At 43.5% G+C, this 72,089-nt stretch overlaps 2 protein-coding genes and 1 long non-coding RNA gene across 3 annotated transcripts; 2 read left to right on the forward strand and 1 right to left on the reverse strand.

Moving 5' to 3' along the window:
• Positions 1-1,886: 1,886 nt before the first annotated feature.
• On the reverse strand, positions 1,887-4,794 carry LOC134934792 (uncharacterized). Its single transcript, XR_010179806.1, has 2 exons — positions 4,701-4,794; positions 1,887-2,215 (listed from the first exon to the last, which is right to left on the reverse strand). It is a non-coding gene; the product is annotated as an uncharacterized LOC134934792 (long non-coding RNA).
• Positions 4,795-5,521: 727 nt separating this feature from the next.
• Positions 5,522-32,684, forward strand: LOC134934195 (uncharacterized; the record flags this gene model as incomplete). Its single annotated transcript, XM_063929685.1, has 7 exons — positions 5,522-5,872; positions 18,564-19,394; positions 20,890-21,150; positions 24,851-25,078; positions 26,092-26,215; positions 26,305-27,191; positions 32,670-32,684. Coding segments are annotated over exons 1-7 (2,697 nt in total), but the record flags the coding sequence as incomplete, so codon positions are not given.
• A 1,199-nt stretch (positions 32,685-33,883) lies between these two features.
• LOC134934196 (extracellular calcium-sensing receptor-like) lies at positions 33,884-52,736 on the forward strand. Its single transcript, XM_063929686.1, has 6 exons — positions 33,884-34,065; positions 43,642-43,933; positions 46,280-47,110; positions 48,683-48,910; positions 51,437-51,566; positions 51,783-52,736. The coding sequence occupies exons 1-6, from the start codon at positions 33,884-33,886 to the stop codon at positions 52,709-52,711; spliced, it is 2,592 nt and encodes an 863-aa protein (XP_063785756.1). The 3' UTR covers positions 52,712-52,736.
• The last annotated feature ends 19,353 nt before the right edge of the window (positions 52,737-72,089 follow it).

A 72,089-nucleotide genomic window follows, 5' to 3' on the forward strand; every position in this document is an offset into this window, starting at 1 on the left:
TTATGTTCATGACCCCACACTTATGTGATGATTCATCCTTTGTTGGGCTGACAGCGCTCTAACCTCTCTCTTTTCACCCCCTCCTTTTCTTCATCCTATTCCCCCCCCCCACGCATTTGACTGTATTTTTTCTCGTTGCACATTGGCGTTTGACTTATGTATACCAACTCTAATTCATTTTAAGGTGCGATCCCTATGTTCTGATGGTCGCAATCTCTCAATACTGGTGTCATGTTGTCAAACGTATATTTCTTCTGTTATGAAAAACCTCAATAAAAACCAGTTCTTTAAAAAAAAAAAAAAAAAAAAAGATAATTTACAAATAATTATTATTTTATTTCCTATTCTGGCAGAAAAAATGTAAAACCAAAATACAGTAGGTCTGACCAGTCCAAACACTCTTGAAAATCCTTTTCTCTGGAATTCACTACCTTCTCCCCCTCAGACTCTCCACCTCTCTACAGAACGTCAGATGGGCTCTCAAGACCCACTTCTTCATCAAACCCAACCTAACTCTCTGTTCCACGCTCACTGTCTATCCCATCTGTGTCACCCCCTGTCTATCTGCCCCACCAGGGGCTGGCTGGCAACTTTCAGCATGGGAGGCAGACACCAGCAAGTGGCCCAGCTTTTCACAGGGAATGCAGTGAGAAAATGGCCCTGGAACACTTAAATTGCACTGGCCTAGGGGGCAGATGGCACCCTGCCCCCTTGCCCAGTCAGCCCCTGTGCCCTACCCAGTGGTGCAAGTGTGCAGGTACACTCGGGTATGGAGTACCCTTAAGAAATTGGCAACGGGTATGCAATACCACCCGACACACACTTTGCACCCGTGACTGCCATTACTGCAATTATAATGCGGCAACAAGCAACAAGACCATGGTGCTTGGCAGCATGACGGAGCCTCCCACTTTGTCAGGGTTACTGGGAGCGCGACGGTGACGTCATGACGTCACATCACACTTCTTCCTCTGGCGGCCGTGGCTGGGGCAAAGAGAGGAGATTGGGTGCACATTCCCCGGATAATCTCTTGTGGTTCCAGTATGAATGGTCGACCATGATATGGTGGACAGTCATTAGGTCGACCACTATTGGTAGACATTGGCATGGTCAACATGGACAAATGGTTGACACATGAAAATTGTCAACACATGAAAGGTCGACACATGAAAAGGTCGACATGAGTTTTTTTAAATAGTTTTTTTGGTGTCATTTTCTGCGTAAAGTGACGGGGAACCCCAATTAGTGCACCGCGTCCCCTCACATGGCTCGCTTCGCTCACCATGCGGGCAAGGTGGCTCGCTCCGCTACCGCTGCGCTTGCCACAGATTACCATTCCCAATCGTAGTCCACGTGGATCGTAAAGTATGGAAAAGTTCCCCAAAATATTTTTTTCAAAAACTCATGTCGACCTTTTCATATGGCGACCTTTCATGCGTCGACCATTTTCATATGTCGACCATGTGTCCATGTCGACCAATAGTGGTTGACCTAATGACTGTCGACCATAACATGGTCGACCATCCAAACGGAAACCATCTGTTGCTGGGTCCAACAGTGCATCTGTTTCCCTTCACTCGTCTTCAGTGACGCATCGGCACTGAGCGGCTTTTGTTCTTCACAGGCTGGGATGCTGGGACTTCTCTGGCTTCACTGTGTGGGGTCATTAATTTCTAATATAATGTGGACACTACTATATATTTCTATTATTATGAGGGTATTACTGTATGTTTCAATTATTATGGGGGTATTACTATATATTTCTATTATTATGGGGGTATTATTTGTTTATCTCTGTAATTGGGTGCTGCGGATCCCTTGTGGCGCTATATAAAGGATAACAATAATAATAATAATAATAATAATAATAATAATAATAAATACTGTACAGAGGCTAACATGTTTAAATTTGTACTTTCACCATTAGGCAAATTAACTCAAAATAAGAAGAAAAGACTTTAACAATAAATTAAGCTCCTGCAACTTTTCTGTGTGGTTCCAGGTTGGAGATGTTTTCCTACAGGACACTGTGGCTCCTTATTCAGTATTATCTTGCGCCAGCATCACATTCCATGGGACTAAGCTGCACTTTACATTCCCCGGAACTGGTGGACATGTTTTGGAATGGAGATGTCATAGTCGGAGCAGTATTAGCCCTTCATGTGGAAACAGTATACAGGAAAATATTGTACAACGAGAGGCCAACACAAGTCATCTGTAGGAAGTAAGACATCATTATAACATCTACAAAATCTAAACATCAATGGGTTAAGATAGTACAGTAATTTTAGATAATAGTAGATATTACACTCTTACAAATGTTAAGTTTTTTTTTATTTTTAAGAATTTGCTTATTTTTCTATACTATCGTGTTTAGTACCGTCTCCTATTTACCAATGTCATAGCCGTGCCTGTAGTTTTAAAGCATTCCTGAAAAAAAGGAACTTGTACTTCAGGTATAATTTGAGGAAATGGATATTTTGCAGAACTATAGTAGTAATATATACAGTGCATCCAGAAAGTATTCACAGCGCTTCACTTTTTTCACATTTTGTTATGTTACAGCCTTATTCCAAAATTGAATAAAATAATTTTTTCCCTCAAAATTCTACACACAATACCCCATAATGACAATGTGTAAAAAGTTTTTTTGAGAATTTTGCTAATTTATTAAAAATGAACAACTAAGAAATCACATGTACATAAGTATTCACAGCCTCTGCCATGGAGCTTAAAATTGAGCTCAGGTGTATCCTGTTTTCACTGAAAATCCTTGAGATGTTCCTACAGCTTAATTGGAGTACTCCAGTGGTAAATTCAGTTGATTGGACATGATTTGGAAAGGCACACACTTGTCTATATAAAAGGGTACCACACTTGACAGTGCATGTCTGAGCACAAACCAAGAATGAAGTCAAAGGAATTGTCTGTAGACCTCTGAGACAGGATTGTCTTGAGGCAAAAATCTTGGGAAGGGAACAGAAAAATATCTGCTGCTTTGATGGTCCCAATGAGCACAGTGACCCCATCATCCATAACTGGAAGATGTTCAGAACCACCAGGACTCTTCCTGGAGCTGTCCAGCTGTCTAAACTGAGCAATCGGGGGAGAAGGGCCCTAGTCAGGGAGTCAACCAAAAACCTGATGGTCATTCTGTCAGAGCTACAGCATTCCTCTGTGGAGAGAGGAGAACCTTCCAGAAGGACAACAATCTCTGCAGCAATCCACCAATCAGGCCTGTATGGTAGAGTGTCCCGATGGAAGCCTCTCCTTAGTAAAAAGCACATGGCAGCCCACCTGGAATTTGCCAATATGCACCTGAAGGACTCTCAGATCATGAGAAACAAAATTCTCTGGTCTGATGAGACAAAGATTGAACTCTTCGGCGTGAATGCCAGGCATTATGTTTAGAGGAAACCAGGCACCGCTCATCACCAGGCCAATAACATCCCTACAGTGAAGCATGGTGTGGGGATGTTTTTCAGCGGCAGGAACTGGAAGACTAGTCAGGATAGAGGGAAAGATTATTGCAGCACTGTACAAAGACATCCTGGATGAAAACATGCTCCCGAGTGCTCTTGACCTCAGACTGGGGCGACAGTTCATCCTTCAGCAGGACAATGACCCTAAGCACACAGCCAATATATGAAAGGAGTGGCTTCAGGAAAACTCTGTGAATGTCCTTGAGTGGCCCAGCCAGAGCCCAGACTTTAATCTGATTGAACATCTCTGGAGAGATCTGAAAATGGCTGCGCACCAACGCTTCCCATCCAACGTGATGGAGCTTGAGAGGTGCTGCAAAGAGGAATCCGCGAAACTGCCCAAAGATAGGTGTGCCAAGCTTGTGGCATCATATTCAAAAATACTTGAGTCTGTAATTGCTGCCAAAGGTGCATCAACAAAGTATTGAGCAATGGCTATGAATACTTATATACATGTGATTTCTTAGTTTTTTACTTTTAATAAATTAGCAAAAGTCATTATGGGGTATTGTGTGTAGAATTTTGAGGGAAAAAATGTATTCCGTTTTGGAATAAGGCTGTAACATAACAAAATGTGGAAAAGGAGAAGCGTTGCGAATATTTCCCATATGCACTGTATGTATGTATATATATATATATATATATATATATATACAGTATGTATATATATATATATATATACATACTGTATATATATATATATATATATATATATATAGACACTGTGGTTCCTAGGGAGGATATAGCACACTCCCAAATGCTGAAAGAAACAGGCGGCACTCTGGGGACTGGTGCAACAAAAAATTAAATTTTAGTGAAAAATCACATAAATGAATTGGCATAGCGTTGCCAACGTTTCAGCGCCGCGCAGGGCGCTTTTTTCAAGGCTGTATGCTGTGGAAAGAACATAGTATATATATATATATATATATAAAAAGGAAATTAAGACCCCTTAATTGCGCTATTGTCTGATAGCTCAAACCACTGAGAAATACCCCCGGTCAGAAGGAGTACTGCACATAGAATGGACAAAAACAAAGGTTCTCTTGGGAGCTTGACCACCACAGATATCTTATATTATAAAATCATTTATTAAAAAGCATGTTACATATATACTTCCATAACATGAATCACAGGATCACACATGTCACTTGAGTAATACATTCATTTCTGATCATCTATTGTAAGGTGTTTTCAATCATTAGGTGACATACTTACTCCTCATCATGAGACAGCATGTATGATCTGTTCACCAATTTAAGGAAACGCACAATCGTTGAATTCCAACGCATTTCGTCCCTTAGGACTTCATCAGGGGTGCAAATCTGGGTGGTTTAAAAAAACATATATATCAAATAACATCCCTTATAATAACATCAAACACATACATTTACTTGTCCCTAATTCACATATATTTCATTTTCATGAAACCACTTTACTATTTAATATTGAAAAACGGATATATCACATAAAAATGCAAAAGGAGGGATACAAAGAAAGAAAACGAGGAGAACATCGGAGGAGGAGATGACATAAGAAGATATATATGTATATATATAAAATTATAGTAAAGTTGACCTCTAATAAAAATGATGTCATCCCATTAGAATGTAATATCAGTCTGACCCATCCCACCTGTGTCAGTCAGTGCCACACAAGAGAGAGTGGGGGGAGGGGGGATGAGTCACAGTAGGAGAGGAAGAAGAAGAGGTGAGGAGAAAGTGTTGGGGGAAAGAGAAACATGAAGAGAAAGATATGGTAGTCATGGTGACACAGAGAAAAAATAATAGTAAATAAAAGTCGATTAACATTGGGTATTACAGCTAGTATAATTATAAAATTACTTGTAGCGTATACTGTATGTATTTTTTTTACAATATTTTTATTCCCATACTCTGTAGCTACCAGGTATGGGAATAAATAGTCGGTGTTTATGGAAACTTGCTACTAACTAGACTTCATTCCATTATAAATTGTAGTAACTTTGTAGCACCTTGGCTAACTCAACATTACCTTTATTATAAACACCTTTAGATATCATGCGACTGATTTTAGATAATGTAAATGTTCTCCATTTCCATTTCCATTCCTCTACCAGATTTCCATTGGAAAAATATCTTCAGTTACAGACTATAAGGTATGCAATGAATAAGATCAACAGTAATCCCAATCTTCTCCCCAACATCAGTTTGGGCTTTCAGATTTATGATTCCTGCCGAGTGCTCCAGAAGGAACTTGAATGTACGCTGTGGATGATAACTGGGCAGAACAAAGCTATACCCAATTTCCAGTGCCAAAAGGGAAAGCAATTGGCAGCTGTAATTGGCTATACAACATCTACATTCTCAATACTCATGGCTCATATTTTAAGGGTGATCAAGTACCCACAAGTATGTTCAGGTTTAGCGTTCTAGAATAATTATTTGTGTTCTTGTATGTCATTTAATGTGATATCTGTTTTTTATACATATGAAAGGAATGCTAGATCGATCAACAGTGATATCCAGTTATTACAAATGTGGTCCCTGTGGTTGCAGGACTGTTTTTCAGCCTGCACCTACTCTGTGGAATGCCCTCCCACACACAACAAGACTTTCCTCTAGTCTAAACCTTCAAACATTCCCTGAAAACTCACCTCTTCAGACAAGCTAATCAAATTCCAGAACCACCTACGTACAGAAACCTCCATAAGCTACTCTACCCAATTGTTTCCCTTGTGGACGGTCGACACAAAACCTACATACCATACTGTATATTTTCACACATACTCATCCCACTGACCCCAGACCAACATAGCTGTGTAACTGGATGATACTGGCCATTGAGCATCTCTTCAATCTGGTTGAACAAATTTACAATATACTGTATAGCACTTACTGTATTCTCAAAGCCCTCTTACCTCTCTGTCATCATGTCTATTACCCAGTCTCATTTTAGGAATATTTTATTCCCATTTGTAAAGTGCATGAGAATATGCTGGAGCTAGAAGTGTTAACAAACAAACAAACAAACAAACAAATACATATTAATAAACAAAAAATTAAATAAATCAATAAATAAAATACATCATAACCAAAAACTTAAACTGGAGAAGAATAAATATAAGGCTGAATTCAATTAGCTGCAATAATGCAATCCGTGATCGCAGCTAAAGTTATCGCACCTATATCCTGCAGAAACATCTTATTGCAGCCTGCACGCTCCCGTTTATCACACCTATCCTATTCCAAAATGGCGATTACGGGATACGTGTGATATTTCTAGCTGGCAAAACCAGAGATAAGTATATGAGAAAATGGGGAAATCTGCCTGTACCCCCCAAAAGCTAAACTAATATAGGAAAACATTATAGAAGTCTATAAATGGTAACACTATTTGGTGTAATTAAATTGGGTCAAATGGCGTTATATGCATTTTTTTACAAATGTGAAAAAAATATAGAAATCTATTTTTACAGCAGAAAAAAACTGCTCTCATTAAATTCAGGGTACATAAAATGGGTATAAGTATATATTTGGGTAATTTTAGGGGACTTTTTCTTAAAAAGTGGAAACTAACCAATTTCTCCCACCTGCAACTCTAAAAACACTTGTCCACTCATAAAGCACATACAGTGTCTGTCCCATACCTTGAACCCCAATTTCCACCACTTTGCATTTTTTGACTCTAAAAATGACATGTCATTATTGGCCAATTAAAAATAATGAAAAATATCTCTAGTGCCTATTTAAGTCATTTGGGGGGTGTCCCAGAGGTTCTGAAACAACTCCCTCTAGAAAAGGGATTTTGATCTACTTATCCCCTGCACAGAGATGGTGAAGAGAAATTTCCGATAAAACCTATGGATACTTTTCGTCGATAACTTTTCACAGATAATTGAATACCAAGTTATGGCAAATGAGTGCCCTCTCTATATCTGTGCTCTCTTGCTTGTTCCTGTCATGATGGTTATGGTTTGGGTCTCATGTGGAATTATGGGGTCTGTGTATTAAGCCTTGGAGAAAGATAAAGTGGATGGAGATAAATTTCTTGCCAATTAGCTCCTAACTGCCATGTTACAGTCTATGGGGCAAATGTATTAACCTGGAGAAGGCATAAGGAAGTGATAAACCAGTGACAAGTGCAAGGTGATAAACACACCAGCCAATCAGCTCCGAACTGTTAATTTACATATTGGAGCTAATTGTCTGGTGCATTTATCACTGATTTATGACTTCCTTATGCCTTCTCCAGGTTAATACATCTGACCCAATGTCAGTTAGGAGCTGGTTGGCTGGTCTTTCCACTTTATCTCTCTTCAAGACCTAGGGGTCTTAAGCAGTGAAAAGTGTGGAGAAGTGAGCCAGTGGAGAAGTTGTCCATGACAACCAATCAGCATTGACGTAACATTTAGAATTTGTATACGATACAATTGTACGGCGCAGCTGATTGGTTGCCATGGGCAACTTCTCTACAGGTTTACTTTTCCACTCTTTTCACTGCTTCATGAATAGACACCTATATAGCCTTGGATGGAGGTAAAGTGGATAGAGATAAAGTACCAGCCAATCAGCTCCTAACTGTCATTTGTCACACCTAGCTCCTAACATGGCAGTTAGGAGCTTATTGGCTGGTACTTATTTATTTATTTATTTATTAACAGTTTCTTATATAGCGCAGCATATTCCGTTGTGCTTTTCAATTAGAACAGCAGTAATAGAACAAAACTGGGCAAAAACAGACAGGAAGGAAGGAAGGTAGGAAGGACCTGCTCGCAAGTTTACAATCTATAGGGACTTAATCTCTGTCCACTTAATCTCCATTAAAGGCTAAGTAAATAGACCCCTTAGTACATAGACCAGTATGTGTGTTTTGAATATTCTCTGTAATACTACCTTACTCCTCTTCTCTCAATTACAGTTGCAATATCAACTTCCCTCTAGAAAACTGTTCACATACTATCATATTTGATATTGGGTGGCTAGTTTGGCTATGGTGAGTGACCTGATAAGATGACCAGGGACAACTCTAGGGGGAACATTCATTTCGGGTTTCACCCATTGCATAAGCAATGGCTCTGAGAATAAAACATAAGTTCCAGTACCAACTCCCGGCAATGGGAATCTACCTATTTAAATGCACTAATTTTATAACCACCTAGAACTGCAGTATAAATTACTTCACTGGTTATACTTTACCATGCAAAAGTATATGGTATACAGTCAGTGGCGTATCTCTAATGGGTGCAGTGTGTGTGGTGCACACGGGCCCCTGAATCCAGGGGGGGGGGGGCACACCGCACACACTGCACCCATTTCTCCTATATTTACCTTTCTGGAGTCCATCGCTGACTGTGTGTGGGCCCCCTCCTCTCCCGTAGCCGGCGCACCGCTGCTAGCGCACTGACCATTAGACACCTTTTTCTTAGTCCTGCGCATGTGCTGTAGACTCTGGAACTGTGCCTGAGTCTACAGCGCTCAGAGTGCTAGCAGTGGCGTAACGGCTACGGGAGTCAGCCAACACAGAGTCTGCACACGGGTCCCCTCCTCTCTAGAGATACCCCTATATACAGTGTTCAATTTGGCCTATTAAGTTTTAAGGGCCCTACACACTTAGCGTGGATGATATGAATGATATAGTTCACAAATGACCGATAAATCGTTCATATCATTCAGTGTGCATGCATCAACGATGAACAATGCGCGTCCGCAAAATCGTTCATCGTTGGTCTATCATCGTTTATACATGCAAGCCAATTTTGACAATATAAATGCAATGTAATGTCATATCGTCCAAATCAGCCATAGATATCGTCCAGTGTGTATGCAAAAATCGTTAAGAAAATCGACCAACGATAAAATTGTTGGTTGTTAAAATAGCTGAGATCGCCCCGGGTGTTGGGCCCTTTAGATCTTAGATTTCCCACTCTCCTGCACTTTCCCTTCACCATGTTTATCCATCTGATTTGTCGAAACACCACTATTAAGTTTTTGTGTCATATTTTGAGCGCAAACAAAAACTGTTGGAGCTCAGTTCTAGAGGAATCCTCTCCTGTGTTGCATTTCTAAGATTGGGGCAGATGTATTAACCTGGAGAAGGCATAAGGAAGTGATAAACCAGTGATGAGTGCAAGGTGATAAACACACCAACCAATCAGCTCCTTACTGTTAATTTACATGTTGGAGCTGATTGGCTGGTGCGTGTATCACCTTGCACTTATCACTGGTTTTTCACTTCCTTATGCTTTCTCCAGGTTAATACATCAGCCCCAAAGTTTCTAAAATATACTGTAGTGTACTTTTCTGATGGCGACATTCATGGGTAGATGTACTAAGCCTGGAGAAGTGATAAAGCGGTGATAAAAAAAAGTGATAAGTGGAAGGTGATAACGCACCAGCCAATCAGCTCTTAGTTGTAATTTTTCAAACACCGTAATGATTGGTTGGTGCGTTATCACCTTCCACTTATCACTTATTTATCACTTCTCCAGGCTCAATACATCTGCCCCTCAGTCTCCCATATTCCACTGCTTCCTCCTCACCATTGTTGAAATTGTTTAGGTGGCACTAATTTGTTTCTGGTGGTGAGGGAGCGGATCTGTTATAGCGAGGTCTCTCCTTATCTTCTTCAGCTTTAGTTCTTATGCATCTTGTGACCCAGTTTCAGGTCATTTGTATTCCTCGTTCTGCCACCTTATACTATACATTGTTCATTGTTCATCGTCAGTATTGTCTTCTGTACAGTATAAGTGAATATGTGGATTGTGAAACCCTTCCCAACTTTCCCCTTTTCTTTTCTGTATTTTCTTTTACACCCTTTCCCCCTTTTTTCATTTTCTGACTTCATCTGTTTTTGAAAAATTCAATAAAAAATTGTAGAATAAAAATAAAGAACTTGTCTTCTTTTGTGAGATGACTAATTAACATATTTCACTATGTAGCACACAACTGTTAGTAAAGGTAAAACACCTTTCAAAATGTATTTGCATGTTCTGTCCTTTTCATCATCTACATAGCCAGCAACACATTCTGCAAGTAGCTCTATATATCTATAGAGATTGTGTTATGCACCCCAGTGCCTGCAGGAAAGTACTGGTGTCAGAACTGTTATGCACTCCAGTGTCTGCAGGAATGTACTGGTGTTTGAACTGTTATGCAAAACAAATGGACTCACAGACAAACTGGGGAATATGACATAACGTACACAGAAGGTGATAGGGTAACAAAATACACACAAAGTGAACAGAGAAGCCCAGAGGCTAAGGAACTGGGTATCTCCCTTGTATTAGAACTGCTCAGATGTAAAAAGCAAGATGTTGTGTTTTAATACGTAGAGAACCTGAAATGCTGTTGCTAAGGGCAACAGCAAAACCCTAAAGGGTTACCAACGGGTGTGGCAGTAAACTCCTTGGTCAGAGATGGAATGATAGACACAAGGAGAGTCTCCACAATCCTATTTCTCACTTGCAGTGCACAGGTTTTAGCTTACTGCCACTAAACTGACCCCTGACACCTAGCACAGTGAGACAGGATTAGACAGGCAAGTCTTAGAATACAGCCGCAAACTTGCTAGGTTCACAGAGTAGTAACAGAACCCCAGCAAGCTAAACGACTGACTCCAGTCTTACTGCTAGGTCTGGATTGGCAGAGTGTAATACCAAATCCCCAGGCCTATTTGCAGTAAGCAACAAACAAATACAAAGCTACACAGTACTGGCTAACTTTCATGAACTGACTAACCAACAAAGATTCAGCAGCATCTGCTTACCCTGAAAAGAGGCCTTATAAAGCAGGTACTGTCCACGCCCCACTCAGACCTCACAGACTGTGAGCACAAAAACCAGCACCGGATCCCCTGCCGTGCACAGAGCCTATAACCACTGCACAGCAAAAGACCCGAACCGGAGTATCAGCTGCGCTCAGGTTACTCCACTAGCACTTGTCTCCTGGTTGCCATGACGACGTGGCAGCACAGGGCAGGAGACCCTAACAGTACCCCCCCTCTGACGAGGGGTCAAAGAACCCCTACCACCGGGTTTATCGGGGAACTGCGAGAAGAAAGAGCGTATCAGTCTGGGGGCATGAAGATCACAACTGCGCACCCACGACCGCTCCTCCGGGCCATACCCCTTCCAGTGCACCAAAAATGACAGCCGACCCCGAACCACCTTGGAGTCAAGAATCCTTTCAACAACAAACTCCCTCTGGCCACGTATCAGAAGAGGGGAAGGTCTTCCACTGGAAGAAGGATTACTAATCGCCCGTTTTAAAAGGGAACAATGAAATGTTTTATTGATACCCAAAGAACGGGGCAGATCTAACTGAAATGCCACCGGATTGATAACCCTGGTGATCTTATAAGGGCCGATGAACCGGGGCCCTAACTTATGAGATGGCTGTCTCAACTTCAAATTCTTGGTAGACAACCAGACGAAGTCTCCTAATTTGAAGCTGCAGGGTCTTTTCCGCTTATCAAAAACCCTTTTGGTCACTAATGACACAGACACAAGGGCTTTCTTCACTTTCCGCCAAATACCTCTAAGGACCGAAACCACAGAGGAACCACCAGGCGTGGAGTCCAGGGGGTCAAAAGAATTGGCCTTAGGATGATGCCCATACACACAAAGGAAGGGAGAGATCCCTGTAGCAGAGTGAGCCGCGTTGTTATAGGCAAACTCCGCCATGGACAGATGAGCAACCCAGTCAGTCTGACACTTGGAGACATAACACCTGAGGAACTGCTCCAAGGACTGGTTCACCCTTTCAGTCTGCCCATTAGACTGCGGATGGTAGCCTGACGACAAGCTGACAGAAATCTGGAGATCGGAACAAAATGCCCTCCAGAATTTGGCCACAAACTGGGATCCGCGGTCAGAGACCACATCAAGTGGCAACCCGTGGAGACGCACAACATGCAGCATAAATAATTCAGACAGGCGTCTGGCTGATGGCTGCCCAACCAGTGGAACGAAGTGCGCCATCTTCGAAAACCTGTCAACGACAACCCAGATGGCTGTCATCCCCGAGGATTTGGGCAAGTCCACCACAAAATCCATTGAAATGTGGGTCCATGGCTTAGATGGGATAGAGAGTGGATGTAATGGGCCAACAGGAACCCCTCTAGGAGTCTTATTTCGGGCACAGATGTCACATGCCCGAACCCACTGATCCACATCCTTAGCCACCGAGGGCCACCACACCGCCCTAGATAGCAACTCCCGAGTTCTGGCAATACCCGGGTGACCTGCCGACTTCTTGGCATGGAATTCCAGGAACACTCGCTGTCTTAACCTAGGAGGCACAAACAAAAGACCTACCGGAAGGTCTGGAGGAGCCTGCTCCTGTGCTCTGAGGACTAATGATAAGAGGTCCTGGGTAATGCCCACTTTAATACATGATGGGGAAACAATGGGCAACGGCTCCTCGGTGGTCTCCTGGATTGGAGCAAAACTCTGCGAGAGCGCATCAGCCTTGATGTTTTTTGACCCAGGGCGATATGTTATCAAAAAATTAAAGCGAGCAAAAAACAAAGCCCATCGTGCCTGCCTGGCATTGAGACGCTTCGCTGACTCTAAATATGCCAGATTCTTATGGTCAGTGAGAATTGAGACCACAAACTTAGCCCCCTCAAGCCAGTGTCTCCACTCCTCCAGTGCATCCTTAATAGCCAACAATTCCCGGTTACCCACGTCATAATTCATCTCGGCAGGTGAAAATTTACGGGAAAAGTAAGCACAGGGATGAAGGCGATTATCAGACACTCCCATCTGAGAAAGCACTGCCCCAATACCCATCTCAGAGGCATCCACCTCCACCACAAAAGGACGCTCTGGATCTGGGTGTCGCAGCACCTTGGCCGAAACAAATGCCCTTTTGAGACGGGCAAAAGCCGCTTTAGCCTCACAAGACCAGTGAGCAACATCCGCCCCTTTCTTAGTGAGTGCCACCAAGGGCGCCACTATAGACGAAAATCCAGCGATAAATCGTCTATAAAAATTCGCAAAGCCCAGGAAACGCTGAAGGTGCTTCAAACTAGTGGGCTGCACCCAATCCAGGACTGCCTGTACCTTGGAACCCTCCATTTGGAAACCTTCTGGGGAGATAATATATCCTAGAAATGCGATTTGCTGAACTTCAAATTCGCACTTCTCCAGCTTCGCCCCAAGCCGGTGGTCTCTGAGTTTCTGGAGGACTAAGCGTACATGCTTCCGATGTTCCTCCAGGGAATGGGAGAAGATTAGGATGTCATCTAAGTATACAACTAAGAATCTATCCAAATATTCCCTGAGCACATCATTCATGAAATCCTGGAAGACTGCCGGGGCATTACAGAGCCCAAAAGGCATCACCAAATATTCATAATGCCCTGAGTGGGTATTAAAGGCAGTCTTCCATTCATCCCCCTCTCTTATTCGGATTAGATTGTACGCACCGCGTAGGTCAATCTTAGAAAAAATGGTGGCAGTACGAAGCTGGTCAAACAAGACCGAAATGAGAGGCAGTGGGTATGAGTTTTTAATCGTGATACGGTTCAATTCCCTGAAGTCGATGCAGGGTCGCAACGAACCGTCCTTTTTACCCACGAAGAAGAACCCTGACCCAACTGGAGACTGTGAAGGTCTGATAAATCCCTTAGCCAAGTTCTCCTGAATGTACTCTGCCATAGCCTGAGTCTCAGGACGTGACAGGGAGTACAACCTGCTCTTGGGAAGCTTAGCATTTGGCAACAAATCAATGGCACAGTCATAGGGGCGATGGGGAGGTAGTACCTCTGCAACTTTTTTGGAGAACACGTCCGCAAAATCTGCATAACACCCTGGCAATCCTGGCAAACTTAGCTGCGAGAGCCTGACTGGAAGGCTCAAGCAACTCCTGAAACAATCAGTACCCCAACTAAGAATCTCCCCAGAGACCCAGTCAAATTGAGGATTGTGGGCCCTTAACCAGGGTAACCCCAACACCAATGGGGCAAAAGTACAGACAGTCACATAAAAGGACAATTTTTCAGAGTGTGTGGCTCCAATAAACAAAGAAATCTGGCTAGTGCAAGAGGTAATTTTACCTTGGGATAATGGTTCCCCGTTTAACCCACAAATCTCAATTTCCGATGCCAAGGGTACTAAGGGAACAGAGTGTTTCAGGGCGAATTGGCGGTCCATAAAAACCCCGTCGGCCCCACTGTCCACAAAGGCCTCAGTCTTGACAGTTTGACCGAGGATCTTCAAGGTCACCGGAATGATAAAAGTCTTCTTGGGAAATTCTGACTTCTGGCCTGACAGGATATTTCCCATCACCCTCAGGCCCTGAAGTTTTCCGGCTTTTCTGGGCATGATACTACCACATGACCTTTATTTCCACAGTACAAACACAACCCCTGCTGTCTCCTCCGCGTCTTCTCACGCGAGGAGAGGCGGGTAGCCCCAATCTGCATAGGCTCCTCAGAAAATTCCTCAGAGTCTGAGGTTCCCTTGGGAAGGAAGGAAATCTCAGTCTCCCTTTCAAGCCTATGCTCTCTCAGCCGTCTATCCACCCGGATGGATAACTGCATGAGCTGATCCAAGCTATCAGGCAAGGGATATTGTACCAGTTGGTCCTTTATCTGGTTAGAAAGACCTCTTCGGTACTGGTGTCTCAGGGCTGGGTCATTCCACTGGGTATCATGGGCCAACCTCCGAAACTCCGTACAGTAAACCTCAACTGGCCTTCGCCCTTGCTTAAGGATCGAAATCTGAGCCTCGGCTGAGGCCGTCTTGTCAGGGTCATCATACAACATGCCCAGTGCCGTAAAAAAAGCATCAACACTTTTAAGCGACGGACAGTCAGGCTGCAACCCATATGCCCAGACCTGTGGGTCTCCTTGTAGCAAGGAAATCACTATGCCCACCCGCTGAATCTCCGACCCAGAAGACTGAGGCCTAAGCCGGAAGTATAGCTTGCAGCTCTCCTTGAAACAAAAGAACTGCGAGCGATCTCCAGAAAAACGATCCGCGAGATTTACTTTCGGCTCCTTAACCCCTGCAGGTGCTGCTGCTGCGGGAGATCCGCCAGCAGCCTGGGAGGTGTGCATTTTACTGGACAAATCATTAAATTGTCGAGTCAGGACCTGCACCTGATCGACCACCTGTTGCAACGTATTTTGAGGGGTATGCTCCATATTCCCACAAAATTTCAACAGGAGTTTTAGGCTGCTGAATATGTTATGCACCCCAGTGCCTGCAGGAAAGTACTGGTGTCAGAACTGTTATGCACTCCAGTGTCTGCAGGAATGTACTGGTGTTTGAACTGTTATGCAAAACAAATGGACTCACAGACAAACTGGGGAATATGACATAACGTACACAGAAGGTGATAGGGTAACAAAATACACACAAAGTGAACAGAGAAGCCCAGAGGCTAAGGAACTGGGTATCTCCCTTGTATTAGAACTGCTCAGATGTAAAAAGCAAGATGTTGTGTTTTAATACGTAGAGAACCTGAAATGCTGTTGCTAAGGGCAACAGCAAAACCCTAAAGGGTTACCAACGGGTGTGGCAGTAAACTCCTTGGTCAGAGATGGAATGATAGACACAAGGAGAGTCTCCACAATCCTATTTCTCACTTGCAGTGCACAGGTTTTAGCTTACTGCCACTAAACTGACCCCTGACACCTAGCACAGTGAGACAGGATTAGACAGGCAAGTCTTAGAATACAGCCGCAAACTTGCTAGGTTCACAGAGTAGTAACAGAACCCCAGCAAGCTAAACGACTGACTCCAGTCTTACTGCTAGGTCTGGATTGGCAGAGTGTAATACCAAATCCCCAGGCCTATTTGCAGTAAGCAACAAACAAATACAAAGCTACACAGTACTGGCTAACTTTCATGAACTGACTAACCAACAAAGATTCAGCAGCATCTGCTTACCCTGAAAAGAGGCCTTATAAAGCAGGTACTGTCCACGCCCCACTCAGACCTCACAGACTGTGAGCACAAAAACCAGCACCGGATCCCCTGCCGTGCACAGAGCCTATAACCACTGCACAGCAAAAGACCCGAACCGGAGTATCAGCTGCGCTCAGGTTACTCCACTAGCACTTGTCTCCTGGTTGCCATGACGACGTGGCAGCACAGGGCAGGAGACCCTAACAGTTTGGGTATGTTATCCTGGCTGTCGGGATGCCGGTGGTCCCATGACCGACACCAGCAACCCTAACCCAACAATGACAATGCCGACAGGGGACGGTGTATTTATTTTACACCTTCCCTGTCTCCTACACTAACCTGCCTGGGGTGGCAGTTAGGGCTAAGATTCAGGGGGTGGTGGCTAGGGCTTGGGCTAAGGTTCCAAAAGTGGAGGCTAGGGCTAAGAATCGGGGGGTGCCGGCTAATGCTAACCCCCCTCTAGTACCTAACCCTAACTCCCCCGTGCACTAACTCTAACAGTAACCCTGATACTTACCTTGGGGATGTCAGTGGTCGGTGTTATGGCACCAGTATTCCGAGTGATGTCAGGATTCTGCTATCAGTCACATGACTGCCGGCATCCCCACTGCTGGGATACAAACCACAACACATAATGTTGCCCCAAAAGACATGGCTAGACATTTTATAAAAATTTTTATAGAAAATTATCTAAAAATTGTTAGGATCATAGGGCCTATTCAGACCTGATTGCAGCAGCAAATTTGTTAGCTAATGGGCAAAACCATGTGCACTGCTGGTGTGGCAGATATAACATGTGCAGAGAGCATTAGATTTGGGTGGGTTATATTGTTTCTGTGCAGGGTAAGTACTGGCTGCTTTATTTTTACACTGCAATTTAGATTTCACTTTGAACACACCCCACCCAAATCTAACTCTCTCTGTACATGTTATATCTGCCCCCCCTGCAGTGCACATGGTTTTTCCCATTAGAGAACAAATTTGCTGCTCCGATCAGGTCTGAAATAGGCCCATTATTAGGTGTGCTGGAAAGTGTATTCCGAAGATGTACTGTATAATTAGTTTCCAACTTCACCAATAGCCAACAATGGGTGTCAATCCGAGTTGATCGCTCGCTGCTGATTTTTGCAGCGCAGCGATCAGGTAAAAAAATGGCAAAACTGCGCATGCGTATGCACCGAAATGTGCAGGCGCTTCGTACGGGGACAAAGCACATCATTGCTGAGCAATGGATCTAGTGAAGAATCCATCCATTCCGATCGCAAGGTGATTGACAGAAAGAGGGCGTTTATGGGTGTCAACTGACCGTTTTCTGGGAGTGTTTGGGAAAACGCAGGCATGTCCAGGCGTTTGCAGGGCGGGTGTCTGACGTCAATTCCGGGACCTTAAATGCTGGGTTCATCGCGCAGGATAAGTAACTGCAAGGCTAGTCTAGTTTTACACAAAACTTTTTTAGCATAGCAGGAATACACAAGCGATCGCAGCCTTGCTATGCCGAAATACACTCCCCCATAGGCGGCGTCTAGTTGATCGCACGAGCAGCAAAAAGTTGCTACGTGCGATCAACTCGGAATGACCCCCAATGAAACCAATGTGACTCAGCTCTTCCACTTCAATGCAAACAGTTGTCCATTTTAGCCACCTACATGTGGCATCATTTTTCAGTTTTCTGTATTTCTGTATTTGATAGATGGAAAAAATATGTAGGTATAAAGAAGGTCGGTGCAGGATCCCTCCTTAATAGACATGAAAATATTCTCAATACTGTAGCAATATTTTTTTTAAATAAAATGATTTTACTTTATTCCCTGTATTGATCCCCCCTCTAAATAAAATAAAATATGTGAAAGCTACAGTACTTCATATTATATTACAATGACATATACAATATTTGGTTGTGCCTTCAAGTCTTCACCCTTTAACCATTCACTGATCAATTTTAGTGGATATCAGAATGTGATTTCCCAGCATTCAAATCAATACATGGTTTGTTGTACCACAACATGGTTTGTGCAGCTTGGTTGGAATCCTACCCATTTGTACCAATTGCCCTCTTAGGTCTTGTAAATTTTATTTCCTACACAGATGACCACGTTGAGTTGTACTTTACTGTAAGTACAGAGCAAAAAGAGATTTGTATCAATTATTATTGAGGAGTTCTGAATTTGGTTTTCATATTGCAGGTCAGCCATGTTTCAACTAGTTCCATTCTAAGCGACAAAACTCAGTTCCCTTTCTTTCTCCGCACTGCTCCGAGTGATGTTTTCCAGTCCAAAGGACTGGCCCAGTTGGTGTCACATTTTAACTGGACTTGGGTGGGTATGGTTGCTGATTCCAATGATTATGGATACCAGGGCATTCAGGGAGTTAAACAGGAAATCCTTAAATCTGGAGCTTGTGTGGAATTCATGGAGTATATCCAGAGTAATCGCCCTGATCGAAACATTCCACGCATCATCCGAGCAATCAAGATGTCTAGAGCCAAAGTTATGATTGTCTTTGCAAGTGATGTTGATCTGTTTGCTCTATTTGGCCAACTTCTAAGTGAAAATATAACTCAGAAGATCTGGGTTGCCAGTGAAGGCTGGGCAACTTCCTCCTTGTTATCTTCTGAAAAATATCTAAAGCTTCTTATTGGAACCGTGGGCTTTGCATATTATAGTGAATATTTTCCAGGGTTCCATGAATTTATTGACAATTTTAAATTTTCGAAGCTCTCAGCGGAGTTGTGGGACTTCATGTTTTGGGAGGACAATCTTGGGTGTGCATTAATGGATTTTCCAAGCATGACCATCGTCCACGAGAGGCCTTCAAGGAATTGTACCAAGGATAATAGTATGGAACACTTTAAGATTTACTTGAACAATGTCACCAGCACACGACTTCTGTATAATCTTTACAGTTCTATATATGTCATTGCCAAAGCCTTGCATGACCTGAGCATGTGCGTAGATGGAAAAGGCCCTTTTACTAATGGAGGCTGCTCAGACATTTGGAATTTGAAGCCATGGCAAGTAAGAAATCTATTCTTGATACATCATTTAATAAGAAGCATACTTATTTGATTTTAACTCAATAAAATAAAAGATGACGTAAATTGAAGATGGAGCGAACTTACCTAAGACAAATAGTGTGAACTGGAGCATTATATGATGGAAACTATAGCCCTCATTCCGAGTTGTTCGCTCGCTAGCTGATTTTAGCAGCCGTGCAAACGATAAGCCGCCGCCCTCTGGGAGTGTATCTTAGTTTAGCAGAAGTGCGAACGAAAGGATCGCACAGCGGCCACAAAATATTTTCGAGCAGTTTCTGAGTAGCTGCAGACCTACTCCTAGCTTTCGATCACTTCAGACTATGTAGTTCCTGTTTTGCCATCACAAACACGCCCTGCATTCGGCCAACCACGCCTGCGTTTCCCCAGGCACGCCTGCATTTGTATCTGACATGCCTGCGTTTTTACACACACACCCTGAAAACGGTCAGTTACCTACCAGAAACACCCACTTCCTGTCAATCACTCTGCGGCCAGCAGTGCGACTGAAAAGCGTTGCTAGACCTTGTGTGAAACTCAATCGGCTGTTGTGAAAGTACATCGCGCATGCTCATTGCACCGCATACGCATGCGCAGAAGTGCCGCTTTTTTGCCTAATCGCTGCGCTGCGAACAACGGCAGCTAGCAATCAACTCGGAATGACCCCCTATGTGTTGCATACTGCACATTGGCCCTCATTCCGAGTTGTTCGCTCAGTAAATTTCATCGCATCGCAGCGATTTTCCGCTTAGTGCGCATGCGCAATGTCCGCACTGCGACTGCGCCAAGTAAATTTGCTATGAAGTTAGTATTTTTACTCACGGCTTTTTCATCGCTCAGGCGATCGTAGTGTGATTGACAGGAAATGGGTGTTTCTGGGCGGAAACAGGCCGTTTTATGGGCGTGTGGGTAAAAACGCTACCGTTTCCGGAAAAAACGCGGGAGTGGCTGGAGAAACGGAGGAGTATCTGGGCGAACGCTGGGTGTGTTTGTGACGTCAAACCAGGAACGACAAGCACTGAACTGATCGCAGATGCCGAGTAAGTCTGGAGCTACTCAGAAACTGCTAAGAGGTGTGTAATCGCAATTTTGAGAATCTTTCGTTCGCAATTTTACTATGCTAAGATTCACTCCCAGTAGGCGGCGGCTTAGCCTGTGCAAAGCTGCTAAAAGCAGCTTGCGAGTGAACAACTCGGAATGAGGGCCATTATTAGTAGGTATACATGTACTGTACGAATTTCATGTATTGCTTTGAACTTATTGTCATGTATGCACATTGGAGAGGAGTTTGGTTTGGACCCATCTACGGTATGCCCACTTTTGCTATCCACAACAGCTTACTCGCTAGTGTGCCACTTAGAAAAACCACATCCAGCGGTTGTGGTAAAAGCAGGAGGTTTTAGTCACTGCAACTCAGCAGCCACTGCACAGCAAATAGCAGGTCTTCCACAACAGCAGGTTGCAAAAATGTTACTTAGAATAAAACAATCACAGCATTGGTGTTTCACCTTTGGCCAACGCTGATGAACACAAGAACAGTGGACCCTCCTGGTCAAGGCACCCTGATGCTAATTACAGCCTATTGCCTGGCCAACTTGTTCAGCATCAAGAGCCCTGAACCTTATTCCCAGGGGTTCTTTAAGCCAAGCTCTAAGGTGCTAACTATTACCTGGCTGTTGATCTTAGCAAGCTACAAAACCTGGACCAGACCTGCCATACACCCTACAGCCTACAACCAGGTAACCATGTGGTGAGTATGCCCCAACTCACTCTGCACCGGAAAACAATTCTGGGCCAACCTACTCAGTTGTGGGCCCCTGACCCTCCTGCTACATACTTTCCCTCGGAGATTCAACTACTTTGGTGAAGTTGAGAGACTTCCAGGAGAACTCAACCATCTGCCTACACTGATGTTACCCCACCTTTGTGATAAACCTCTCCATTCCTTCACCTCCCCCTCTCTTAACTTCATCATGGAATTTTCTGGAGGAACCTGATGTGTATACTTTTGGGACAATGCTTCTGTATTACCCTGAGTTCTTTCTGCCCTACTGTACAGATGTGTCCCTATATATTTTTGCTGCGGGAGTCTGCATATCGTGGTGTTGGTGTGAGGCAGCCTCCCGCAGCCACATCTTTCTTTTCTCCTGCTTGTATTTGGGGGAGCGTGCGTATGCATGCTCCCGCGACCAACGCTAAGTACAACTGCTTTTAATTACAGGTAGCGGGAACATAGCTTCTCATTACCCATGCTCACCACCTGCCAGCTACCTATTCTTTTATAGGGCAGTGGAAGCATCGCTCTCCCGCTGCCTGCGGCCACACACACTATTGCTGCTTACTGTGTAGTGGGAGCGTGTGTACGGTACACTGTGCCAGGAATTACTGCCTGCAAAGATCTAAGACGAGAGTATGTTGTACCATGAAATGAAATGGTCGTAATACCAGGAACCAATGGTTTACTCTGGTTTTGGTATGCATCCATTGAAGAGGTTTGTTACCAGCAGAAATTCTCTTCACAATAAATAATATTGCAAGAATTCTATAGTCCACTTAATGGCCAGACATTCATGCTCCACCGAAGCACACCTCTTCTCACGTGGTAGCTCACTAAGGCTGAGGTACAGGATAGGTCTTTCTTCTCCTTCTAGCTCTTGGGACATCACTGTTCCTAAACCTGCATCAGCCTGAAGATTAAACTTCTGCTTAAAGTCTAGAGCTTGCAACTCCGGAGGGGAAGCCAACACTCATTTTAAATCTTTCCAGGCTGCTTCATCAGCACCAGTGCAGATTATTTTATCTGGATTATTTTTCTTTAAACATTCAGTTAGTGGCGCTGCTTAGCGCAAATTCTTGAATGAACATCTGACAGTAACCTACTAACCAGAGAAAGGTCCTAAAGTAAGTTGTGTTCTTGTTCGTGGTTTGCATAATGAGGATACGGCCTCTGCTTCATTCATTTTGATGGTGACTCTGACAAACTGGTTTTGCCTTGTAAATGATTGCTGCTTTAAAAATAATGGGCAAACTCGCATAGAAGTCCAGCACCTCCGGAACTTGGAGGCTATTATATTTAGCCGCATCTGTATTTTATATGATTTATTACATATCCTACTACTAACTGTCAATGGGATCCAGTCAAGATGATCACTGTTGGTATCCTGGCAGCCGGAATACAGACGCTGGAATCCTGACACCCATCAGAATTCCAACGCCAGAATCCTGAAAGGGTCATGACACTGACGCCAGAATCCCGACAGCCGGCACCTTGTATAGCGGGAGGGTTAGGTTTAGGGCGGGGGGAGATATGTTTAGTCTCCACCCAGGGTGGTTAGGGATAGGCTGTGGGGAGTGGGGATTAGGGTAAGGCACCACCAGGGGGAGGTTAAGTTTAGGCACTAAGGGGGGAGGGTTAGGTTTAGGCTGCAAGAAAGGGGGGATTAGGTTTAGACGACAATGGGGGAGATTAAGGTTAGGCTGCAGGAAAGGAGGGTTAGATAGCTCACCCCTGTGGAGATTTCAATTGTTGGAACACCGGCGTCCCGACCGCCGGTAACTCATACCCAACCCCCATCAACAATAGTAAAGTAATGCATTAAATAGACAGAATTGCAAATAAGAAAAAAATAACATACAAAATAAAAACTAAGTACGGATTAATTTTCAGCCTTATGCCTGAATGAAGTTGCTTTCCATTAAATGTAGGCATTAACATATATGAAACTATATTTTTATATCAGGAACAACCACCAAATATGTTCATGATAAATCAATACATCTATTCACTTCCATTTTAATAGATCAAGGAGGTGCAGTCGATGTAGCTTATCTAGACTTTAGTAAGGCTTTTGACACTGTCCCACATCGCAGACTGCTAAATAAACTCAAAAGCTTGGGATTGGATACTAAGATTGTTGAATGGATAAAATCTTCGTTGCTGGACAGAAAACAGAGAGTTGTAGTAAATGGAGTGCATTCACAGGAGGGAAATGCTACCAATGGAGTACCCCAAGGATCTGTACTTGGACCAGTGCTCTTTAGTATCTTTGTTAGTGACATTGTAAATGGTATTGAAGGGAAAGTATGACTTTTTGCTGATGACACAATGGTATACAACAGGGTAGACACAACAGGAGGGGTAAAACAAATGATTGAGGATCTAGGTACTGTAGACTACAGGAATGGTGAAGAGCGTGTCAACTACAGTTAAATAAAAAAAATGCAATATCATGCACTGGGGCCTCAAAAATCCTAAAGCTAAATATAGTATTAATGGCACTATACTGGAAACTACTGAGGAGGAAAGGGATCTAGGAGTCACTATTTCAGATGACTTAAAGGCAGGTAAGCAATGTAACAAGGCAATGAGGAAGGCTAGTCAGATGCTGGGCTGCATTGGGAGAAGAATCAGCAGCAGAAAGAAAGAAGTAATAATGCCACTGTATAGGTCATTGGTACGGCCTCATCTAGAATCCTGTATTCAGTTCTGGAGGCCATATCTTCCAAAGTATATTAACACATTAGAGACGGTACAAAGAAGGGCAACTAAAATGGTGCATGGCCTACATCACAAAACATACCAAGAAAGACTAAAAAATCTCAATATGTTTAGTTTGGAGCAGAAAAGGGAAAGGGGGGACATGAATGAAACTATCAAATATATTAAGGGTTTTAACAAAGTCCAGGAGGGAAACATTCTCCAAATGAAGAGAAGCAATAGGACACGAGGACATGCACTGAGACTGGAGGGGGGGAGGTTCATGGGAAATTTGCGGAAAAATTATTTCACAGAAAGGGTAGTGGACAAGTGGAATAGCCTCCCATCAGAGCAAAGCTGGACCTACACCTAAAGATTTATTGTACGATCTGGCTGGTTGGACCAAAAAATCTGGTAATGGAATGGAGCAAATGACAATTAACCATTTGCTCTCAAAAACTGAAAAACAGACAAAAATGGTCAATCAGACAAATTGTTTAAATCCATTTGTTTTAACCAGTTTGTCTGAACGACCAATTTTTTTGTCCGGCATTTCAGAGCAATTGGTCAATTGTCATTTGCTCCCATCCATTACCAGATTTTAATTTCAACAAGCCAGATCGGACAATAAATCTTTAGGTGTATGGAATGCTTAAGACAATACAGCAATTTAAACAAGCTTGGGATAGAAATAAAGATAACATTACAAAGAACTAAGATTGAGGTTACCAAAATGTAAAAAGGGGTAGACTAGATGGGCCAAGTGGTTCTTATCTGCCGTCATATGTTTATACAGTTTTTTACATTTTTGAGCGTCCCTTTTCCACAGCCAAAAAGCACATAAAACATCTAGTTTTCAGATACAAAAGAACAAACTAAATGAATAAACTGAATTATGTTATTTTCATGTTGGTGAAGAGTTAGAGGAAGCCTGACACATATTTTCTTCTCTCTTCCTACAGGTTTTGCACTACATGAAGAAAGTCCGAGTGAAACTGAGCAGTGGAAGGGATTTGTTCTTTGATGAACATGGAGATCCTCCACCCATGTATGATGTTGTCAACTGGCATATGGACCTTGGGGGAAACATGAGACAGGTCAAGGTGGGGTACTATAACAGTACAGCCCCTCAGGCGGAAGCCTTAATGCTTAACACAAGTTCTATACAATGGAAATTTGGTGATAAAAAGGTAAGAGAAACTGGTGGACAGTGGGGACGGGGGAGCAATGTATTGTGGAACCTGGGAAAAGCTGTAGACTTGTATGATGTTCTCACACAGTTCTGTTTGCTGGGTTTGACCAGTAATGAAGCAGACAAAGGCAGATATCTGAGGTAGTTGGCTTTCGGTGGTGGCAAAATGTTATAGGGAAACAAAAGAGTATACCTATTGTTACAAAACTCAATGGGATTGTTCTCTATCATGCTCGTAGGTATCATAATAATAATGAGCTATAGATTAAAATAAAATAAATGTTAACTTAGCTGTATGATTGTGTTAAGAAAGCTGATGTCTTCGTTATGGACTCAGACACCATTAGTTAGGACAAAGGGGCTAAATCAGAGTTACATGCAGTGTTTATGTTACTACCACAAAAGTCGATGGTGCCACCACTGTTCCATTGATGATCGAGTGTTTACACCTCCACCACAACTGCACAGGCCACGAAGACTGAATATGGGCATCTCAGGGCTTTTACACTCCATCGCACAGTGCAGAACAAAGGGAAGGCTGAGATCAGCATTTGCATATTTCCACAACCGCTATTGAAAGAGTGGCTACAACTCAGAATCACACCCATAATCCAGTGTGAATGCCATATTGCTAATAATAATAATAATAATAATAATATAAATGTATCGTATATGTGATTTTTGCATATCTAAAGATTAATCACCCAATACATATGTTAACTTAATATATAGGGGTCTATTTACGAAGCCTTGGTTGGAGATAAAGAGGACGGAGATAAAGTACCAGCCAATCAGCTCCTAACTGTCATTTTCAAACCAAGTCGGTCACATGGCAGTTGGAAGCTGATTGGTTGGTACTTTATCTCCTTCCACTTTATCTCCATCCAAGGCTTAGTAAATAGAACCCATAGACCCTGACACTTTGTGTTAGTAATTTGAATATATTATATTCTATTGTGAAATGCAAAAGAAATGAGAACCAAGCAATCCCAACAATCTGTTTTTGTATAGGTTCCGATATCAGTATGCAGCAACAGCTGTCCCGTGGGATTCAGAAAAACATCTATCAGAGAAGAGCCAAGCTGTTGCTATGAGTGTGCTCCCTGCTCACAAGAAGAGATTTCCAATGATACTGGTGAGTTGATTAAAGGGTAAATGGAGTGGACCTTAATGAGTGATAACATCTTACAAAGACCATTTTTCTCCTGTGTTATTTTTTCTCAGATTCTACATATTGCTTTCAGTGCCCATGGAATACATGGCCAAGCGGGGAAAAAGACAGATGTCTACCAAAACCAGTTGAATATCTTTCATTTGAAGAAACATTGGGTATAACTTTGGCATCCACCAGTGTTGCCTCCTCCTTTGTTCCTATTGCTATTTTAGGGCTTCTGATTTGCTACAAGACCACTCCGATAGTCCGCGCCAACAATTACACCATCAGTTGTCTTCTTTTGATCTCCCTCTGTCTTTGTTTTCTCTGCTCCTTGGCATTCATTGGTTACCCTCAACCAGAGAAGTGTCTGCTACGTCAAGTGACTTTTGCCATGGCCTTTGCTCTATGCGTTTCATGCATCTTAGCCAAGACAATCTTGGTGATGGCCGCATTTAGGGCCACTAAACCAAACAGCGACTTAAGGAGATGGGCCAGTCCTCACACGTCATACCTGGTCATTGGTTTGGGCACATTAATTCAGTTCCTGATCTGTGGCATATGGCTAATTATTTCTCCCCCCTTCCCCGACTACAATGTACATGCAAAAGCTGGAATACTCATTCTAGAATGCAACGAGGGCTCACCCACAGCCTTTTGGCTTACATTGGGTTATCTCAGTTTCTTGGCTGTCCTGTGTTGTATTGCTGCTTTCTTAGCAAGGCAACTTCCAGACAGCTTTAATGAGGCCAAATTCATCACATTCAGCATGGTGGCCTTCCTCAGCGTCTGGTTGTGTTTTATCCCAGCCTCACTCAGTACCAGTGGCAAATACACTGTTGTGATGGAGATCTTTGCTGTCCTGTCCTCCAGTTGGTCCATGCTCGGTTGCATGTTTGCCCCTAAATGTTACGTTGTTTTGTTTCACCCTAGCGTTAACTCAAGAAAACATCTCCTTGTAAATAAGACTTAGCGTAACAGCTGCTTAGCAAGCTCTAATTTTTCAACTATTTTTATACGGTGGTAACACAGAATAATGAATTCAAAATAAACCAAAATGCAAAAATAGAAAGAAATGTGGGTGTTCTTTACATCACTGAAATAACACATTATGGGGCTGATTCTGAGTCCCAGGAATTTTCTTTTCACAGATGCAAATGGTGAGTTTTTGCATACAATCCATGAGCAAAAGTATTCAACAGAATGATTTTGGTATGGCGCAGGGGCAGAGATTGGAGTCCAATGCTAAACATAGGGACAGTGAGGGGGCGGGATGTAGGTGCCGGTATTGTGACCGATAACTACATCCCGTTTGGTACAACCTCCCTGCTGAGTTCCTTCAAAAACTAAGTGATAAAATACATATATATATATATATATATATATATATATATATATATATATATATAACCCAGTGCCAGCTGATAATTTAAATACCTGCTAATTAAATACCTGATCATTTAAATAGCAGCCAACACTGGGGAGAGGAGAGTGTTAACCATTCTACGTGCCCGCCGCAGTGTGCTGAGCAGGAGCGGCACGCTAGCGAGAGTCATTGGTGAGTCATTGCAGCTTTGACCCAAGCCTCAGCAAGGCACTTCTTTTTATTGTTCCTCTGGATATGTCCGCATTGAAAGGATTAGCTACCAGCGGCCGGGAGGACCTATAACATCTATAAATTTGTGCACGGGCATTAATGATTTTATTCAGGTGACATTAACCTCTTGCGTTTGGATTTTTTAAGCCTAACAAGTAGCGTTCATATTTTGGATCCATTGTGAACTTTCCAATATGGGGGGTCATTCCGAGTTGTTCGCTCGCAAGCTGCTTTTAGCAGATTTACTCACGCTAAGCCGCCGCCTACTGGGAGTGAATCTTAGCATTTTAAAATTGCGAACGACGTATTCGCAATATTGCGAATACACCTCTCTTAGCAGTTTCTGAGTAGCTCCAGACTTACTCGGCATCTGCGATCAGTTCAGTGCTTGTCGTTCCTGGTTTGACGTCATAAAAACACCCAGCGTTCGCCCAGACACTCCTCCGTTTCTCCAGCCACTCCCGCCTATTTCCCAGAAATGGTAGCGTTTTTTCACACTCACCCATAAAACGGCCAGTTTCCGCCCAGAAACACCCACTTCCTGTCAATCACATTACGATCGCCTGAACGATGAAAAAGCCGTGAGTAAAATTCCTAACTGCATAGCAAATTTACTTGGCGCAGTCGCAGTGCAAACATTGCGCATGCGCACTAAGCGGAAAATCGCTGCGATGCGAAGAAATTTACAGAGCGAACAACTCGGAATGACCACCAAGCTTTTTTAAATTGGGACAATTTCATTTACCGGCCGGTAATCTACATTATTGTATTGCAATAATATATTTTTTGTTTTTATATTTATGTATTAAACATTATAATAACTATTAAATTTAATAGTGTTTACCAGCGCTTTTTTTCTTCACTTGTGGAGAATCTTGCTTCTCCTTCAAAAACTGTGTGCAAGTGTACCTAGAAGACCTGATGCTGTTTTGAAGGCAAAGGGAGGTCACACTAAATATTGATTTGATTTAGATCCTCTTCTGTTCATACACTTTGCATTTTGTTAATTGATAAAAATAAACTATTAACACATCTACTTTTAATCTATCTATCTATCTATCTATCTATCTATCTATCTATCTATCTATCTATCTATCTATCTATCTATCTACCTCATATATATGCCCTCAATATCACTAGTCACACCCCTGCAGTTTTGCTCACACCCACTGTGGTGGCACACAGTAGGACCTTAATACATTTCAGCTACATGCCTATTTGGACCTTAATCAGACACTGCCTATTTCCTGTAGGGATGAAGGAAGAAGCAGGTAAATGAGGGGGACAAAGCATATAATATTTTCAAGTAGTGAACTCTAGATCCATACCACATGAAACCATTTAAGAAACAATGCAAACATATAACACTTCCAACATAGGTGGTCATTCCGAGTTGATCGCTCGCTGCCGATTTTCGCAGCGCAGTGATCAGATGAAAAAACGGCAAAAATGCGCATGGTACCAGTGGCAAACGCAGGATTTGCACAGGGGGGTTTCCAGAACTGGGTGGAGCCAATCACGGGGGTGGGGACTGAGGTGACCCAGTATATGCTGGGTCCGTAAAACTAGTGTGTCTGTGTGTGTATATATATATATACATATATATATATATATATATATATATATGCAGACAATTGCCCGGCACTCCACCTTGTGAGAAACATCAACCTTGGTGCCCTCCGTAAGTATTGCATAGACGGTTGGAATCGGCGGCACTCACAGGAATTTTCAGAAAAAAATACTCAGACTAGAAAGTCTACTGACAGTAGACTTTCTAGTCTGAGTATTTTTTTCTGAAAATTCCTGTGAGTGCCGCCGATTCCAACCGTCCATATATATATATATATATATATACATATCTACACATATATAGGGTTCACTATGGTATGCCGGCGGACAGGCTCCCGGCGATCAGCATACCGGCGCCGGGAGCCCGACCACCGGCTTACCAACAGTGTGGCGAGCACAAATGAGCCCCTTGCGGCCTTGCTGCACTCGCCACGCTACAGGCACGGTGGCGCGCTATGCGTGCCACGCTATATTATTCTCCCTCCAGGGGGGTCGTGGACCCCCACGAGGGAGAACAATTGTCGGTATGCCGGCTGTCGGGATCCCGGCGCCGGTATACTGTGCGCCGGGATCCCATCAGTCGGCATACTGAAGACCACCCCATATATATACCGTGTGTGTGTGTGTGTGTGTATATATATATATATATATACACACACACACACACATACATATACACATATACATAGCATATTAAACATGCATCTATATATATATATATATATATATATATATATATACATACACATACAGTACACGTATATATACACATGTATATATATCATATGTGTGTGTTTATATGTATGTATGTATATACATGTTTATATATATGTATGCACATGGATATATATGTACTATAATTAAAATAAAGTAAACTTTTATTGCACTTACAAGTGCCACCAGGAAGACAGCAGGCTGTAGAGGACGCTAGACAGCCATTAATAAAACTCATGCAGCAAAAAAAAAAAAAAAAATTTTTTTTTTTTTTTTTTTTTAGTGGAGGGGGGTTTCTGGGTGCTCGGAAACCCCCCCTGGGTGCGCCACTGGGTACGCAGCGCGCATGCGCTAAGTACTTTCACACAAAACGTTGTACTTTTACACAAGCTCGAGCGACGTTTTTTCCTTGCTCGAGTGATCGTAGTGTGATTGACAGGAAGTGGGTGTTTCTGGGTGGTAACTGAGCATTTTCAGGGAGTGTGCTGAAAAACGCAGGTGTGCCAGATAAAAACGCAGGAGTGGCTGGAGAAACGGGGGAGTGGCTGGCCGAACACAGGGCGTGTCTGTGACGTGAAACCAGGAACTAAACGGACTGAGGTGATCGCAATCTAGGAGTAGGTCTGGAGCTACTTAGAAACTGCAGCAAATTATTTAGTAGCAGTTCTTCTAACCTTTCGTTCGCTATTCTGCTAAGCTAAGATCCACTCCCAGAGGGCGGCGGCCTAGCATGTGCAATGCTGCTAAAAGCAGCTAGCGAGCGAACAACTCGGAATGAGGGCCATAATCCATTGAATGCAGTAAATTTGCTAGACACTGTAGCAATTTTTACCTCAGCATTACCACCAATAATCAGACCCAAAACGATTTTGTAAGTTTTTGACAAAGCTCCCAGTGAGCAGCGAAACATGTCAGAGAAAAGAGACCCGACAAGTTGACCCATTGATTTTATACTCCCATTGCTGTTAAAAACACTGTGATGTGGAGCGGCACAACGCCAAGAGGTAGGAGACTCTGTAAGACGCGGCTGTAAGCGCACAGAGTTCTTGAAACCTTGGATGGCTGTAGCGGCTGCTGCACAGCATACATTCTCCGGCAGTGGAGAGAGAGCTACTTCTGGTGGACTGAGTTAACCTCCATCTTCCACTGTGAAGAATAAGTATATGATATTGCAGCTACAACAACTATACCTCTTCCCAATCTAGCACTTACTCTTATTTATAAACGTAAACGGGACAACATTGGGGCTAATTCAGACATGATCGTTCGCTAGCGTTTTTTTGCCGCGCTGCGATCAGGTCAGAACTGCGCATGCGTATGCACCGCAATGCGCAGGTGCGTTGCACAGCTACAAAGTGGATCGCCGTTCAGCGATGGGTTTATGCAAAGAATCCATTATATGGATATGGGTATGGGACATGGATATGGGTGGGGTGTGTTCAAACTGAAATCTAAATTGCAGTGTAAAAATAAAGCAGCCAGTATTTACCCTGCACAGAAACAATATAACCCACCCAAATCTAACTCTCTGCACATGTTATATCTGCCCCCCCCCCCCATCCTGATGTGCAACATGGTTTTGCCCATTAGTCTGCATTTTTGGTTTGCTAACAACTCTGAATAACACCAATACTGTGTTATACTGCCTCAAAAAAGTGAGATCATCTTTCCCAGAATCCTCATTCAAAAATGAGCAGATATCCTTCTGTGAGTCATTAAAGACCTCATTACAATGAAGTAAACTTGCCCTCTGGCAGAAATACTTGCTGTATGCTGGATACAGGGGTGTAGCAAGGATGGCTCCAGTGGAGCTCGAGCTCCGGGCGCCGGAAAAGTTACAGGGCGCGCCACTCTACTGTAGTGTAACGTGTATAAGCGGCTCTACTGTGTTGTGTAATGTGTATAAGGTGCTCAACTGTGGTGTAACATGTATAAGCGTCTCTACTGTATTGTGTAACGTGTATAAGGGGCTCTACTGTGGTGTAATGTGAATAACGGACATTGCTGTGCAGTGTAATCTGAATTGGTATTATTCTATGGCCATGCCCCTTCCCCATGAAGCCACGCCATTAAATTTTGTTATGCGCTGTCTCTATTTTATGCATGGGGGCGCCCAAAGGAAACTGAGCCCACAAAGTCTAGAACCAGCCCTGTCACCAGGGGAAGGGACGCCAAAACATACCCTTGCTTCGGCAACTATAGCACCTAGCTACACCTCTGGCTGGGTGTCAAGCAATACTTCCAGGAATATCTTAAACTGAGGAAATTTCTATTTTGTACCATGTCCAGCACCAAAATCTGAAATTACTTGTTCATTTGGGTAAGGAATGATCACCAGTAATTGGGCAAAGGAAGAGCTGCAAACAATACATCAAATATATGAAGGGTTTTAACAAAGTCTAGGAGGGAAACATTCTACAAATGAAGAGAAGCAACAGGACACGAGGACATGCACTGAGACTGGAGAGGCAGGGGTTCAGGGGAAATTTGAGGAAAAATTACTTCACAGAAAGGGTAGTGGACAAGTGGAATAGCCTCCCATCAGAGGTGGTAGAGGGTAAGACAGTAGAGCAATTTAAACATGCATGGGATAGACATCAGGTTATCCTTACAAAGAAATAAGGATCAAATAAGGTTTGAGATGAAAATATGGTTAAAAAAAGTTGCAGACTAGATGGGCCAAGTGGTTCTTATATGTCGTCAAATTCTATATTTCTATGTTTCTATGTTAATACCATGATCTTCTGGAACATTTGTAAAGCTGTCACCAAACCAAAAACAAATGGCCTGAGGTTGTGGTGCTGGTTCTTAACCACAAATCAAATAAGACATTGATCTATTTCCCACTGTTAGGATCTCCTGCTCTGTGCTGCCACGTCGCCATGGCAACCGGGAGGCAAGTGTTAGCGAAGTAACCTGAGCGCAGCTGATACTCCGGTCCGGGTTTTTACTGTGCAGTGGTTACAGGCTCTGTGCACGGCAGGGAATCCGGCGCTGGTTTTGTGCTCACAGTCTGTGAGGTCTGAGTGGGGCGTGGACAGCACCTGCTATATAAACCACCCTCTCAGGCTAGGCAAATGCTGCTGAATCTTTGTTTGTTAGTCAGTTCCAGAGAATTAGCTAGTACTGTGTGACTTTGTATTTACTTGTTGCTTACTGCGAATAGGCCTTGGGATTCGGTACTTCATTCTGCCAATCCGGACCTAGCAGTAAGACTGGAGTCAGTTGTTTAACCTGCTGGGGTTCTTTTGCTATTCTGTGAACCCAGCAGGTTTGCGGCTGTACTCTCAGACCTGCTTGCTTTATCCTCCCTTACTGTGCAGGGCGTCCAGTTGTCAGTTTAATGGCAGTAAGCTGAACTTGTGCCCTGCAAGTGGGGGTTAGGATTGTTGATACTCTCCTTGTGTCTATATTTCAATCTCTGACCAAGGAGTTTATTCCCACACCCGTTGGTAACCCTTTGGGGTTTTTCCTGTTGCTCTTAGCAACATCATTACGGGTGCTCCACATGTTAAATCACTACATCTCGCTTCATTGTCCGCTCTATTCCATCTGAGCATTCCTGACACTAGGGAGACACCCAGTTCCTGAGCCTTTGGGCTTCTCTGATCACTTTGTGTTTATTAGTTATTCCATCACCTCCTGTGTATGTTATATTATACTGTCTGTGAGTTCGTTTGCTTCGCATCCCTCTCTGTTCATACACCAGTATACTCCTGTTAGCACTGGTGTGCGTAACACCCACAGAGGGATTTGCGTGCACTTATAACATGAACTCATCTTTCTACATGCTGCGAATGACTGACCTCAGGGTTTCTATCTTGAATTTGTCAAACCTGAACTGGCTATTCAAGAACTTTAAGTTCAAAATTGCAGTTAAGGATCAATATAGCGTCTGTACCAGGAACAGGCTAAATGAAAGCCTCAACCTTTTTTTGTCTTCTTGGAACGGGTATGACAGGTCTTGCGTAGTGTAAAGACTAGACAGCTTCATGCGGAACAAGACGATTTGATCATGAGAGATCTAAAAAGTATCCCCAGCTGATAATGCCTCTCACTTAGGGCGGGATGTACTAAGGAAAAAATGCAGTAAAACCTCTGTTTTCGGGAGTTTTACCGCATTTTCAAATGTACTAAGACCCCCAACGCCGGTTTTTCACTGCCCAGGGTATTGTCATCTCTGGATGGCAATACCCTATAGAAGCCTATGGGCTTCTTATTGCCGGCCGCCGCAACCCGCCACCTCCGCTGCCCCCGCCGAGACGCCTCCCCCCGGCATACCTTCCTCCAGGCAGCCCTGGTCCCAGAAGGTAATCTCCTCCTACCCCTAGCAATGCAGCCAGAGGTCCTTCCGGGTGCAGGGGGGAGGAGAAGGCGCCGGGGACAGCCTGCTGCCTTGTTCCCGGCAGCTGAGGTGAAGGAGAGCCCAGGAAGGTGCTCTCCTTCACCTCAGTGAGGGGTGGCCCCGTCATCGCATTGCGATGTTGATCGCATATGTTAGTACATATGCGATCAGCATCGCTGCGATGGGCGGCGAGGGGCGGCGATGTATGTTATCCTGCCCTTAATGTTCTGTACAGGAATCAAACCCCTGATACTAGAAGAGAAGCAGACAGGCTGCCACCAATTGCCTGTCAAGCTTCAACACCAAACTATAGGCTTTCCAAGTATGCCTGTCTTTTGGATGACTTTCTTAAAAGGACAGAGGGTTGACTATGAAAGTAGTAACCTCTAACTCCTCCAGATGGACAAAAACATGAGACTCTACCATCCCTAGATCAGTAACAACTTTTGCCCCCTGATGTTGCAACTCACGGATGGATAAGTGGATGCTAACCCGAACCTTAGGATTGGCATAGACCCAGAACAGGTAAAGAGTCTAAAGTGCTGGTGGTGCTGGTGGTGTTTACCAGGGAACCCCACAAGGAAGTTTGGGCTTCACTTGTCCTGACACACAGGTCATGGACTTTTGCCTGAGTTTCCAAGTATGGGACTGGTAGGCACTGGAGATGGTACTTAGACAGTCGCTGTGAAGCAAATGAACACAAGATGACAGACTGGGTCAGAGTGAGATGGGTGATTAGGAACTTTAACAGGCAGCAGACACAAGGATGGCAGGAACCATGAACAGAGCACAAGGAATGCAGAAACCAGGAACTGCACACAGGGAAGGCAGGAACAAGGAACAGTGGTTGAGCATTGGGTAGTGCTGAAGCTATAATGCTAGAGTACGGTATGAGAGACTATACTCTGACAAAGAAGATTCCCCAGGAACTTCCTTATATATGTTGAGTTTGAATTTGTCGCCAATGTGACGTCAAGTTTTAGGTTCATCTGCCCGTTCAAATTTTAAACAGAGCTGTACGCACATCCCTATCGGAGCCGTGTCCGTCTGTACTGTCGAACAGCCAAGGAAGAGAGTATTGCTGCAGAAGTCCACTGCGGATGCCAGAGACCAGTGCTGCAAAACCCAGTAAGTTAACGCCAGGATCCAGCGTGTTGTGACACTTGAGGCCTGTTATATAATCGTATCCAGTTGTGGACAGAATTTGAGTTACCAGGTGCATCTCAAAGAGACTACAAATGCTGAAACCAGTGTCCCTACCTGACTGGCATCTGATGCCACATTACCCAGATACAGTCCCACAGAATGTCCTGAGCATGTACCATCAAAGGGAGCAGTTCTGCTTTTCTACAACTCACCTGCACATAAGAGGTCAGCCATACCCTTTTCTAGCTTTTCAATGAGCCATGGTAAGGTCCTGCTATGCCAGTACCCAGTCAATAGGTGGACATTAACAATGTCAATAGGTTCTGAATATCGACAGTTAGAATGTCAATATGGACTTTAGATCATCAACCAATGAATATCTTGACTTTCAATAATGTCAACATGAGTGTTAACATACAGTTTATTGCTTATTTTTATGGTAAGGGCTTTGTTTAGTGTTAGATCTAGGTTTAGGGTTAGGGCTAGCTTTAGAGTTGGGTTAGAGCTTGGTTTAGTGTCAGGGCTAATTTTAGGGTTAGGGCTAAGTATAGGGTTATTTTTAGAGTTTGGTTAGGGCTACGTTTAGTGTCATGGCTAGGTTTAGAGTTGGGTTAGGGCTAGGTTTAGTGTCAGGGCTAGGTTTAGAGTTGGATTAGGGCTAGGTTTAGTGTCAGGGCTAGGTTTAGAGTTGGATTAGGGCTAGGTTTAGTGTCAGGGCTAGGTTTAGGGTTAGGGCTATGTTTAAGGTTAGGGCTAGGTTTAGAGCTGGGATAGGGCTAAGTTTAGTGTCAGGGCTAGGTTTAGAGATGGGATAGGGATAGGGATAGGTTTAGTGTCAGGGCTAGATTTAGAGTTGGGTTAGGGCTAGGTTTAGTGTCAGGGCTAGGTTTAGAGCTGGGATAGGGCTAAGTTTAGTGTCAGGGCTAGGTTTAGAGTTGGGTTAGGGCTAGGTTTAGTGTCAGGGCTAGGTTTGGGGGTAGGGCTATGTTTAGGGTTGGGTTAGGGCTATGTTTAGTGTTAGGGCAGGGTTTAGTGCTAGGTTTAGGGGTACAGATGTGTCTTCATATATCTTTGCTGCAGCCCCATCAAATAGCCTCTGATGGCACACCAGTTTGCTTGAGAATCTTTTAGCGCTTGGTGACTTTTTGATTATTTTTTGGTGAAAATGCATCTTAGTCACAAAGCAATGTAAATAGGACACACGAGGAGATGATTAATTTGATATATGACACTTGTATATCTGTGTGCGACAAGTCTCTGAATGTGTACACAGCCACAGCTTTTTTCCAGTACAAGTTCTGTTCTGCTCTGTGTACAGTATCAGTCACGCACAATATACAAATGTCATCATATATCAAATTAAACAGTACAGTCTCCTTGTGTGCAAAGGCCGGCATTTGCAGATTTGCATGGGACCTGTCAACTCACTCACTAGTATTGAGGCTATATGTATGAGTACACATCTGCAGGTTTAGTGTTAGAGTCATATGTGTAAAGGGCATTACTGTGTGGTATTATGTGTATAGATGCATTACTAATGTGTTCCATTATGTGTAAAAGGTGCTCTACTGTGTGGTGTGGTGTAACGTATAGAAAGGGCACTACTGTGTGGTCTAATGTGAATAAAGAGCAATCTGGTGTGGTGTAATGTGAATAAGGAGCAATTCATGTGATGTAATGTGAATAATGGGCACTACTGTAAGGAGTAATGTTTACAAGGTAAAGTGGTACTACTGTGTGATGTAACGTGAATAAGGGAAACTATCACATGATATAATGTGAATAAAGTTGCACGACTGTGCGGCGTAATTTGAATTGGGGGTACTGTTGTGTGACCATGCCCCTTCCCAGCAAGATCACACCCCTTTTTGGGCTGTGTGCCGTATGTGTGCACTGTCCCTATTTAAAACATAGGGGGTAAAAAAACAAAATGATGACTGCTATGAGGGAGGGGTGATGGTGCTGGAAAAGGGGTGCAGGGTCAGAGGCGGAACTAGCGGTGGTGCTAGAGGGCACCAACCAAAATCTTGCCTAGGGCATCATATTGGTTAGGGCCGACTCTGGTTGGGCGTTATGCTGAGCCTCCAGAGTCCCGCGTCGACAGTAGCAGCACTGCAGAAACCACAGGGAAAATGTCGCTGCTGAGAATTTCCCAGCGTTTCGTGCATGCGCAGTAGGAAAATCACTGGGAAAATGGCCACCGTGTCATTTTCCCAGAGACCTGCGCAATGCACACTAGACTCTGGGACAGTGCTACAGTCTCCTATTAACCCTAGTGGCCGGGGTCTATTACTCTAGCGCAGCGTTTTTCAACCCATGTGCCGCGGCACACTAGTGTGCCGCGGCTGGTTGACAAGTGTGCCGCAGAGTCAGAGCCCCCTTCACTAACTGTGGACCTTGACAGCGGACACGCGGGCAGTGCTGGGCTCTTCTGATAGTGCCTGAGCCGTGACCTATAGTGACGCGGCGGCATGGCATCACAGGTCACATGCGCTACATAGCATGGCTGGCAGCATGCCCGCCCACCAGCCAGCCCGTACGACCGTCTGCCATCCAGCCCGCATAACGGCCCCATTCGCCAGCTAACCAGCCAGACAGCCGGGCAGCTAGTCTGCCTGCATGCCTGTCTACCGCTCACAGATCTGCACTGTGAGTTTCACTCCAGCCGATGAGGGACCTGAGCTCCTTTCTCTTCTACCAGCAGGTAGGGACCAATGTATTTTATTCATTTTTATTTTGGGAGCAAATGTGTGTTTTAATACTATGGGGGCTAGTGTGTGTGTGTTTTTTGTTCTTGAGGAGGCAAATGTTTGTTTTTATTGCTGAGGGGGTAAATGTTTGTTTTTTTATTCTGAGAGGGCACATGTTTGTTTTTATTTGTGAGGGGAAAAATGTTTGTTTTTTTATTCTGAGGGGGCAAATGTTTGTTTTATTACTGTGAGGGCCAAATGTGTGTGGGGGTTTTCTGTGGTGGCAAATGTATTTATTTTATTACTGTGAGTGCCCGTGTGTTTCTTTTATCACCGTGGGAGCCACTATGTGTGTTTTTCCCCGTGAAGGACTGGTGGTGTGCCTCAGCAATTTAAAAATATTGTTCGGTGTGCCGCGAGTTGAAAAAGGTTGAAAATCACTGCTCTAGCGGCTAGAGAGGAGGAGGTCCGGATAGTGAATGCACACAGGCCTCGTCCCCTCTTGATGCGCCCCTGGTAAGGCTAGGTTTAGGTTTAAGGTTAGTTTTATATTGTTTCCACACTAAGATACTGATACTATTTTTAATTTGTGCCCTCAAATTCATATTTGTGCATTGAAATAACTATAAGAATTAATCTTGACGCTGATGGTGACATCGGGGGGTAAATTTACTAAAGTGGGAGATTTTTAGAACCGGTGATGTTGCCCATAGCAACCAGTCAGATTATATCTATTATCTGCTAGAAGCAGCTAGATAAATGGTAAGTAGAATCTGATTGGTTGCCATGGGCAACATCACCAGTTCTAAAAATCTCCCACCTTAGTAAATTTACCCCCAGGACTTTGTTTTCCAAGATATCAGACTTCTGACGTATTTGAATTTAGAATTATTATTGAACTAATCAGATAAGCATTATCATTCAGGTTCCAGAGAATAAAGTATTCCCTGATAAAGTGACAAGCTCCCTTAGCACACACAGCTGATTGTCTCATTATTTCATTAAGTATAATTATATAGAACTCTTTAGTGCTAGACTAATTGATATACAAGCGGCTACTGTATGTGTTAGAGCAATGACTCTCTACAGTAACTCTCTGAAGATATTCCTTCTAGCACTGAGACGTGGAATTCCCAGCTTCCATACAAAGGAATTTTAAATCCCAGAGCAGAAAAGGATGTTTCCATATAAAAGGGTTTATGTAGAAGCAGCACATGGTTGAGAGCGATGAGGTGAGTACAACGCATACATAATACAAGGCACTATCATACTGTAGTATATACAGTTATGGGGTATATTTAATGGCGGTCATTTTAATTGAATTTTTTATTATCAATTTCAAACAATGGAATTCGCTCTGAATCTATGTTGCTTTTAGGGTCTGAATAACCCATTTGCTAACATTTAATAATCAATATATAAAAATTGTAAGTAAATGTGTGTTTCAGTCCTTCAAGTTAGATAGTTTGACATCGATTTAAAAAAATAAAAATTATTAAAATTGACATTTAGTATATATATTCCCGTATCTTTTTATACACTGCACAACCTTCTTTGTTGTTATTTTGGTAACAAAGGGGCAGATATATTAACCTGGAGACGGCATAAGGAAGTGATAAACCAGTGATAAGTGCAAGGTGATAAACGCACCAGCCAATCAGCTCCAATATGTAAATTAACAGTTAGGAGTTGATTGGCTGGTGTGTTTATCCGTGGTTTATCACTTCCTTATGCCTTCTCCAGGTTAATACATTTGCCCCAAACTTCCTCCATTCCAATCTGTTGACTTCTCCATCTTCTTCTTTCATCTCTATCACATTGCAGGTAAAAATAATTTGCTGCAGTTCCGCAGCCTCTGATGTTTCACAATCAGGATATTATTGTCCTTAAAAGACTTTTACTAAGAAATTGTCGCTAAAAACTTCCTAAAAAGCATCTTTGCCACCAAAATCAGATGGATGAATTATAATTATACTTTTATATATATATATATATATATATATATATATATATATATATATATATATTTATTTTTTTAAATTATTGGACATCTTGGCCATACAATATATTGTACATTCATGACCTGCAAGAAATTAAACCGTTCAAGAAAGTTCATAAAAAGACTATGTGGCATGTCCTCATCCTATATGTGCTACAGTTCTCTGATTGCGTGGAACATGGCTGCAGACTGAGCAGCAGTGGTCTCACAGGGATGGCGTTAAACGGTGACATATTAATCGGGGTGGTGGTTTCTGTTCATGTGTACAATGTGTACTCGAAGCCAAGTTACAGAGAGCACCCTGCCCCGGCCACCTGTAAAACGTGAGACTTGTGGTTTTGGTCATTGTATGAAAGATGAGAACATTTCTCCCTGCAATGGTGAAGCTGTACAGTTACTGTACAGTATGTAATTACACGGCGTCTGCATCCTATAACTGGAGAATCAGCTAAATACTGTGATATGTTATAGGAGTGGATCAATTCAATTAATAGAGAAACAAATTTAGATTAGAGGCTGACTGCATTATTTGTGTTACCAGTCCAATTTTTTTTTGTTTTTGTTTTTTAAATATTTGAATCAACAACGAAAAAATTGCAAATATATTTTGATGTAAAAAAAAAATATCTATAGAACCTGTATTATTTAAATTTTTTTGCAGACTTTGCTCCTGAAAATATATTTTTACACATTTTTCCAAACTGACAATATATCGTATAATTTACCTGCTCCAGTTTTTAATTTTAAAATGTTAGTAATGCAGATGTGTCCTCACTGGTTGTCCGTACACCATACGGCACAAGACATCCGGCACATCTTCTGTAAGATGTGCAGTATTTTTCTTAAAAATTTTGCACCTCTGCAGCATCGCAGTTGCAGCAAAAAACTACTGACTGGGGGGGATCCAATTAACCGTGGTAACGTGCACCTATCCTATTCCAAAATGGTGATAACGGGATTTGCGCGATAATTGTAGCAGGCAAAAGTAATATAAAAAAAATTATAGAAGTCTATTAGTGGCCATAATAAAAGCATTTGGTATAATGAAATTAGGTCAAATGGCGTTACAATAATTTTTTTTTAAAATGTGGAAAAATGTCAGAAAGCTATTTTTTTGCTGCACAATAAGTGCTCTCATTAAATTTGGTGTACATAAAATAGCTACGGTATATATTTGGGTCATTTTAGGGAACTTTAAAAAACAATGGAAATGGACCGATTACTCCCATCAGCAAGCTTAAAAACACTTGTCCCACTCATAAAGCACCCCAATATACCTGTCACATACCGTGAACCCCAATTTCCTTCACTTTGCATTTTTAGATCCCAAAAATGACATGTCATTATTGGCCGATTAAAAATAATTAAAAACTTCTAAGTGCCAAATTAGTCATTCAGGTGTATGTCCCAGGGGTTCTGAACCTAATCCAGACATTTTTTCATTAAAATAGGGAATTGGGGCTACTTAGCCCTATAGTAGCTCAGAGATGGTGAAGAGAAATCCGTGATAAACCCTATGGAGACTTATCGCCAATAACTTATTGCCACTATTAGGATACCGAATTATCACATTTGCGATCATTTGTTGTGAAACCGCATTATCACGTCTAATTGGATACCTCCCACAGTGTACCAGGGCTGCAACTTTATTCGCAAAGGAATTGGTTTTACACACATTCAAAGTCGCAGATGAAGCACAATAGAACTCAGGTGGTAATTCAAATCTGATCGCTGGGCTGCGTTTTTTGCTGCAGTGCAATCGGATAGTCACCGCATACAGGGGGAGGGGCAAAGTGCTGTGCAAGTGTGCGATCGCTTCATTAGCAGAGCTGCACAAAATCAGTTTGTGCGGTCTCTGCACAGCCCAAGACTTACTCAGCCGATGCGATTGAATCGTGCTGATCGGGCCCGGGCTGACGTCAGACACCCTCCCTCAAAATGCCTGAGCCCGCCTGCGTTTTTACGGACACTCCTAGAAAACGGTCAGTTGCCACTTACGAACGGCCTCTGCCTGTCAATCTCCTTGCGAATGCCTGTGCGACTGGATCCTTTGCACCATCCTGTTGCAGGGCGCCGATCCCCGTAGCAGCCGTCCATCGCGCTTGCGCAGTGCGGCCCAGACGCATGAGCCGTTCGGATCTGATCTAACGATGTCCGAAAACGCAGCCCAGCAATCAGATCTGAATTACCCCCACAGATTCCGACTCAGTAGAGATGTACTGTACAAACGTCACACCATATTTAAAAAAACTTTTTAATAATGATTCATAAAAATTTACAAAAACAGGTGAAATCATGTGACTTTTGCAATCCAAAACCCAAAATTTGGATTATATGGCCTAATTCAAGGTTGATTGCAAAACAACATTTTCCTCTAATGGGCAAAACCATGTTGCACTGCAGGTGGGGCAGATATAACGTGCAGAGAGAGTTACATTTGGGTGGGTTACATTGTTTCTGTGCAGGGTAAATACTGGCTGCTTTATTTTTGCACTGCAGTTTAGATTTCAGTTTGAACACACCCCACCCAAATCTAACTCTCTCTGCACATGTTACATCTGCCCCACCTGCACTGCACATGGTTTTGCCCATTAGAGGAAAATGTTGTTTGCATTCAACCTTGAATAAGGCCCAAAATCTGAATTCTAAGCCGTGAGAATATTTAAATCGGGGCTCTATTCGGATCGGATCTCCCCAGGAGTTCCAGACAGTGTTTTAGTTCGGATCCACTAAATATGGGTGGACTCGGATTTCTGTAGAACCGAACTGCAAATATCTAATTTAGACAAACATTTAGGGGTAAATTTACTAAGATGGGAGTTCTATTCAAGATGGGATGTTGCCCATAGCAACCAATCAGATTCCAGGTATTATCTTCTAGAAGGTGCTAGATAAATGAGAAGTAGAATCTGATTGGTTGCTATGGGCAACCTCCCATCTTAAATAGAACTCCCATCTTAGTAAATTTACCCGTAGAGTGAGAAAGATACTCGTTGCTGCCAAACCGCACAGGGCCTGGCACGCCGATAGGTGCTATTTGGCATAACTGAAGCAACAGTCTGTAGTTTGCTGGAGATCAACTACTGGCTTTACTTCATGACCCCAATTACCTATGTGCAGTATGTACTGGGTATGATTTGTGGGAACTCCTATTGCATGTATTTAATAATACTGTATGTAGGTTATTGGTCTATAAGTAGCTATTCACAGATTCATTGCTTACGTCCTGTAGTAGCATGGCTTTGCAGGCTGAGTAGACAATAGTGTTGGTGATTTTTACTGTACAGTACAGGAATCCTATCCTCATCAGAAGATGATAATAATATTATCTTTATATCTGACACTCAGGTTCAGGTTTGAAAACTACCAGCGGGTCCAGGCAATACATTTTGCAGTGCAGGAGATAAACAAGAACCCAGATTTTCTGCCAAACATCACTTTAGGATTCCAGATCTATGACTCCTGTACAGTCCTGCAAAGGGCGCTGTCAGGGACACTGCAACTACTGAGTGGGGACGGGCAGCCTCTGCCTAATTATCGCTGCCGGCAAGATGTCCATTTGGCGGCAGTGATTGGCCATTCTATTTCTACATACACCATCCAGCTGGCTCACATTCTAGGGCTGTACCAGTATCCACAAGTAAGTGCCTTTGTATCAACTGAACAGACAATTGGTGCTAGATTAATGTGAATGAAAAGATTGTACCCCATGAATAAAGTCATAAAAGAGGGAAATGTAAAAAGAAAACGAATGTTTAATAATATTTACTATGACTTAAGGCTTAAGGCGACGTCCTCTATGAGCAACGTGGCCTAGTGTTTCCGCTCCCAGGCTGGGGCGGTCGGTGGCCGGGCATACACATTGAGCGATATGACATTCAGTGACATCACGCAGCGGCCGGGCAGCTCTTGACCGACAGTCCAGACTGAGCTACCTGCACGGCCGATAGCGAGGGTCGTTAACGACCCACGGAGCCGCACATCAGTAATCCGCGGCGGCATACAGACTTGCCGAGAAAGTGAGCGTCGTCGTTCAGGAAGGGTGAAAATGAACGTTGTTGCTCATTTTCTCAGCTAGTGTGTATGCACCTTTACTGTTTATTCTCCTCTCTGTGGGGTATGTTTACTAAGCTGTGAGTTTTTTTTAGAAGTGGAGATGTTGCCGAGAGCAACCAATCAGATCCTAGTAATTATCTTCTAGAAGCCGCTAGATGAATGTTAAGTGGAATCTGATTGGTTCCTATGGGAAACATTTCCACTTCTGAAACAACTCCCACTTTAGTAAATATACCCCTGTATATCCACATCTTTAGTCTTCCATATGCACTACATAAAAATATAATGCAGTTAAAGTAATAAGTAATTCAGTAGACAAAAGTGGTGCATTCCCCAATAGTCCTAAAACATGAAATGCTACAGTACATGTAATTACTTTTAGTACATGGTACTTTTTATCATTGTATGTATTTCATGGTATAGGCATCAAGGGGATGTAGCTAAAATGCCACCAGATGGGATCCAGGTGGTCGAAATCCCGACGCTGGAATCCCGACCAACGGCATAAGACCGGCGTCAAAATCCTGACGAAGCTAGGGATCCCGGCATAAAAATACAGATGCCCGGAATCCTGATCCTTCTTCCAGATGTTGGGGGGGGGGGGAAGTTTTAGGTTTAGGCATTATAAGGGGGGCAGGGACGGGAAGGTAATGGTAAGGTACCGGGGAGGGGGTATTAGGCACTTAGAAGGGTTAGGTTTAGGCAGCGAGTAAGGGAGGGTTAGGGTAAGGCAACACCAGTGAAAGGTTAGGTTTGGGTACCCACAAGGGAATGTTGAGGTTAGGGTAGGGGGCAGGAGGCAGGGGAAGGTTAGGGCACTTTTGGAGGGAAAGTCAGGATTCTGATGGTAGCGATTCCACTGTCAGGATTCTGACAATCCACATCAAGTGCTCTCTCAAGTTCTATAGGCTAAGAAGGTGCAATTACAATTAATTAATGTCCATTGTCCCATTGCAGACTCTGGAAAGGAAATTGATAAAAGCATAATCTAATGAGAGCTTTGCCCTAGGGGGATGTAATGAGAATCTTCTGTTCCATGCAATGCTTCCAGATGTTTTTCAGCATTGAATAAATAAATTTCAGATCAGCATCTATGACTTACAGTATATTACTTTTCCTTTTTCTAAACTTTCATGTTTTGATTTGTCCTGTTTCCATTTAAAAAAAAAAAAGCTCTCAGTAATATTTATTTTACTGCAGATTATTGCCCTCTGTTATAAGGCATTTTAATTTCTGTAAATTTTACTCTAGTATACATCAATTAGGAATGGATAGCAAAGGATCCGACATCAATGGTCACCATCAATGGTGACATCAGCATTTTACATTGATGGCAGGAAACCATCGACAGTGAACCATCCATGATTTGCACCATCGATGGCCATTACACACAATGTAGACGGCGGGTTTGACCAGTTGGGCGGCTGGATATATTAGGTGGCAGCAAATCAAGGAATGGGGATGGGGCTATGCAGGGTGCAAGTGGGGCAGGGCTAAGCTCTTTGTCTACACATTCCCAGATGTGTAAGATGCATACAGTATGTAGGCTATTTCCAAAAATAAATAAATCGTAAGATGAGACTGCATTGGGGACTCTGTAAATCTCCGTCAGAACCAAAATTTTAAATTGTAGTTAAAAAAATAAATAAAACAGATGTTTCTTTTTTTTTTTTTTTTTTACGTTTTACCTCCATAGCATCAGGGCAATTTCGGAGGGTTTTGTCATTCAGAATTATGGCAAAAAAATATAAATATTTTTGTAATGAAAGAGAAAGACATTTTAGATAATGTAGTATTCTGTTAAAAAGCCTCTGACACATTGGAGTATTGTAGTGTGATTTAAAATAGGTTGATGTTTTTGTACATACAGTATGTGAATTTTTTCTTTCCTGTGTGAAGCTTCTAAAAGTTGTTTTGTAACTCACAACAGATCAGCCACTTCTCCACAAGCTCGCTTCTCAGCAACCGTGTACAGTTCCGCTCCTTCTTTAGAACAGTCCCTAGTGATGCCTTTCAGTCCCAGGGTCTGGCTCAGCTGGTGCTGCATTTTGGGTGGACCTGGGTTGGACTAGTAGCCACTGACAATGACTATGGACAACAAGGTATCCAAATGATCAAGAGAGATATTCTAAAAGCCGGTGCTTGTGTGGCCTTCACAGAGAATATTATTACCAGCCAGCAAGACCGAAATGCCCCACATGTTGTTGGGGTCATTAAAGAATCATCGGCCACAGCAGTGGTCATCTTTTCCACCGATATAGACTTAGTCTACGTTCTTGATGAGATGTTGAGACAAAATATCTCAGGGAAGCTATGGATTGCCGGTGAGGCTTGGGCAACTTCTCCTTTCTTATCAATAAACAAGTATTCTAGACTTCTTGTTGGAACCATTGGTTTTGCCCTACACAGCGAAAGCATGCCAGGCTTTGGAGATTTCCTCAACAGCATCCACCCATCTATGCCTGTGGGAGGTGAATGGATAAAAATATTCTGGGAGGAAGTTTTTAGCTGTAAATTCCCAGACAAGAAAAACTTCACAGCCTCTTCGCAATCATTAATTCCTGAATGTACTGGTGGAGAAAGTCTAAAAAGCCTACAGAACAGTTATAATGATATCTCTGGCTTGAGGGTAACTTATAACATCTACACAGCCATCCGTGTTGTAGCCAAAGCTCTGCAAGATTTGGGCAACTGCAGGAACGGAAACGGGCCATTTGCTAATGGGTCATGCACTGATGTCAGGAACTTCCAACCATGGCAGGTTAGAATATCTAAAAACACACATACCAAATAAAATTGAGTATGCAATTGCATAGATGTTCTCACTCACAAAGCAAAATACAAATAATAGTGATGTAATTATTCAGGAAAAATGGGGAAAGCAAGCGCAACAGAATTGAGAATAGATGTTAAAAATATGTCTGTTCTTGGTATGAGGCCAAGATCTTCGTAATATTCATTTGCAAACATGGACACATGGGGGCATATGTACAGATGTGTCCACTTACACCTTTCCTATTTTGCCAACTCGCCTGGAGGCACACAAGGATCCTCTAATAGGCACTACATGGATCAGCATTTCCTTAAGCCAGAGTTTCTCAAATGCGGTCCTCAAGGCACTCCAATGGTCCAGATTTTAGGTATATCCATGACTCAGGACAGATGGTTAAATCAAATTGACTGAGGTGCTCATTAAGTCACCTGTGGCCAAGCATGGATAAACTTAAAACCTGGGCCATTGGAGTGCCTTGAGGACCACATTTGAGAACCTCTGCCTGAAGCTGCTGGCCTCATGCATGCCTCTCAGAAGATCTGTCTGGTTTCAGCACCAGGGATCGGGCTAGTACAAGTCCAATCTGACAGGTAATTTGTGCACAGGAGATTGCACCTCACTCTATTTTATCTGCATTTATCAGATTTCAAGCCACTTCCTTACCACTCTAATACAGACAACAAAAATTGATTAATGGCATTAGATTGCAAACATGACCCTTTATATGCCATCTACTCCACATGCCCCTTTATATGCAATTAAAGACCCCTTATGCCTTGGGCCCACAAAGTTTCCCATTACAATATTTGTAAAAAGATTGTGCAAATGTAATCATGTTGGTGGTCAGTGCTCTATATATTAATAGCAGAAGGATGACTTTTATGAGTGCCATATTTCTATGATGCCGTTATAAGAACAGGGCACATGATATGCAATGAAAGGTTTTGGTGCGTAGATTTGCAGAAAAATATTGGCATTGTCATTTGTTGCTTTGTTTTGGAGTTATGTGGCAAAATGTCCACCAGCCATTTACAATGCATCACCATTGTGCTCTGGAAAGTGTGACAGTTGGTGAACTCTCTCTGTGCACCTGCTGGGTGACCTGGAACATCGGACCTGCTGGGTGGTCTAGAAACTGTGGCAGGTATGTGCTGCCACCCACTAAGCAGGGATATTTCCAAATTCAACTCCTAAGGAGGTTTTAGGGGAAAAATGTTCTGCCCAGCAACCAAGGGGTAGGTGCCATTGTAGGGAGTATGGAGTAGATAATAGTAAAAGTAAGGGAAAGGGAAGCACTTGTTTGTGGATTACTATTTAAAATTATAAGGGAAAGGGAAAGTTCAAGCAAGAAGTGAGTTGGTCAGGAAATAAATCTGCATTGCCATGTTGTACAAAGCTTTAGAAAGCATCACTATGTTCAATTTTTCATGTACAAATCACTCACAGTAGAGTCAGCATTACTGGGGCCTGATGTACAGTATACTGTATTTCAGATTATATTTTCGGCTTTCTTCTGTACATATACACATATCCTCAGTGGTACTGTCCATTTGTATGCAGCTATTACACTACATGAAGAAGGTGCATCTGAGGATGACCAGCGGCAGAGAACTCTTCTTCAATAAGAATGGAGATCCACCTGCGCAGTATGACATAGTGAATTGGCAGCTGAGTCCAGATGGAAGACTCCAACAGGTTACAGTGGGAAGTTATGACACCAGCGTCACCACTGGAAATGTGTTCATCATCAACACTAGCTCTGTACAGTGGGGCACTGGAGTAAAGAGGGTGAGACGTTGTTTGTGGACCTGTTTTGTCTTCTGTTAGATTGCATGAGGCTAATTACTCTAATAAGGTCATTATGGTTTTCTGTCTACATTACTGAACTTCTTTAATTTGTTAGCTCACTACGATCATGGATTCATAGATAAAACATTATATTTTGAGATTTTTTTTTTTTTTTTTTTTAAACATTGCTTTCTGGATCTACTCACACAACATTATCAAAGTAAGAAACAGTAATCAATCTATATTCTGTCTTCAACAGTTCTCGCTACATGCCCCGTCATGCTTCACAATACCCACAAACAGTAGCATCAACGAACATCTAGAATATCCTGACATAATAAAAAGAAATTATCGCACACAACATATGCGTCACAATTATACTGCCATGTAGAGTAGAGATCCACTTGTTGGTGTTGTTGAAAAAGTTACATTTTCCAAATTAAATGTCATTTTATGTAGCAAATGTAATGACATATAAATGTTTTTTTCCAAAGCGTCTTTTGTTACATTATGGGCTGGATGTAATGCCTTCTGGGTTGTCCGCAGGCGCAAGTTGTAGGCCAAACTTGGGCATTTTTTTAAAAGCGGCAATAATTTACAATGCAAACCCATGCCTTGTAAGTGGTTGCCGCTTTAAAAAAAAGTCTGAGTACGGCCGACAGCCCGCACCTGCGGCCAACTCGGATGGCATTACATACCGCCCCATAAATCCAGTGGAAACTTATTTCCTCCAGTATTCATACTGGCCAATCAGAAAATAGATGTAGACACCTTAACATAGGTAAATATTGAAATGTTATCAGCTGGAGGAGTCAGTATGCTAACAAAAAAAATCAGAAAATTACATAGTGGTCTGGTGTCGTCGTCGTCATTGTCATCAGTCAATCATCGTCGTCATAATCATCATCATCATCATCATCATCATCATCATCCTGTCAACTGGACACTGTTCTTTTACCTGACTCCAGTACACACAATGAATAAGACCACAAATCATGTACAGTACATCTAAATTATATGGAATAAATCTGTTCATTGCCTCACTCACCCTACCTGTCCCACTTCAGAATCTCCCAAAACTGCTAGGTTTGCTTTGGAGCTACAGAATGTGCATGTGACAATTTTGTGTCCTAGAGCTTGAAAACATTTGTTCATTGTCACTTAAATTTTCTTTACATTTTCTTTGCGCCTAGAAGCCCAAGACCAAGTTTCCAGGGCAGTGAGCATGGGTTGGGGCTGAAATGCTGGTGGGCGGGATGCCGACGGTCAGAATACTGAGCGCTGTATCCTGCTGCTTAGAATCCTGACAGGGGTCAGTAGGCAATCTACCCCTCACCACCTAATCCCCCCCCCCTCCGCAGCCTAACCCTACCTCTCCCTGGTGATGCCTAAACCTAACCATCCCTCTCTGCAGCCTAACACTAACCCTCCCTGTGGGTGCCTAACCCTAACCCCCCTCCCCTCAGCCTAAACCAAACCCCCTCTTCCCTCAACCTAACCTTCCTCCCGCAGCCTAAATATAACTTTCACGCTGCACCTTATCACTCTGACATCCCGGCACTCACTCGATCGGGATCTGTCTTGCTGTTGGGATGCCAGCGCCGGTATTGTGATCCTATTCAGGATGTCGGCACTGGCATTCTGATCAGTGTCGGGATCCCATGAGCATATGTCAGTGTCAAGTTATACACCGAATACAACGACCCTAAGCACACAGCCAAGATATCAAAGGAGTGGCTTCAGGACAACTCTGGGAATGTCCTTGAGTGGCCCAGCCAGAGCCCAGACTTGAATCCGATTGAACATCTCTGGATAGATCTGAAAATTGCTGTGCACCAACGCTTCCCATCCAACCTGATAGAGCTTGAGAGGTGCTGCAAAGAGGAATGGGCGAAACTGCCCAAAGATAGGTGTGCCAAGCTTGTGGCATCATATTCAAATAGACTGGAGGCTGTAAGTGCTGCCAAAGGTGCATCAACAAAGTACTGAGCAAAGGCTGTGAATACTTATGTACATGTGATTTCTTAGTTTTTTATTTTTAATGAATTTGCAAAAATCTCAAAAACACTTTTTTCACGTTGTCATTATGGGGTATTGTGTGTAGAATTTAAGGGGAAAAAATGAATTTATTCCATTTTGGAATAAGGCTGTACCATAACAATATGTGGAAAAAGTGAAGCGCTGTGAATACTTTCCGGATGCACTGTATATACACAGAAGTGACCCCAACCAGCCATTGATGGGGTAAGTCTCTGATTACTTCCCCAGTGATCTTTTATTAATAAACAGGTCCAAAAAAGATTATCCACAATTAATAGCAAGAACAGAAATTGGTTTCAGACTTTTCTTTTACAAATACATTTTATATACTCTATCTATCTATCTATCTATCTATCTATCTATCTATCTATCTATCTATCTATCTATCTATCTATCTATCTATCTCTATCTGTGTATTTATGTGTTTCCTAGCTATTTGTATCACAAATTGGATGACAAATATCTCTTATAAATATTGTCCCCAAGGTCCCTCTCTCGGTCTGCAGTTCTAGCTGTCCACCAGGATTTAGGAAAGTGGCCAAAAGAGGGGAACCGGTGTGTTGTTACCAATGCATCCCTTGCCCTTATGGAGAGATTTCCAACCAATCAGGTGAGTGATAGAATGTCACTATAGACATGTTCCATGTTTTGTATATTTATTGGTTTTTGGTCAAAAGCCACCTGTTGTGGTTATCCAACCCACTGTATATAACAATCCACGCTCATGTTGCAGCCTCTGTAAGTGTTCTAGAAAGGAATCGCTTCACTAAATTCCAATTATATCATTATGTGAAGATAAACTGATGAAGCCAACTTGTTTTCCATTTTCCAGATTCAGTAGATTGTACCAAATGCTTGTGGGATACGTGGCCAGATCCAGCACAAGATAACTGTGTTCCAAAGACCAGAGAATTTCTGGCCTTTGAAGATCCTTTGGGGGCCACTTTAACTGTGACAAGTATCTCCTCATCATTAGTTCCCATGGCAATCTTTGGACTTTTTATTCATTATAAGAACACACCCATTGTCCGAGCCAATAACTATTATTTAAGTTGCCTTCTTCTGGTGTCATTATCCCTTTGTTTCCTCTGCTCGCTGGTTTTTATTGGTTACCCCAATCCTCAGAAATGTCTTTTACGCCAAGTTGCATTTGGCATTGTGTTTGCCCTTTGTGTGTCCTGCATCTTGGCCAAAACCATTATGGTCGTCATAGCCTTCAAAGCCACAAAGCCAGGTAGCTGCATGAGGAAATGGACAACTTCCAAAGTATCCTATTTTGTCATCGTTCTATGTATCATTACTCAATCCTCTATCTGCGTTATGTGGCTGATGTTGTCCCCTCCTTTTCTGGAACTCAAAACAGAAATTAAATTCGGAGTAATCATTGTTGAATGTAACGAGGGGTCACAGATTGCCTTCTGGAGCATGCTGGGATATCTTACTCTTTTGGCCACCATTAGTTTCATAGTTGCCTTCTTGGCCAGGACACTTCCTGACAGCTTCAATGAAGCCAAGTTCATCACCTTCAGCATGCTGGCCTTCCTCAGTGTCTGGGTGTCCTACATCCCGGCCTCCCTCAGCTCAAAGGGCAAATACGCTGTGGCCATGGAGATATTCGCTATCCAGTCATCGAGTTGGGGTCTGGTTATTTGCATGTTTATACCTAAATGTTTTATTATTCTGTTCAGACCCCATATGAACTCCAGAGAACATCTCATGGGGAAAGAGAAGAATCAGACTGATAAAGTTAAAAAGATCTGAAACCTCAAAAACATTTGTTTACTGGTATCCCTAACTCTACTCGCAGTGTTGTTCTAAAACAAGACATGTACAGATTGCATTCTGCCTTAAAAGCCTTGTTGTAAATGGTAAAACAATAAAAGTGTGTGCATGCTTAAAACCTACACCTTACATTTTATAATGATTGTAATATATGTGCTTTGATAAATAAACTGTGTAGTGGACGCATGCACTGACTTTTTACATCTCTACTACAGCTTTATTTCATCAGGATTACTGTTGACGAGTAACAATTACACAGTAAATGTTCATAGCCCTGTCACTAACTAATAGGGAACTACACCTAGTCACCGACCAGCTTTTATCATAAATCCATCCCAGACAGCCTTTTATACCTTAGACTCCTCCTCCTATTCCCAGACTGACAGGCAAATGACACTCCCACCTTGCCTTGAAAAGGGAGCTCTTCAGAGCTGCTCTGGTTGATTAATCACATGCTTTCAGCTGCTCCAGGCTGAAGATTAGAACTAGAAACAAAAAACACTAGTATCCCCCAGCACACGGGATGATATCAGCAACAGGATTTGAAAACTAAATGGTGGTAGATAATTCATGGATCTCAGTTGCATATATTTGCAAAGACATGGTAAGCCCCCAGGCCAACTTCAAGGCGTCGCTGAGTACTGGGGGTACCTAACATTAAGTCTAAGGTCATAATTCTGACCTGATTGCTCCTCTGCAAATTTGCAGAGATTTGCAATCAGATAATCGCCACCCAGAGAGAAAACTCACCCTGTGCAAGTTTACATAAACCTTTCGAAAATCTCTATGAACTCCGGTCAGCTGCAATTCCATTTGCAACTCACCCACCATCTAAAGTTTTTTTCCAGTCTGTGCGCAGCCCATAACCTACTCCTACAGTGCGATACAAACAGGCTGATCAGGGCCGGAGCTGACTTCACACACCCGCCCTGAAAACGCTTGGGAATACCTGTATTTTTCCTGACACTCCCAGAAAACGTCTAGTTACGCCCCCCAATGCCCGCTTCCTGTCAATTAACTTGCAATATCACTGGATTCTCATGCAGTTTGGCCTCACGTATGCGCACCACAAACTGTACGCAAGCACAGTTGATCAATAATTGTCCGCCTTACGAATTTGCTCAACAGCGATCGGGTCTGAATTAGGCCCTAAGTCCGTGGCGCGGTACCCCACAAACCGGCAAGGGCCAGACACCCCAGGGCAGCACACTAGTGACAGGCTAAAGTGTTAGTGAATATTAGGAAGCACAAGCTATAGCTAAAAGATGATACCCATGTGAAAAGTATAATTATAAAAGTGGTATTACTGTACTAGAAAATTATGGGGCAGATGTATTAACCTGGAGAAGGCATAAGGAAGGGGTGGTCTTCTGTTTGCCGGCGGTCGGGCTCCCGGCGCTCAGTATACCGGCGCCGGGAGCCCGACAGCCGGCATACCGACACTTATTTTCCCTCGTGGGGGTCCACGACCCCCATAGAGGGAGAATAAAATAGTGTGGCGCGCGTAGCGTGGCGAGCGCAGCGAGCCCGCAAGGGGCTCATTTGCGCTCGCCAAGCTGTCGGTAAGCCGGCGGTCGGGCTCCCGGCGCCGGGATGCTGGTCGCCGGGAGCCCGACCGTTGGCCAGCCGTAGTGAACCCTAAGGAAGTGATAAACCAGTGATATGTGTAAGGTGATAAAGGCACTAGCCAATCAGATCCTAACTGTTCATTTACATATTGGAGCTGATTGGCTGGTGCCTTTATCACCTTGCACATATCACTGGTATATCACTTCCTTATGCCTTCTCCAGGTTAATACATCTGCCCCTATATCCTTACAAGAATAAGTAAGTAGCAATGCTTTATTGTATGAATAAAAAGGTACCTGTACTACGAGAAAAATACTATTACTTTGCTAAATTCACCTTTAGTTGCTTAAGTTCTGGTGCAAGGGTCTTTCTGGCGTACAAAGTACAGTAGCTGAAACGGGGGAGTCTGATGATATAATTTATAATACTGTACCATGTAGACCATGGAATGCTGGCACTGGAAGATTGACAACTGTGAATGATACTTAAACCATCTTGCTTAGAAATACTGGGGCAGATGTATTAACCTGGAGAAGGCATAAGGAAGTGATAAACCAGTGATATGTGCAAGGTGATAAAGGCACCAGCCAATCAGCTCCAATATGTAAATTAACAGTTAGGAGCTGATTGGCTGGTGCCTTTATCACCTTGCACTTATCACTGGTTTATCACTTCCTTATGCCTTCTCCAGGTTATTACATTAGCCCCATTGAGCCTAATTCAGACCTGATCGCACCAGCAAAATTGTTCTCTAATGGGCAAAACCATGTGCACTGCCGGGGGTGGGGGGGCAGATGTAACACGTACAGCTAGTGGGGCTAATTCAACAAGGAACGCAAAACTGCAAAAATCGCATAAATTGCGAAAATACATAAAATCTGAGACAAAAAACTACATTTCTGAGACAAAAAATACAACATCTGAGACATAGCAAAAACTGCGTATACACTACGAAAACTAGGCGTGTAGGGGCGTACTAAAGGGCTGGACTCGCAAAAATCACGAGCAGGGGCGTGTTGTTGGCGTATGCAGATTTTAGATAGGTGGAGCATACGCATTTTTTTTTACAACTGAACGCACATTTATGGTGTGCAGTTTCTGAGTGACTACAGGTCTACCTTAAAATCTGCACAAGCTGACCTCAGTTGTAGACTGTTCGATGTATACTGCAATCATTGCTTCATTACACCCCGCTGAAGCAGCTCACACTGCTGACCACACTTCACCTAACAACATGTAAGGTAGTGATGTGCACGGGACATTTTTGGGTTTTGTGTTTTGGTTTTGGATTCGGTTCCGCGACCGTGTTTTGGATTCGGACGCGTTTTGGCAAAACCTCCCTCAAAAATTTTTGTCGATTTCGGGTGTGTTTTGGATTCGGGTGTTTTTTTTTACAAAAAAACCCTCAAAAACAGCTTAAATCATAGAATTTGGGGGTCATTTTGATCCCATAGTCTTATTAACCTCAATAACCATTATTTCCACTCATTTTCAGTCTATTCTGAACACCTCACACCTCACAATATTATTTTTAGTCCTAAAATTTGCACCGAGGTCGCTGTGTGACTAAGCTAAGCGACAAAAGTGGCCGACACAAACACCTGGCCCATCTAGGAGTGGCACTGCAGTGTCAGTCAGGATGGCACTTCAAAAAAATAGTCCCCAAACAGCACATGATGCAAAGAAAAAAAGAAGCGCAATGAGGTAGCTGTGTGACTAAGCTAAGCGACCCAAGTGGCCGACACAAACACCTGGCCCATCTAGGAGTGGCACTGCAGTGTCAGACAGGATGGCACTTAAAAAAAATTGTCCCCAAACAGCACATGATGCAAAGAAAAAAAGAGGCGCAATGAGGTAGCTGTATGACTAAGCTAAGCGACCCAAGTGGCTGACCCAAACACCTGGCCCATCTAGGAGTGGCACTGTAGTTTTCTAGCGAGAGGATGAGTGCTTCCATCCTCATGTGAAGCTGAACCACTAGCCATGAACATAGGCCAAGGCCTCAGCCGTTCCTTGCCACTCCGTGTCGTAAATGGCATATTGGCAAGTTTACGCTTCTCCTCGGACGCTTTTAATTTTGATTTTTGGGTCATTTTACTGAACTTTTGTTTTTTGGATTTTACATGCTCTCTGCTATGACATTGGGCATCGGCCTTGGCAGACGACTTTGATGGCATTTCATCGTCTCGGCCATGACTAGTGGCATCAGCTTCAGCACGAGGTGGAAGTGGATCTTGATCTTTCCCTATTTTACCCTCCACATTTTTGTTCTCCATTTTTTAATGTGTGGAATTATATGCCAGTATCAATAGCAATGGCCTACTACTATATATACTGCGCACAACTGAAATGCACCACAGGTATGGATGGATAGTATACTTGACGACATAGAGGTAGGTAGAGCAGTGGCCTACTGTACCGTACTGCTATATATTATATACTGGTGGTCAGCAAACTGTGCAAAACTGAAATGCACCACAGGTATGGATGGATAGTATACTTGACAACACAGAGGTAGGTAGAGCAGTGGCCTTCTGTACCGTACTGCTATATATTATATACTGGTGGTCAGCAAACTGTGCAAAACTGAAATGCACCACAGGTATGGATGGATAGTATACTTGACGACACAGAGGTAGGTAGAGCAGTGGCCTACTGTACCGTACTGCTATATATTATATACTGGTGGTCAGCAAAATTATGCACTGTACTCCTACTATATACTACAATGCAGCACAGATATGGAGCGTTTTTCAGGCAGAGAACGTATAATACTGGTGGTCACTGGTCAGCAAAACTCTGCACTGTACTCCTCCTATATAATATACTGGTGGTCCCCAGTCCCCACAATAAAGCAGTGTGAGCACAGATATATGCAGCACACTGAGCACAGATATGGAGCGTTTTTCAGGCAGACAACGTATACTGGTGGTCACTGGTCAGCAAAACTCTGCACTGTACTCCTCCTATATAATACTTCTGGTCCCCAGTCCCCACAATAAAGCAGTGTGAGCACAGATATATGCAGCACACTGAGCACAGATATGGAGCATTTTTCAGGCAGACAATGTATACTGGTGGTCACTGGTCAGCAAAACTCTGCACTGTACTCCTCCTATATAATACTGCTGGTCCCCAGTCCCCACAATAAAGCAGTGTGAGCACAGATATATGCAGCACACTGAGCACAGATATGGAGCGTTTTTCAGGCAGACAACGTATACTGGTGGTCACTGGTCAGCAAAACTCTGCACTGTACTCCTCCTATATAATACTGCTGCTCCCCAGTCCCCACAATAAAGCAGTGTGAGCACAGATATATGCAGCACACTGAGCACAGATATGGAGCGTTTTTCAGGCAGACAACGTATAATACTGGTGGTCACTGGTCAGCAAAACTCTGCACTGTACTCCTCCTATAATACTGCTGGTCCCCAGAATAAAGATATTTGCACTTTTGCAGCCCCCTGAAACAAAGTGAGAGGACGCCAGCCACGTCCTCTCACTATCATTTCCAATGCACGAGTGAAAAATGGCGGCGACGCGCGGCTCCTTATATAGAATCCGAATCTCGCGAGAATCCGACAGCGGGATGATGACGTTCGGGTGTGCTCGGGTTAACCGAGCAAGGCGGGAGGATCCGAGTATGCCTCGGACCCGTGTAAAATGGGTGAAGTTCGGGGGGGTTCGGATTCCGAGGAACCGAACCCGCTCATCACTAATGTAAGGGAGCTTTAAACTATTTAACACATGTATTACTCTAAAATATGTTAGTAGTAACCTAATAATTCTTTAAGTTAATAACAATGCAGGTTTGTCAAGAACACACTTGTTTTCCTACAAACATGTACAATAACATTTACAAGCAAGTTTTTTTTAATGTTTTGTTTGGTTAATGGCTTTTTGTTTAAAAGCTGAGTTTTTTTATGATTTAAAGCGACAAACAGTTATTATCTACAAAAATCATACCCACATACATGTGTAAGGTTTATGGTTTTTTTTCCCCTTGACACAGAAACATATATTCAATAATATCACCACAATAATTGTGATTTTGTGGACATTTTAAATATGCACCACTTTTTTTTTTTTATATTTTCACATTAAACAATAACATAAGGAATGTTAATAACAACAAAGAAACATTAATATGTCATGTATGTAAACTTTCAACATAAAAAAAACTATTTTTTTTTCCTTTTTTCCGCCTGCGTTTGTGGATTCACCAGCGGAAGTAGCTCGTCTTGTTGTTCGACGCATCCTGTCAGTAGGCATGGTTGGCTCAATGTTATGTGTTGCTGATGTTAAATTGTGACATCAGAAACCTTTACGCAAAAAATGCGACTAAGTGTAAGTTTTTTTCACACAAAATGCTGATTTTGAAATCTAATCGCAAAATTTGCAAATATGACAAGTCCACTTTTTTTGTAACATTAAATTAGTGTTGCAGTTTTTCCATTTTGGCGTGCTTTCGCAATTTTGTGATTGGTCGCAGTTTTTGCTAATTTGTACTTTTTACAATCCTTACTGAATTAGCCCCAGTGTTAGATTTGGATGGGGTGTGTTCAAACTGAAATCTAAATTGTAGTGTAAAAATAAAGCTGCCAGTATTTACCCTGCACAGAAACAATATAACCCACCCAAATCTAACTCTCTCTGCACATGTTATATCTGCCCCACCTGCACTGGCTGCACATGGTTTTGGGGGTTATTCCAAGTTGATCGCACGTAGCAACTTTTTGCTGCTCGTGCGATCAACTAGACGCCGCCTATGGGGGAGTGTATTTTAGCAGGGCTGCGATCGCTTGTGCAGTCCTGATATGCTAAAAAAGTTTTGTGTAAAAGAAGACTAGCCCTGCAGTTACTTACCCTGTGTGATGAATCCAGCGATGAAGGTCCCGGAAATTTACGTCAGACATCCGCCCTCCAAACGCCTCGACACGCCTGCGTTCGGATCTCCACGCCCGGAAAACGGTGAGTAGAAGCCCCGATCTGCCTCCCGCCTGTCAATCTTCTTGCGATCCGCGCTGCGACCGTTTTATGCATTCCCAACTGCCATCGCTGAGCAACAACGTGCCTGCGCATTGCGTCCACCGACCCGTTCGCACCGCTGCGATGAAGTGGACACCCGTGAAATGCTTTAAGTAGCATATTATGGTTGTGGATCTCCTGGTGCTAACGTTCCGGGGTCCATAGTGCTTGTTGACATTATGAATTTTGACAAGCCCACTGCACACCTGTTGGCAAGTATAAGCTGGGTGAACACAATACAACATACTGTAGAGTGACTGACAGGTTTGCAGGCATGTCAATAATTGTTGGTTTTGTTGATTCATATACAGGGACAAGACCGATGATGTCACAGCAGCTGAAGCTCTTGCAGCCTCAGCTTTTAGGGCTGGATTCAGTGAGACGTGGTTAATTACCGCAGGCTCTTTGAATTGCCAGGGCTATTCAATTACAGCCTGTGGCAGCCAGTGAGAAGCCAGCTGGCTGCACTTAGGGGGTCATTCCGAGTTGATCGCTAGCTGCCGTTGTTCGCAGCACAGCGATTAGGCAAAAAAAGGCACATCTGCGCATGTGTATGTGGCGCAATGCGCACGCGCGACATACTTTCACAAAAGCCGATGCAGTTTTACACAAAGTCTAGCGACCCTTTTCAGTCGCACTGCTGGCCACAGAGTGATTGACAGGAAGTGGGTGTTTCTGGGAGGTAACTGACTGTTTTCGGGGAGTGTGTGTAAAAACGCAGGCGTGTCAGATAAAAACACAGGTGTGCCTGGGAAAACGCAGGCGTGGCTGCCCGAACGCAGGGCGTGTTCGTGACGCCAAAACAGGAACTAAATAGTCTGCAGTTATCGCAAGCTAGGAGTAGGTCTGGAGCTACTCAGAAACTGCTCGAAAATATTTTGCCGCCGCTCTGCGATCCTTTCGTTCGCACTTCTACTAAGCTAAGATACACTCCCAGAGGGCGGCGGCTTAGCGTTTGCACGGCTGCTAAAAGCAGCTAGCGAGCAAACAACTCAGAATGAGGGCCCTAATGCAGATATATCTTCAAGTCTGAGGGAGACTCAAACAGAAATCTGGCTAGTGCGGTTGCCGTGAACATGTTAACTCATAACCAGGGGCGCACCTAGAGAGGAGGAGGCCTGTGTGCAGTCTCCTTCTGGGCCCCCTCCTCCTAGCTGGCAGAGCAATAGACTCTGGGCAGTAGGGTCACTAGGACACCCTAGCGCTGTCTAGTACACATACGCAGGTCTCCAGGAAAATGGGCGCTGTAAACAGGGCTGGTGCTAGGGTGTTCGGCTCCCCCCTTCAAACGATAAATTTGCGCCCTCCCATATTTTACAAAAGGACAGTGTGCGGCAAAAAGGGGTGTGGTCTCACAAGGAAGGGGCGTGGACACACAACAGTACCCCCATTTCAAATTACACCACACAGTAGCACAATCTTATTCACATTACCCTGCGCATAGTAGTGCTGTTAGTGTTTATACACATAATAGCCCCTATAGTAGCACCAGTTATACACATGATAGCCCTTCGGGTAGTGCCGGTTATACACATAATAGCCCCTGTAATAGCGCCGGTTATACACATAATAGCCCTTGTGGTAGCGCCAGTTATACACATATCAGCCCTTCGGGTAGTGCCGGTTATACACATAATAGCCCCTGTAATAGCGCCGGTTATACACATAATAGCCCTTGTGGTAGCGCCAGTTATACACATAATAGCCCTTCGGGTAGTGCCGGTTATACACATAATAGCCCCTGTAAAAGCGCCGGTTATACACATAATAGCCCTTGTGGTAGCGCCGGTAATACACATAATAGCCCCTGTGGTAGTGCCGGTTATACACATAATACCCCCTGTGGTAGTGCCGGTTATACACATAATAGCCCCTTTAATAGCGCCGGTTATACACATAATAGCCCCTGTGGTAGTGCCGGTAATACACATAATAGCCCCTGTGATAGTGCCGGTTATACACATAATAGCCCCTGTAATAGCGCCGGTTATACACATAATAGCCCCTGTGGTAGTGCCGGTTATGCACATAATAGCCCCTGTGGTAGTGCCAGTTATACACATAATAGCCCATGTGGTAGTGCCAGTTATACACATAATAGCCCCTGTAATAGCGCCGGTTATACACATAATAGCCCTTGTGGTAGCGCCGGTTATACACATAATAGCCCCTGTGGTTGTGCCGGTTATACACATAATAGCCCCTGTGGTAGCGCTGGTTATATACAGATAGATCCATGGTTATCTTGGCTTCTTTGCTGCGCCTAGGCACACCATGGCTTATTTACATAAACCGTTCATCTATTGTTCTCAGCTGCAATAAAATTAGTAATGAGCGGCTTCGGTTCCTCGGAATCTGAACCCCTCCGTACTTCACCCTCTTTACACGGGTCCGAGGCATACTCGGATTCTCCCTTATGGCTCGGTTAACCCGAGCGCGCCCGAACATCATCATCCCGCTGTCGGATTCTCGCGAGATTCGGATTCTATATAAAGAGCCGCGCGTCGCCGCCATTTTTCACTCGTGCATTGGAAATGATAGTGAGAGGACGTGGCTGGCATCCTCTCACTTTGTTTCAGGGGGCTGCAGTGCAAATATCTTTATTCTGGGGACCAGCAGTATTATAGGAGGAGTACAGTGCAGAGTTTTGCTGACCAGTGACCACCAGTATTATATGTTGTCTGCCTGAAAAACGCTCCATATCTGTGCTCAGTGTGCTGCATATATCTGTGCTCACACTGCTTTATTGTGGGGACTGGGGAGCAGCAGTATTATATAGGAGGAGTACAGTGCAGAGTTTTGCTGACCAGTGACCACCAGTATTATACGTTCTCTGCCTGAAAAACGCTCCATATCTGTGCTGCATTGTAGTATATAGTAGGAGTACAGTGCATAATTTTGCTGATGACCAGTATATAATATATAGGAGTACGGTACAGTAGGCCACTGCTCTACCTACCTCTGTGTCGTCAAGTATACTATCCATCCATACCTGTGGTGCATTTCAGTTTTGCACAGTTTGCTGACCACCAGTATATAATATATAGCAGTACGGTACAGTAGGCCTTTCCCTTGATCTAAACTATACCGTAGTGAGCTAGAGCGTAATATATGATGTTATATCTTTGAAATGTGCTCATCATGTACCAGGTGGGCCCAGTGGCGTATATGGTTAAGCTACAGATTTATAAGATCATAGGGTCTCGAGTTCGAATCCAGACTAAAGTATAAGAGTGATATTAATTTTTCTTTCTTCCTTGCTGTTATCGACATTTTTTACTTTATTATTTCCTTATTGTTTTAATTTTAGTTTAAACTTTGTAGATACAATTAATCTGGACCTTTGAATCATTCCATATATCATATCATGTTAAGATACTCACTAATTGGGGGATAAAATGCCCCGTTAAATAATGGTTTTCTACTGCAGCATCATAAGCTACATACAGGGTTAAATGTTCCTATTTTGCTCTTGTATAACTGAGTTATAAGTCCTTTCTTTCTATATGTATTTTTAGGTCCCCTATTGAGACCCCTTTTATTATAAGGGGTCTCAATGTAGGTTATTGTTATTTATTGCGAGTCATCTCTGCTGTGTAGAAATATTGCCTGTTGTATATATTTGTAATAGAGCCCACGTTGTTGAATTGCATTATTTTTAATTTGATACTGATTACGGACAGCTGTCCACTCTGAGCCGATCAGACCTTAAATATCGGACAATCTGGAGGCAGGAACTCACCTTCGAAAAAGTCACGTGGAGCGTGACGAAACGCGTCAGGATCCGCCTCTACACACACCTTGCTCAGGTGTCTCTTTTGGTGCAATTTGAACAGACCCAGATGGGTACGCTTCCGACTGTTTAACTGCCACCAGCGGCATTCACAACCACGCCACTTCAGCCAGCCTGTCAGTATACGGCTCCTGCATTTCCTCTCCGCTGCATAGCAATTGTGGGCACTGCAGGATACTCGGCTGGGGACGCCCCGGCTATTGACCAGCCCACCAGAGAGGTATTTACCTCTGATTTGCATTTGGTGACGTTCAGTCATTACACAATTCGGGACTGTACCCACTGCACCTATTCATCATTATCCATATATCTAGCAGCATTCACTGGTATTTGCGGATTATGGATTCAATATCTAAGATATATACATACACACACACACACACACACACACACACACACACACACACACACAGACACACTAGTTTTACGGACCCAGCACATACTGGGTCACCTTAGTCCCCTCCCCCGTGATTGGCTCCACCCAGTTCTGGAAACCCCCCCATGCAAATCCTGTGTTTGCCACTACAGCTGCAGACAAGCATAAGTTTAAGAGACTTTTAGACACCATAAGACAATTTTAGTGTGATTTTCCTTTATTGGCATTGATTTATTGCTATATAATATTTTACTCTTTTATTATTTATTAAATAAATACTGCATTCTTTATATGTTTGCTCTCCCTTCATATTATTCCTGACATACAGCGCAGCCGTTTTTTCCTTTGTTTTATTTCTTTGTCACATCACTACACATAGTGTTTCGGCAAGCGCAGTATTTCAGAAAATTTGTCCTCTAGGAAAAACCATTTGTTTATTTTAATCCATTTATAACATTCCTTCGTTGAGGCGCTCTTTCAGCAGCAATTGTAGTTCCGTCTTGTTTAAACCTAGGATCAAGCATGGTGGCCAAAATGTAGTGCTCTGATTTCAACAGATTGACCACCCTTGAAGCATCACAAAGCGAATGAAGGGCTCCATCCACAAGTCCCACAAACTTAGTGGAATGGCTCCGTCTTAGCTCCTCCTTCAATTTCTCCAGCTGCTTCTGCAAAAGCCTGATGAGGGGAATGACCTGATTAAAGCTGGCAGTGTCTGAATTGACTTCACGTGTGGCAAGGTCGAAGGTTTGGAGAACCTTGCACAAAGAGGAATTCATTCTCCACTGCTCTTGAGTCAGGTGCATTCCCCCTCCTTTGCCTATATCAGTGATGGCTAACCTTGACACTCCAGCTGTTGTTGAACTACACATCCCAGCATGCCCTGCTACCGTTTTGCTATTTGGCCTTGCTAAAACTGATGCAGGGCATGCTGGGATGTGTAGTTCAACAACAGCTGGAGTGTCAAGGTTAGCCAACACTGGCCTATATTGTAGGTTTATGTGTAGGCTTGAATGGACTTTTACTGTTCCTCCATCCTCTGAAGCATATAGAGGGTTTAATACCACCTCATTACAACCTCTTGCTTCAGGTGATGGCGTGGCAGGTTCAGGAGTGTTTTCTGGCGCTCCAGTCTTCGGCACATAGTGGCTGAATGTCGAAAGTGGCCCGCAATTCTTCAGGCCACCAACAGCATCTCCTGCATGCCCCTGTCATTTTTCAAAAAATTCTGCACCACCAAATTAATTGTATGTGCAAAACATAGGACGTGCTGGAATTTGCCCAGATGTAATGCACGCACAATATTGGTGTGGTTGTCCGATATCACAAATCCCCCGGAGAGTCTAAGTGGGGTAAGCAATTGTGTGATGATGTCCCTCAGTTTCCGTAAGAAGTTGTCAGCGGTGTGCCTCTTATGGAAATGGATGATACATATCGTAGCCTGCGTAGGAACGAGTTGGCTTTTGTGAGATGCTGCTACTGGTGACACTGCTGTTGTTGTTGCGGGAGGCAATACATCTACCCAGTGGGCATAGGTGTGCACAGCTAATTTTATTAGGGGGTGCACCACCTAGGGACATGTCTAGCACTATTTTACATTCTCTCAGTAAAGTCACATGGCTTAATCTAATTTCTCCCTAGTTATTAATTATACAAGTAGATATAATACACAGCAGAGAAATAAAATGAAACATAATTGTGCGACCACCGGCCGGTACTGACTGTCGGCTACAGCATAACCCTGAGTCCTAGCTGCCGCTGCACCCTACCGCTGCTTACACTTACTCAACCTATCCCTGACCCAGTGGCGGAACAGACAGTGGCGGGCCTGGGTGCATATACATTCCACCCCCCTTCCCCACCATCACCAACCCCTGCACCCCCCAGCACCTACACCCTGATTTTGAGTGGGCCATCCTAAAAAGTACGGGAGATTTACGGGGCCAAATGTTTGCGTTTTAACATAACACAAGTAACGTTTAAAATGTACACGTGTGCCATAAGAACCACATCTGCCTCTTTCTATGCCATCAGACTCCTCCTCCTCTGTAGGATACCAGCATTTGTCACATATGTCCCCATGCTCACCAGCTACTGACATTAGTGCCTCTTATTCACATTTCGCCACACAATATGAGCCAAAATTCACGTGATGCCACACAGTATGAGCCGAAATTCACATTACACCACACGGTATGAAACAAAATTCATATTACACCACACAGTAGCCACACAGTAGGAGCCGAAATTCATATTACGTCACACAGTATGAGCCAAAAATCATATTATGCCACACAGTAAGAGCCGAAAATCATATTACGTCACACAGTATGAGGCGAAAATCATATTACGCCACACAGTAAGAGCCAAAAATCATATTACGCCACACAGTATGAGCCAAAAATCATATTACGCCACACAGTATGAGCCGAAATTAATATTACGCCACATAGTATGAGGCGAAAATCATATTACGCCATACAGTAAGAGACAAAATTCATATTACGCCACACAGTAAGAGCCGAAATTCATATTACGCCACACAGTATGAGCCGAAATTCATATTACGCCACACAGTATGAGCCGAAAATCAAGTTACGCCACACAGTAAGAGCCGAAATTCATATTACGCCACACAGTATGAGGCGAAAATCATCTAACGCCCTACAGTAAGAGCCGAAAATCATATTACGCCACACAGTATGAGCCGAAAATCATATTACGCCACACAGTAAGAGCCGAAAATCATATTACGCCACACAGTATGAGACGAAATTCATATTACGCCACACAGTATGAGGCGAAAATCATATTACGCCACATAGTATGAGCATACTTACCAACATTTGATTTCTCCTCTCCGGGAGAAGCCCGGAGAGGAGACGCTGCAAGTGTCTTCGGGGGGCGGGGCCGGACTGTGACATCACTAAGCCCCTCCCCCAGCATCGGGAAATGCCGCGATTCGCGGGTCCGCGGGAAGGGGGTGGAGCTAAAATGACGCGATTTGCGTCATTTTAACCCCTTCTCCACCCGACGGACCCGCGAATGCTGGAGGTAATCTCTTCATCCTGCTCGCATCACTAGGGTGCGAGCAGGATGCGGGAGACCAGCCCACTCTTCCGGGGGTGCGGGGGGCTAACCCAAAAAACGGGAGCCTCCCGCAGCTTCCGGAAGAGTAGGTAAGTATGAGTATGAGGCAAAAATCATATTACGCCACACAGTAAGAGCCAAAATTCATATTACGCCACACAGTAAGAGCCGAAATTCATATTACGCCACACAGCACGTGCCTTGGGTAACTTCTGGCAAATTCACCACTGGTAGCATAAGTATGGCTGCAAGAAAAAAAATGATACTTCAAATAGTGATGTCACATTCATATTATATTATTTATTATCTTTGCATATTTTTTTCAGAGGATCTCTAATACTTGTATGTATGATGATTCGGAGGATATTGATAAATTAGGCTATATTACTGTGGCTATTGGTATTGGAACCCAAGATATCAGAAACAGTGACTTACTGTCCGTCTCAGTGACAGAGTCTCTGCTGAACTGCCCCAGCAGAATGTGTCCTCCAGCGGCGGCTCCGAGTCCCCATGGGAGGAACACTGGCTGTGGCTTGGCTGCACACGAGGATTGAGACTGAGCGCGTGCAGGAGGAGAGCGCGACGGCCAGGAGGAGAGCATGGGCGGACGCACGCTGTCATATAATCACAGATGACTTCAGTACGCCCCTGTGAGGCCGCCGGCACGTAAAGTACACTGTCAGCATTTATTAGCGGGCACCGGGCGCAGCGGTAGGGAGAGGCACAGCAATGGGCTGCATGCTTGGCTATCACTGTGCTGTAGCAGGCAGCGTGCGAGGTGCCAGACATTAGGGGGTGCCTGTGCGCACCAGGCACCCCCCGTGCGCACGCCTATGCCAGTGGGCTGTCACAGTCATGTGGTCCTTAGTTTGCCCTGCTCGACTTGTCCACATGTCCATGGTTAAGTTTACACTGGGTACAACCGCATTTTGTAGGACACTGAGGATACTTTTCTTAATGTCCCTGTACAGTCCAGGAATCGCTTTCCTAGTGAAGTGAAATCTCGATGGGATTAAGTACAGTTTACACAGTACCTCTATCAACAGTCTAAATCCCACTGCACTAATGGCGGATACCGGACGCACGTCTAACACCAGCATAGTTGTTATGGCCTCTGTAATCCGCTTTGCAACAGGGTGACTGCTGTAATATTTAATCTTCCTCGTAAAGGACTGTTGGACAGTCAATTGCTTACTGGAAGTAGTACAAGAGGTCTTCTGACTTCCCCTCTGGGATGACAATTGACTCCCAGCAGCAACAACAGCAGCGGCAGCAGCAGTAGGCTTACCACTAAAGGATCCTCCGGAGGAATACCGGTTAGGAGAGGACTCCTCAGTCATGCCAGTGACATAACCTGCAGGACTACTTACATTCCTGACTGAGGAGGAAATTGACGTTGAGGGAGTTGGTGGTGTGGCTTACAGGAGCTTGGGTACAACAGGAAGAAGGGATTTAGGTGTCAGTGGACTGCTTACGCTCTTACCCAAAGTTTCTGAACTTGACAATGACTTCTGATGAATGCGCTGCAGGTGACGTATAAGGAAGGATGTTCCTAGGTGGTTAACGTCCTGGCGGTGCTCCTCCCAGGACTTGCAGGAGGTGTGCACATAGTGGTATGAGCCTCCTCTTTCCATACAGTGTTGGGACGGTCAGGCCTAGACATCGCAACCGCGGACACATTTGTACTCTCCTTGGGCATTTGTGATATCTCTGAATGCACAGTTGTTTTTTTCCTGTGCTTTAACAAGCTTATGTTTTAAGATGGAGGAGGGCTTCCATCCTCATGAGAAGTTGAGCCACCAGTATATGAACATAGGCCAAGGCCTAAGCCTTTCCTTGCCACTTCATGTTGTGAATGGCATATTGCCAATTTTATGTTTCTCATCAGATAATTTCTTTTTTTCTGATTATTAATTTTTGCTTCTTGGAATTTACACGCCCTCTATGACATTGGGCATCGGCCTTAGCAGACAACACTGATGGAATTGCTTCATCAATGTCATGACTGGTGGCAGCAGCAGCTTCTTCAGCACTAGTACAAGGAACTGGAAGTGGTTCCTGATCTTACACTATTTTTTCCTTAAAATTGTTGTTCTCCATTTCACAGGAAAGCACCCCTTTATTATTACAGCACAGAGAACAGTGCCCCTTTATTTTCACAACACCCCTGTATTATTACATCATACAGGACCAGTGTAATGTTATTTTAATAGCAGCAGCACCTCTGAATTTTTACAGCATACAAGAGTGGGCCAGCACCCCTGTAATTTTGCAGCATACATGGCCAGTGTAAATTTATCAAGACATCAGCACCCCTATATTTTACAGCATACAGGAGCAGTGTGCTTTTAATTTTTAACAACCGCACCCCTGAATTTTTATAGCATACAGGGCCAGTGTAATGTTGTTAAGACATCAGCACTCCTATATGTTACAGCATACAGGAGCAGTGTGCTTTTAATTTTTAACAACCGCACCCCTGAATTTTTATAGCATACAGGGCCAGTGTAATGTTGTTAAGACATCAGCACTCCTATATGTTACAGCATACAGGAACAGTGTGCTTTTAATTTTTAACAACCGCACCCCTGAGTTTTTATAGCATACAGTGCCAGTGTAATGTTATTAAGACATCAGCACCCCTATTTGTTACAGCATACAAGAGCAGTGTGCTTTTTATTTTTTTAACAATGCCACCCCTGAATTTTTATAGCATACAGGGCCAGTGTAATGTTATTAAGACAGCAGCACCCCCATATTTTACAGCATACAGGAGCTGTGTGCTGTAAAATTTTAACAATTGCACCCCTGAATTTTTATAGCATACAGGGCCAGTGTAATGTTATTAAGATAGCAGTACTACTATATTTTACAGCATACAGGATAACATTGCCCCTGCACCCTGTACAACACAGTGACAGCCAGGATAGCAACAACTATGTACAGCTGCAGCACCCAGCCGTAACAGCAAATAAAACACCAGTGACAACCAGGACAGCACCCCTAACACAGCACAGGTACACCACAGTGACTGCAGCAACACCCCTACAGAGCACACACTAACACCACCCAAAGCCACCACCCACAAAGAGGCAGAGATCTGTCTCCCTCACTCTCCAAGTCCGGAGTGAAAATGGTGCGACTGTTTATATGGGATCCAAAACCCATGAGAATCTGACAGCGGGATGATGACATTTTGCCTCGTTCTGGATTTAGAGTCCGGCAGGAAGTCCCAAGCCGGACTTGGATCCTGGCTCGGGACTCCCTTCTTGACTGGCATCTGATGCCACATTACCCAAATACAGTCTCCGAGAATGTCCTGAGCATGTACCACCAAAGTGATCATTTCTGGTCTTGGACAGCTCACCTGCAACCCATATGAGAGGTCAACCATACTCTTATCTACCTTCTTAATGACCCATAGTGTAGCCCTGCTATGCCGGTATCCAGTCAGAAAGTGGACAATCACAATGTCAACAGGTTCTGAATATTGACAGAATGTCAAGATTGACTTTAGGTCATCAACCAACCTATATGTCGACATTCAATAATGTCAACATGAGTGTTAACATAAGGGTTAGGTTTAGTGTTAAGGCTAGGTTTAGGAATAGGGCTAGATTTAGTGTTAGGGCTAGGTTTAGAGTTGGTTTAGGGATAGGTTTAGGGTTATGGTTAGGTTTAAGGCTAGGTTTAGGGTTAGGGCTAGGTTTAGTGTTAGGGCTAGATTTAGGGTTAGGGCTAGGTTTAGGGTTAGGTTTATTGCTACGGCTAGGTTTAGAGTTGGTTTAGGGCTAGGTTTAGGGTTAGGTTTAGTGTTAGGGCTAGGTTTAGGGTTAGGTTTAGTGTTAGGGCTAGGTTTAGGGTTAGGGCTAGGTTTAGTGTTAGGGCTAGGTTTAGAGTTGGTTTAGGGTTAGGGCTAGGTTTAGAGTTGGTTTAGGGTTAGGCAAAGGTTCAGGCTTAGGGCTAGGTTTTGGGTTAGATCTAGTTTTAGGGGTACAGATGTGTCATCATACATCTTTGCTGGAGTCATGCCAAACAGCCCCTCTTGGCACGCCAGGTTGCTTGAGAATCTTCTAGCACTGGATGACTTTTTTTACTTCTTTCTTTTGCCTAAAATGCGTCTTTGTCACAATGCAATGTGACTGACACGAGGATATTGTGTTGATTCATTTGTTATAAGACACTTGTATATCTGTGTCTGGCTGAGTCTCTGAATGTGTACACAGCCGCAGTTTTTTTTCCAATACAATGTCTGTTCTGTTCTTTATATGAGATGGCATCGGTATACTGGCGTTTGGGAAGCTGGCAGTCAAAATACCAACAGCAGCATCCTGAAGCTCAAAATCCCAACATGAAGGTGGTAAGAACACTAGCCCTAGTTCCCTACCCCCCTAACCGAGCCTGAACCTAACCTCCCACAACCTTAACCCTCCCCGGTGGTGCTTAACCTTCACCCCCCCTCCCCGCGGCTTAACCTGAGGGTGCCTAACCCTAAGTCCCCCTCCCCGCGGCCTAACCAGTGTTGGACTGGGGCAAGTAGGGCTATCGGGGTATTCAGTGGTAGGTGCCCATGTTAGGGGTGTGGCCAGTCTGCAGAGAGGGTGTGGCCTGCTGCCTCATTGGTTTGACTAACCATTAGAGTGCAACGTCTGGGCCCCTTCATAAATATATACAGTAAATTCAGCTGCTGCATGCATGATAATGTATCAGATTAATAACAGCAATGCACTCTAGACAATACACCACAGTCCAGTATAAGGTAACATATGTATAATGTATAATTCAAGTGCACAGTCTGGAACCTGATCCTTAGAGCAGGAGGTGGGGCCCCTGGCAGTATTTAGTGAGGGCCACTGGCATATCTATAATGGGTGCAGTGTGTGCGGTGCACATGGGGCCCGCCGGGGGCCAGGAGGGCCCACACCGCACAGCCTGAACTCTTTTTCTCAGCATTTTCTGCATATGCAGTAGGTTCATCTCTGGGAAATTGCCCATTGTGCCATTTTCCTGGAGTCTTGTGCATGCGCACTAGACTCTGGAACAGGGTTAGGGTCTCCTAGTTCCCCTAGTGCCCAAGGTCTATTGCTATGGTGGCTAGAGAGTAGGGGGCCCAAACAGAGGCTGCACACGGATCTCCTTCTCTTTAGGTGCGCCCCTGGTGAGGGCTAGGTTTTAGGGTTAGGGTTAGTTTTATGTTGTCTCCACACTTAGGGGTCTATTCATGGCAACCAATCAGCAGCTATGTATCATTTTATAGAATGCACTTTCTAAATGTGACCTCAACACTGATTGGTTGCCATGGGCAACTTCTCCACTCTTTTCACTACTTCATGAATAGATCCCTTAGAGCAGAGGTTCCCAAATGCGGTCCTCAAGACACCCCAGCGGTCAAGGTTTTAAATGAATCCATGCTTGGCCACAGGTGGCTTACTGTAATTAGCACCTAAGTCAATTTGATTTAACTATCTGTGCTGAGCCACGGATATACCTAAAACCTG

Source organism: Pseudophryne corroboree, chromosome 6, assembly GCF_028390025.1.
Source record: "Pseudophryne corroboree isolate aPseCor3 chromosome 6, aPseCor3.hap2, whole genome shotgun sequence".
Lineage (NCBI taxonomy): Eukaryota > Metazoa > Chordata > Amphibia > Anura > Myobatrachidae > Pseudophryne > Pseudophryne corroboree.

What these genes read in the sequence shown, in the direction of transcription:
- LOC134934196 (XM_063929686.1), top strand. Translation starts at nt 33,884, where the DNA reads ATGAACTCATCTTTCTACATGCTGCGAATGACTGACCTCAGGGTTTCT. An exon ending in GGCTGTACCAGTATCCACAA is followed by an intron (nt 43,934 to 46,279) that starts GTAAGTGCCTTT and finishes AACTCACAACAG; the next exon opens with ATCAGCCACTTCTCCACAAG. An exon ending in TTCCAACCAATCAGGTGAGT is followed by an intron (nt 51,567 to 51,782) that starts GATAGAATGTCA and finishes TCCATTTTCCAG; the next exon opens with ATTCAGTAGATTGTACCAAA.